The 60948-nt window shown below is 50.4% G+C and overlaps 2 protein-coding genes across 4 annotated transcripts; both read right to left on the reverse strand.

Moving 5' to 3' along the window:
- Positions 1 to 32381: 32381 nt before the first annotated feature.
- Positions 32382 to 39463, reverse strand: LOC309597370 (Golgi apparatus membrane protein TVP23 homolog B-like). Of its 3 annotated transcripts, XM_082326676.1 has the most exons (7): positions 39371 to 39463; positions 38000 to 38082; positions 36985 to 37129; positions 36409 to 36498; positions 34990 to 35121; positions 34773 to 34901; positions 32383 to 33824 (listed from the first exon to the last, which is right to left on the reverse strand). In XM_082326676.1, the coding sequence occupies exons 1-7, from the start codon at positions 39380 to 39382 to the stop codon at positions 33792 to 33794; spliced, it is 624 nt and encodes a 207-aa protein (XP_082182802.1). In that variant the 5' UTR covers positions 39383 to 39463; the 3' UTR covers positions 32383 to 33791. The 3 variants fall into 3 exon arrangements, with proteins under 3 accessions (XP_082182804.1, XP_082182803.1, XP_082182802.1); XM_082326678.1 differs by lacking the exon at positions 39371 to 39463 and having other exon boundaries at positions 32382 to 33824; positions 36985 to 37270; positions 38000 to 38084; XM_082326677.1 differs by lacking the exons at positions 38000 to 38082; positions 39371 to 39463 and adding an exon at positions 37386 to 37978 and having other exon boundaries at positions 32382 to 33824; positions 36985 to 37270.
- An 8172-nt stretch (positions 39464 to 47635) lies between these two features.
- Positions 47636 to 59947, reverse strand: FBXW10B (F-box and WD repeat domain containing 10B; the record flags this gene model as incomplete). Its single annotated transcript, XM_082326551.1, has 13 exons — positions 47636 to 48612; positions 50058 to 50246; positions 51163 to 51431; positions 52322 to 52480; positions 53207 to 53349; positions 54306 to 54454; positions 55010 to 55131; positions 56686 to 56889; positions 57344 to 57456; positions 58007 to 58129; positions 59122 to 59249; positions 59350 to 59559; positions 59914 to 59947. The coding sequence occupies 13 exons, from the start codon at positions 59945 to 59947 to the stop codon at positions 47636 to 47638; spliced, it is 2820 nt and encodes a 939-aa protein (XP_082182677.1).
- Positions 59948 to 60948: the final 1001 nt, after the last annotated feature.

The following is a 60948-nucleotide window of genomic DNA, read 5'->3' on the forward strand; positions in this document are numbered from 1 at the left end:
CCAGAGGGGCTGTTAGAAAGGCCAACTTTCCCTTAAGGGACCGCTTCCATCCGCATCAGTCAGCAACAGCCCTTTGGTGGCGTTGGCTGCTGCTGTCCCACAATCAGGACAGGCACTGAAGGTGGCAGCGTGGAATGCTCCATGGTCCTACAGCAACAGGGCCAGGCTGGCACCCAGAGAGTGGGCTGAGCTGCAGCATGCAGACCAGCTGCAAGCAACCTTCGTGCTGGCCAAGGCTTTGGGATATAAATTCATCTCAAATAGGAAGGAACCTCATGTAGCTGTGGAGTTTCCAGCAGGTGAGGACCAAGGGATGGAGCCACTCTTCCATGGATTTCCTGGAAGACCAAGACAGCCATGAAAATCAGCTTCTCCACACCTCCATGGTTAGAAGCAGGAGGCAAAGCTTTCATCCATCCCTTCTCTCTTCCCTCCCTAGCCAGCCTCAAAGCTCTTTGGAGCAAGGTCTACATTTAGCTAACAGACCCCAACCTCTGCAGCACATCTGACCTCGCCGTATGACAGTCCTTTCTCCCAACTGTTTTGGAAATACCAGAAAGGAGCTGTGCTTGCAAGCCACTATCTCTAGCGGTGGCCAGAAGGAATTTCACTGAGCAAGAGGTCAAGCCTCTGTGGTTTCCAATACTTCCCTTTCACAGGGCAGCCCCTAAGTCCTAAACCACATTGTTTTATTTGCAGTTGTTCATAGAACTGTTGAGGCTGGAGGCACCTCTGGAGATCATCTGCTCCAACCTGCCTCCTCACAGCAGTCAGCTGCAGCGGGTTGCTCAGGGTTGTCTGGTCAGATTTTGAATAACTCTGAGGATGGAGACTCTTCTGCTTCATGTTTTTTTCTGCTTTAACTAACATCTCACTCTTTAATCACAGAAAAAAGATTTTTGTACAAAGGCGTTCAGATCAGGCAACATCCAATCTCAACAGCAGTAACGAGTTGAGCTGGCTGAAAGTGAGTTGGGAGGAAAAGAGTTTCAGCTAGAAACTATTTTGCTGGAATAAATCTGCTTTTCAGAGTTGTTGACTTTTTGACAATATGAAAAACTCCAACTGGAAAATATCCACTTTGCATCAAAAACCTGACCAGGCAAGAGAACAGAAGACTTTGCCTTTCAGTTAAAATGATCTCTCAAAATGGAAAATTTGCACTGTTTGTTTTCATTTTGTTATGAAATTCTCCTTAGCACAGGAAAATGTTTCCCAGCCAGCTCCACCGGTTAGCAGTCAGGCTGCCCTGCCAGCCTGAGAAGTGACACGGTGCCCCAAGCACGGCGTTCCTGCCACGGGGTGCCGCGTTGGCCCATGGTCGCCCAGACGTGCTTTTGCTCCTGGCTGGGGTTTGATGTGGCCCCAGACTGCCTCCCACTGAGCAGCACTTCACTCCAGCTGGAGACCCACAGGACATGTCATCGCCTAAATATCTCCACAACTCCAAGCCAGCAGCAAAAATCCTTGCTCCAGTGATGTCCAAGCCCCTGCTTTTGGCTTCGCTGGAGCCAGGGTTGCAAACCCCAGCCCTTCATGAGCAACCTGTCCCTTTGAAATAGAGCAGGAGTGGATGGACAAGCTCACTCACCGCCCAACTACCTTAAACGTGCATGTTATGAAAGCCCAGCACACATCCACGACACACCCCGCATTCCCCGGAGATGCCTTCAGGAGGAGCAGGGTGTGTGCACGCGCCTTTCTGTCCACGAGCTGTTCTGGATGCGGCGTGCAACGTGAGCCAGGGGCTGAAATAGCATCTGTTTTTAGCAGGAAGATGCTGCAAGGCTGTGACACCCGCCTGCTACGCTAAAAATGCAAGGCGGGAATGTTCAGTATCCAGCCAAATGAGCCCTGGGAACAGAAATACCGGGTTCGTACAATTAATCTTCCAGGGGAAGAGAACATCCCCCCGACCCGCCCTTAGGAAACCCAGGACGACCCGAGATGGAGCTCCCTGGTCCCTCACTCCTAAACAACAAACAAGAGCAGAACAAAGGCGAGGGCATAAAAGGAAACCCCGCGCGTATGTGCCACCAAATATAACTCAGGAAGGGGGCAATGCATACAAGCAGCAAGACCTCTCTTGCACATGGATTGCTTAGTTTATCCACACAGATTGTCACGTTTATTTACTCAAAAGACTTTTGAAGGGGTTTAGCTGCAGCAGGTTCTTGCTTCTGTTTTTATTTCTCCCATATACCCCACCACAGTCTGCAATGCTTCTATCAGAGCAGCAGTTTGCACACAAGGATAAGTGTTTTACAAGACCAGGAAACAAAGTCCCTCAAGTAGCTGTGGTTGCTGCGGTATGGTGGGGGTTGCATCTTTTGGGGAGCTTCCTGGAATGACCCAAGTATCACTTAAAGCCGTTTCTTGACGACTTCACTTTTGTACTTGTTTGCAAGCCCCTGGCAGAGCTGATGGATGCTGCACACCACAGAACAATTTATCTGTCTTAAAAGGCAAAATACAAGCACATCTATCCATCACAAATGTCACAGGAGCATAGCAGAAGGATCCCTGTCTCCCCCCAAGCAAACTGGCTTTTGTGTTGGAGCAGCCCTTCTCTAACCAAACCTTTTCTTTGCAATCCAGAGCTGGGAGATCAGTTTTAACAAATGAAGCTGTAAACATCTTCAGTCGACAAGGCAAGAGTCAGAGCACTAATGTCATCACTTGTGTGACCCTTTCCATATCTGCCATCTGGGATAGCTTTCTGTCAACCAACAGTGCCACTCAGCACAGGCAATTCTCCCCATTTTTAGACCACATCTCATCAAAAGGGAAAGCAGCCCTCGCCGAGTCCTACAAACAAGCCATGAAAAAACCAAACCAAATGTTTTCTCAGGACACAAGATCTGCTGGAGCTTCTTACCTTTTGCCTTTGGCTTGGTAGCTATGCACACAAAGCTACAGAAATGTGACGATTTTCCACAAATACAGACTTCCCTGTTATCAGGGCATCTCCTGCTCTCCTACAGAGACCAGTTCTGGCTTTGACCAAGACTCACTTGAAGCCCACCTCTGAGGGCCATCCCTCACAGCTCTGATCCCCATGAGCAAACCCAAAGCACACTTGGTCTTGATGTTCAGCAAAGCCAACGACTAAACCCCCAATCACTTCAGTAACGTGGTCAAGCTTTTAGGCAGTTGCTTACTAATTCAATGCCACTCAGCATTGCTTTTAACCACAAGCTGGAGATTTCTCAGAAGAACATGAAGATCATATCTAATCCCAAAGAAACCTTCACAGGCTTCCATGAACCAGGACACGCCGGCTCAGTGCACACGACCTCCAGTTTTGTAGCTGGAGAGCAACATTTTTGTGCCCTTTAGACGGCAGCAACTTTCTGAAAGCTATGGAAACACATGGATAAGGGAAAAAAGATTAAGTCTGAAGGTCATGAGATTAAGCTAGGTGAGGAGGAGGTCAAGGATAGAGCTAAGCATGCTCACACACTCCCCGGGCATACACAGACTTGGAGGATGCACTGCTAGAGCTGGCCAGCAGTGCAGAATAAATATAAGGAGCACATCCGAAATGATCTGAAGAGCTTTGTGGTGATTTCCAGAGCAACTGCCAGGGAAACTCTTAATCCTTTTCTGCAGATGAGCTGCTGCAGACAGCCTGCTCCATCAGCAGGGCTCAGCCCTGGACCCCCCTGGTGCGACAGGGGCCACCAGGCAGCTGCGAGCAGGGACGGAGGTCCCAGCAGGACACACGTGCTCTCAGATTGAAGCCTCCACATCAGTCATGCACAGTTAAAAAAATTGTGCACTGCTTTTCTACAAGTATCCCCAAGGTATTTGCTTGCAAGTTTCCTGCATTCCTCACACATTCCTGCAAGGAAGCATTTGGTACCATTTCCAAGTAAAACCAACACCAAAGAAGCCTGGACACCAGTAACACAAGTTTCTTCAGAAATGCGAGTGCTCGTCACTGAATTAATCCCTTAGAGCATTCTTTTTCCTAAGTTGTGATAAAAAAAAAAAAAATTACTTTGACTTTCTGCATAGCTGTCCCTGGAGAACAGCCCTCCTCAGCCTTACGACATCCTCGGCTTGCTAGGGAGCACTTCTGCCATTATCTCCATCTCACAGAAAATGAAAGCAAGAATTGGAAGACAGTCTTCCCAGAGGTGCAAAGTAAGAGGGTAAAAGCCAAAAACAAAACCAAGGAGTTGCTATAGCTACTGCCCCACAAGGCTGCCCTTTCCCTGAGCTGGTAGGAAAGGGATGTTTTGCACAAACACTTTGTAAAGCAGGTTGATTGCAAAAAGAAAAATAAAAAAGAGGCACCCTTAAATGAAAGTACAGACCACTATTTCCCAAAGCATCCAGAGGTTTGTGTTGCCAACCGTGACACACCCTGGGCTGGAGTTTCCTTAGCAAAAGGTTAAGCCTCCTCCAAGATGGTGGGCTTCCAGAGTCAAGTCCCTTCTGAGCCCTCAGCCATGTCCACTCGTGGGACTCAACCTTACACAAGAGGCATTTAGTTCCCCAAGTCACCCATTGGGCTTCAGATACTCCATATTCAGAGGGGCCAAATCAGGGCATTTGGATCCAGTTAGCTTTCCTAATCTGCCCTGAAAGCCAGCCAGGGCTGAAGTTGTTCCAGCTGCACATATGGCTTAGAGCAGGAAAGGCACAAGTCACTCGAAACATCCTCTCCAGCATGTATTTCACAATAGTGCTGCTCCTCACTCCAAAAGGAAAATCACTCCAGTACTATGAAGTTTTCCTTCTCAGCACAACTGACCATGCCTCCCCTGTAGCAATTTTTTTGTCTCCTCTCCCCAGCCATGCATTATCAAACCCCCTTGTAAATTTAACAGTAAGCAGAGCCTAGGGGCAAGACAGAACAAAATTAATTCCTTCATTTTTTTTTAGGAGCAAAGAAACTTCAGGCTGCAGAAAACCAGCAGGCTCACACAGGCACCTCCCTATTCCACAGCAAACCATTCCTTTGCCACATCTGAGCTGCAGCCAGGAGCCGGAGCTGGGAGGAATGTCACAGCCTGCCGAGGCGGACACAGGCAGCAGTGTTCGGAGCCCGCGCGGGGACCCTCTCCACCCCACACCAACACCAACCCAGCTGGGCTGCAAACACGCCCAAGGTCCCGGCACACTTGGAATTGCTAGATTTCATGTTTTGGGGACGGAAAGGTTTCTTTGCCCAGTTTTACCAGCTCTTCCTCCTGTTATATTCATGCCCTGAGGTCAGCAAATGAAGGCAGCCCAGACCCAAAAGCCCAGCGCTACTCCCGCCAGACACAGGCTGCACTCCTGTCTTGGCACAGCCTGGGGCCAGCACTGCTTGTTCGACTTGGCACAAGCACACCTGGGATGCTCAGGGCAGCAGAAAAGCAGGTGCTGCTGTCCTGCGTGCAAAGCAGCCGCTACACGCCACGCACAGCCGCTACACGCCACGCACAGCCGCAGAAGCGCTGCCAGCACACACAGGTGACGCGGCAGCCCAGGCTGCTGCATGGCCCTGTAGAGAGTTTAATTAGGACCCTCTTTCATAGTCCTGAGCAAGATACTGCCCTTCCTGCTCAGTTATCATGGTCTAGTGGGCAAGTGTTAGGTGACACAGCAGAGGACAATACAAAGGAAGAAAAGTCAGATATCTCCTGCTCCTTTGCTAGTGGAAGTCAGGAAAGTTTGGGGAGCCCAGCCAAGGATTTCACGCGTTTGGGTCTTTCTTTGGGTCTGAAGTTCAATCGAATCTGAAGATTTGGTCCAAACCCTCAGCTTTTATCCAGCTCTGTGGAGTCGATGGAGAAGGACCAGAGCCTAGCTCCTAAATCCAGATAACCAATGTTGGCCCCAAGTGGTGTCTAATAAGTGAGTGGGGATGGGTAGGACAGACTCTCAGAGGAGCACCCAACACCCCAGCTACCTCCAGCTGGCCCACAGTCACCCCAGGATAACTCAGAGCAGCCTCCAGGCTACCTTAAGAATGGGGAAAAGAAATCACAGCATCTCAATTTCTTGATCATGCTTCAACTCCTATTTAACATGACTTCTGTGTCCGTTTTTCTCGCATACAACCTTTTAAATGAACAGACACTGCTTTCAGCTGAACCAGTCAGAGCTGTGCTGAACTCGCCCGAGCCTCCACAGTTACTAACTCCGGCTCTGTCAAAGCCGGACCACAGAGGCACAGGAGGAAGCGAGGGCCCATGGCTTCTCCAGCAGGTCACCGATCCAACAGCTGCTTTCATGTTCCCCTGGGCAGGCCTCCAAGTGCATAACATATACATCTGCCTGTCTGTCTCCATACAGCACATGCCATTTGTCTCCTCCAACACTGCTGACCAGTGACCCCAGCAAAACTTGGTGGAGCAGGGTAAAAAGCAGCTCCCTGAGAAACACACCTCATCCCTTGGGAAGAAACAAGTCTACAAAATAAACGTTACAAGTGAAGCAGCAGTGATCCCCGCCCTTAAAGCAGGACTGTAAAGCAGCTCAGCCTCACCAAGTAAAAACTAGCAGAGCCATAAAGAGCATCCTTTCCCCGCAGCAGCATTGCTGTAGTGCACAGCCTGAGCACGGCAGACGGCGTGGTTATAACCCTTCCACCTGGGTGGCAACAGAAACATCTGCAGGCTGATGGATGGACAGGGCTGGAGGAACCAGGGGAAATATGTGGTCAGCAGAGAGCCAGTCCCACCCACCTCAAGATGTCTGGAGCAGGACTGCACCTTGGCAAGTTGTTTTTTGGCTTCAGGACAGCCTGGACCCTCCTGAGCCCCATGGGGCTGTGCAGTCACACAGTAGTGCTGATGAAGAACAACTGAGCCCCATCAGGATGGCTGGTTTCCCACAGCCCAAGGCCCAGTGGAGCAAGGTAGGGACCCCCAAACCACTGGGCAGGGACCACGTAATCGGCCAGTTGTGGTGGCTTTGGCTCAGTAGCAGCCAACAGGCTCAGCATCCCTGGGGCTTCCCGCACCATCGCTGGTGGCCTGGACTGCTGCAAGGGGACACGGGGAGCAGGGCAGTGTCCCAGAGGTGACAAGCCTTGCCAGCTGGCAGGGGGATCTCAGCACAGCTCACCACCTGGGTGCACGTCACCTGCAGCCCACGCAGGCCACCAACAGGTACCCAAGAGCTGACCACACCTCCTTGAGCGATTTGTCATCCTCAGTCTGTCCCACAGCGCACACGTGCAGCAATGCCACGGCTCTCACTTCACAGAGGTGGCACAGAGGAGCTCGCTGTCCTGACCAAGGCACGCAGGCATCAAGCCAGCTCCCAGTCCCATGCCAAGATGACAGTCATGGGCCATCTAAGCACCATTTATCCTGCTATTTCATAGGGGTTTTTTTTTGCTTGCGTGATTTTGAAACTTTATTTGAAAGACCCATACAAACAAAATACCCTGGCTCTTTGTGAATTAACAAGAGTACAGCTATATAGAGCAATTACATACCCATTAGCCTGCAGGCAGAGAAAAATAGCACCTAGCTTTTTAATCCAAAATATCAACCTCTCCAGCTGGAAATGCCCTTGTGCTGCAAACCCTTGCTTGGAAAACAAGCAGGACAGCCCAGGACAGTGGTCCTGCTTTTGCACTTGGCATGCGAGGGCTGCACACACACAGTGGGAGATCATGTGCAAGGGATTCACTACCTAGAGAGATGGCAGAAAACATCACAGGAAGGTCCTGGGAGCTGAGAGCCACCGGTCTATGAGAGATGACACAAGGCTGTGGCACAGCAAGGGTCACCTGCAGCATCAGGCACCCTCTTAGCTATCAGAGCACCTCTCCTCTACCCGCACACTAAAACCTATGGTCAGACATGCAGTCCCAGAGGCTGTGCTAAGGCACGTTCTCACTCCCAGGTAAAAGTCGCAGGTGTAGGTAGCGATGGACCAGGCACATGTAAATCCAGAACTGCAAGAAGGTAGAAAAGATCCAGGGAAATGCAAAACACCAAGAATTATTCTATAGATTCAAGCATCACTTGTTGTTTGCTTGCTACATGGAAGTCTGCACATTACCCACCCACAGGGATGCTCTCATGCCTCTGCAGAGGCTGGTTAAAACACACAAAGTCAAGTTTAACGATCACCATGTTCACGCTAGGTGTACCACACCAAGCCACACAAAATCATTTTTATGTTACCTGCTGTAAACACATACTCCCTGCTCCCCCCACCAGCTTGACATTGCACAGGCAGCAAAGCCTTAAACAGCCAGCCTGACACGAGCCACTAGTGGCTGTAATTAGCCACTAATCACACGCCATTGCTGGGGACCAGTGAGGAGGGAATTTACACCTGGGGAAGCAACCTGCCACAAGCACCTTTAATGAGTCTCACTGGTTTCTGCTGAGCTCCCGTAACAAAGTCCTAGTATTTTCAGATATTTCAGAGATACATCACATTTCCTAAGGAGGTAACTCCTGACTTCACTGTGAGCTGCAAAGACCCAGGGTGAACTGAAAGTCTCCCCCAGTCCTGGAGGACAGGCACAGCGAGCCCTGACCCCAGAGCACCCAGCAGAACCGACCCAGTTCAAACACAACACTAAATGTCCAAGTTCAGCACAACACAGCCACAGGTTCCCAGCACGTGGCCATCTCAGCTTGTTCAATTTCAACCCAGGAGATATTTAACCTAATAAATAAGAAACCGCAAAGGTTTTGCGAGGCACTAGCACAGGGGAAATGCCCACACCGGAGAAGCATGCAGCGTGCATCCTCCAGCCTTCTCCCCATTAACCCTGCCTCGGCAGGACCCTGCCCATCACCCTGGCCCAGGGCACCCCCAGCCCGGCCCTGAGCAGCCCTTACCTGCGCACAGGCTCCCAGAGGTGCTGACAGAAGGGATTTCCATCCGTGTCAAGTGGTCAAAGGTCTCCTGCTCTGAAGGCTCCAGGATTTCCTTCAAAAAAGCATCCATTTTTCTCACTGAATATATGGTTTGGGTACAAAACAGACAAAAAAAAAAAATAGTATCACATGATGCTAAGTGATCAAAACATTTTTTTTTTTTCCTATTTTTTTTTTCCTCAGGGACACCCAGGCCAGCAGCAGATTGCGGGAAGCCGCTGCGCTGCCAACAAACACTGTGTTACTATAGAGCTGTTACGGCGCGGCCGGTCTCCGCCGCCTCGCACGCCATCCGGCCTCGGATCGCTCTGAGAGCCCCTGAAGTCAGTGCCAGCCTGGCTAAAAGGATTTGAGTCTGGCTTTGGTATTAGACACTTCACACAGAGCTCGCTGCTTTGGAATAGCACTGAGCAGGTTGCAAAGTCATGCATTTTAAAGAAAACACCAGAATTAGAGCTGATGAGATAAATTTAAGCCCCCATCCTCCCAGTGCTGTGCATACACAGGCCAGCTGAGCTCCAGCTACACTGGTGCACACACTTTTTTTCTATAAGCCTCTCCCTTACCCAGTGTACTTGGGTTTGTTTCACCAAAAAAACCAAGCGTATCCAGCATCCTTTGCCAAAGCTGGGATCCGCACAGCGGATACAGGCAGGGTTTGCAGACAGTCTTTGGTTTTCCCTTTCAATGCCCACCCTCTCCCTGTGCTGCCGATTCCCCCAGCCTCAGCTCATCATTCCCCTCTCTAGAGCTCCTTCCCTGTTCCCTGCTTTCCCCTTCCAGTCCCAACGTCACCCATCCCCATTTTCACACCTCCCAGTCCCCAACCCTGCCACCACTTTCCCAGCACCCGGATGCAGCAGCCAAGGAGGAGCAGGGCAACTACCCAGGACACACTCAGGAGTGGATCTGGCCGTTGTTGGGTGATTATTACAGCATAAAGCACCTCAAGCACCCATTAAAATGAGAGGTGGGAATTCAGCCCAGGTGCTGGAGGTGCTTTTAGCCCCCTAAAGCCACGTCCTCAGTCAGTGCCACCACCTGAACCCTGCCTCAGCCACCACCCAGGGAGGGGGCTTTTCAATGTCATGGGGAATTTCTCCTCCTTTGATGAGTTTCAGCTGGATCAGCCAACTGGTTTAAAAACTATCAGGGGAGAGGCAGGCACTCAGTGCACTCACAGAGCTAATTTCCTCAGAAAACAAGCCTAAAATCAGCCTAGATATCTCCGGTTATTCCTGTCCTCCTGTGCATGGCCCTTGTACAGGCTCATCTCTCTCTCCAGATGTTTCTTTGTCCCCTGGCCATCTACCCACAAGGGCATGCATTTTTCTGGGCAGCAGCTGACACAAGTCCTACGTGCACTCCTGGGACAGTGGTGGTACCATATCACCATCCTGCTCCCACACCAACGCTCCAGAAACTACATAACTTGGTTAGAAAAAGTCCTCCTCGTCACTTTGGTGCTGCTCCATCCATGACTCTGTCCCTGCAGCCTACGTTGCACATGCAGTTCAAATGATATCATTCTTCCCACAGCGTGAACAAAATACCCACATCCAGCCCGCTAAAAGAAACACCAATTAAATGCCTAAGACAACAGCCGGCCACGTGCACACGCTGGAGCCGGTCACCAACCTATGGTACCTATCGCCCCACGGATAACGCAGATGGGTCTATCCAGTGGTTCTCGCACCCACCTCGGTGTCCAAAGAGCTGGAATTAATCCCTCGCTCCGTCCAGCAAACATGCTATTTTGCTGACAGATTGGGAAGTTTAATTAACAGCAGGAACATATGTTAAGCCACTCAGACCAAACAGGCTTGGTTCATCAGCTATGGTACAGCCAGAAATAGCTCTGAGATTTGAAACAAAAAAAGAAACCCTAAAAACCCAAAATGTTCTCATTTTCTGAGCCCGTGCCCAGGGACTGGTGCTGCTCCATGGGGTGCTGACCCAGCTCATTCCTTTGGCTCACAGAAACATGGGATTGCCATTAAACACAGCGTTAACCAGAACCTGCTCATTAGGCACCAGAATAAAAAGCAAATTTTGGCTCTGATATTTCACGAATCCTAAGCGCTTTGGCTGGCAGTTTATTTCATGACCTTTAATACAAAAAAAAAAAAAAAAAAGAGAGAGAAAGGGAAGAAATTTATTGTACAGGAAGAAAACCACTTTAAATACCTTCTTGTCCTCCCAGTGGCTCTTGGTTACCGGCAGCGTCAAAGCCTGCCTTTAACTGGGGAAGGATTGCTGCTGGGAAATGCTACTACAGTTGCTAAGATCTCCCGGTTTGTCTTGGGTCGTGCCTGTGCCAGGAAGAGAGGCTGGGGCTCCCAGCATAAAACCCCTCCATGAGCAGCCGATGAAGCTGCTGGTGTCTGCTCGGTTTGGCTGGCGCTTGCTGCGATCCTGCTGGGTGTCCCCGGGATGAGTTTGCTGCTGAGCATCCCTTGCTGCAGGTGAAAGCCAGGGCCTGCACTGAGCCCGCCCCCAGGGAAAGGAGGGGGGGTCTTGCTATTTTTTTTTATTTGGATGATTCAGCCTCATTTGGGGAAGCGGCATCCCACGCAGAGATGCGTTAGGAAGCAGCGCCCGGCGCCCAGCTGGGCATCGCTGCCGCTTTCCCAGGCAGGAGCACCAGTGAGAGCTCACCTGGCTCCGGCTGAGCCTCCCCCCCATCTCCTGTCCCACCAGAGAAAGCATCTTTCATTCCCCCTTGCAACACCTCACCGTCAGGCTACAAAATTCTGCATCTGCACATTATACTGAAGAGCCACAGAGGAAAAAGTTTTGCAATAGCAGGAGGAAGAACGGGTTGATATCAGGCTGATATCATAGATATTTTCTACACAAAGCTTTGGGGAGCTTGTGATTCCTCCCAGAGCTTCTGGTTTACTTCTTATGATAAACTTGAGGAGAAGAAGAGACAGTCTGTGAGAGGAGGCTGGGCAAGAGCCCGATCACCAGTGAGTTACGGGGGTCTCAGCCCATCCCTGATCCTCCTTCCCCACTGCAGTGCCATGGATTTGTGTGCTCTGAGCCCAGAGCTTCTTTGCCTCCCCTCTCCTGGTCCCTGCCTGGTGGATGGGGATGGGGAGGGGACGGGAAGGGGACCGCTTCCCGCTGCGGCCCCAGGCACCGCCTGCGATGTCCCGCCAGGTCAGTCCCCACTGCAAATGCCTTTAGGCACAAAATCAATGTTTTCTAACTGAAAGGCAGAGCTCGCATGGAAAGCAGTTGATTTTCACCTGCAGCAGGTGGGTGAGGACTCCCTGCGGGAAGCCGGCTGTAATTCCTTACCCAATTGCACATGGGAAAGGGATTTGGATGCTCATGGTATGTCTGGGTTGAGTAATACCTCTGGCAAGAAGCATATGAGTTTGGGAAGTGTGTAATGGTGCAGCCCATGCCAGGAGAGCCCCAGAGGGCTGCCTGTCCGCGAAGGGGAGGGGTGGGTTGACCACCCGTGCAGGCAGAGCTCTGCAGGCATTGCCAGCTCCCGCTGCCCGTCCCAGGGCTCTCCCGCGGGGCAGGAGCTGGCGCTGCCGGGGCGCATCCTGCACCCAACACGCAGATCCTGCCCCCTCCCCGCCAGCCTCCCCTCCCTGGGGGTCACCCCTGGGCTCCCGGGGACAGTGGCGTGGCCCCTCTGTGTCCTCAAGCGAAGGGTGAAGGCTTGGCTGGCGCGGGAGGAGGCACAGAACATCTTCATCTTATTTAGCAGCAGATTTTAATAATTGTCATCTTGAGGACTGCAGTCAGCTAGCAGGAGGGGGAACGCCTGCGGCGGAGGCAGAGGGTGGGAGCTGGAAGGCACTGAGACAGGAGGTGGGACAGGACGGGGAGGATGCACCAAAATACAGCAGGCAAAAACCAGCAAATTCAGCTGACCCCAGCAATTCCAGCCGAAACAACCCCGGGAGCGGGGAGCTGGGCCAGTTGCCGCCCCAGCGCGGCCCCTCTCGTGGGACGGGCAGTGTTTTGGGGCTAAGCGAGCCGTCCCCATCCCTCATGGCTGCGCCTGGGCACGTTCTGGCACCTCCATCCCTCTCCCCAGCCAGCAGCAGGGAACCCGGGTACCCCTGAACCCAGCCTCTCTGGTACTGACAATAACTGTTGTCATGGAGCATCGTAAATAAAGAGGCGTTTGGAGAACACACAAGAGGCAGAGCCCTGCCAGGAGTTTCAGCGCTGAGGTCACTTTTTCTGCCGTCCCAGCCCCACCGTGTCCCTGCCCTGTGCTGGGAGGAGTGGGGACAGAGGGAAGGAGGGCTGGTGAGTGCCCCCAGCTCCCCCCAAACCAGGGGAGAGAGGGAGAGGGAAGGAAAGGGATCAGAGGTGAGGACGATGTTATTCCACCTGAAAAAGCCACGCATCACCTGCACTGTGGATACCGGTCCCCCATCCCAGAGAGGCGATAGCAGAGGTGCGGCTGAAGGAAGGAGCTCTCGTTAGGAGCAACCAAGGGAGCCCATGGAGGGGAGATGTGATAGCAGGCAAAACCAGATCTCAGTCCTGCAAGGCTGTATTAATGAAAGGAGGAGGATGCAGGTCCAGAATAAGCAAAAAGAGGGTTTTTTTCAGTGTGTGGTTAAACTGTGACACACCTTGGCAGAGGTACTGCGGCTGCTGGAGTCTGTGCTGGTGTAAGGGGGACGAAGAGGTGTCCATCCAGGTTATTTATCTACGCGTCTTGAAACCATCTCCACAGCTCCACACCATCTGGGAGAGCCCGTCCTTGTGAAGGTGGTGTCACCCAGCTCTGCAGCCGCCTGCCTCTGGCCACCTCTGCAGAGTGACGTTAGCCCTGCTCTTCCAGGGATCAGCCCAGGCTGGAGCTGCCCAGGCAGCCCCGGCGGCACCAGGCAGCGATGCAGAAGGGCTCGCCGGCCCCTTCAGATGCAGGAGTCACGGTACTGAGGAAACACATTGACATCAAGCACTAAGGAGGCTTCCAGGAGCTTTCTCTGGTTCAAATGTTCCTGGAAATGAATAATCACTTCTCCTGGCAGCCCCCCTGCCCCGGGAAGAGGGGCTCCAGCCTTGGTCTGAAAAAATCAGCGAGAAAACAATCTGACCCATTACGGCTCCGGGCTGGCCTCCGGCAGGGCACGAAGCCAAAGCCACTGCTGGTGTGACACAGATCCGGCCCGGCCCGGCCAAACTCTGCCGCATCATTTACGCTAACCCCTGTCCCCCCAAAGCCGGATCCATCACGCAGCCTGACCCCTTCTCACCTGGGCTGTGGCCCTTTCCAGATGCCTTTGTGATGCGCAAGGGAGACGTAAGAATTTCCAGGATTTATTGTTTATAGTCAGAGGTGCTAATTCTGTGCACGGTGAGAGGGATCCGGCAAGGAAATGCCTGTAGAGGAACATCCAAGTCATTCATCGCGCAGGCTGGGTCCCTGCTCCCTTCTCGGGCTCAGCATCGTGTCCGAGCGGTCTCACCAGGCGAGGAAAATGGGTGTGCTGGGATGCTGGTCTGGTCCAGGCTTACTGAACTGAGGGAAAGCACGGTGGCGATGTGTACAGCACGACACTGTCCTTGTGAAAATACTCGTGCGAGGTAGATACACTGGCAGCCCCGTCTGGGGAAACTGAGGCAGGGAGATGAGGCAGCCTAGTTCCTTAGAAAGGGTGGATACCGAAGCCATGGTTAAAGCCTGGAGATCTTGTCTCATTATCAGGGAAAGCTGCAAGTCAAAGGAGTCCAGCTGATAATATCCATAGTCCTAAAAAATCCCTTTCCATCCAGCCATCACCCACCTTCCTCCTCCTCTGGGCTGGGTTGAGAAAAAGAGGGTGGTCTCGGGTCCCAGGGAAGGGCTGGAGCCCCACATCTGAAGGTGTCCCCAGCACAGACACACAGGAACGTACACACATGGCACGAAAGTCACCGAAGCTGCCCCCGAGCAGCGACACTGCCAGGTCAAGATGAAATTTTGTATGTGTTTGGGTTTTTTTTCCTAAATTTGTGCATTTTACTCCTTTCTCACACACCTTGCCCTGCCTGGATGGTGTTTGTCTCCAATGCACTGGGAGTATTTGGAGCAACACAACGGATGTTTTCCTGATATTCTTGTGACCGGTAAGAAACCATCACCCCTTCCCGGGCAGGAGCGCAGCAGCCGGAGAATGGGGAGACCATGGCAGGGCTCCAGGTGTCAGGGAAAGCCAACAAGCGACGGCATGGAGAGCCCAAATGTCACGCTGGTCACATTACAGGGGAGGGGACAAAAGAACCGGCCACAGATTAAAAAAAAGCCATGAAGCAGAATGCAAATTTCTGGCAATTGCCACAGATCCTGACGTACAATGAGGCCACGTACAACCTGAGCTCTCCTATCAGCCCAGGTCCTGCCATCCTCCCTGCATCCATTTGCTAAAACAGCAAGAGCAAACCCGCCCTCCAAGGAAATAAGAAAATAATGAGGGTAATAATATAATGATAATGGTCTTGGGTATCTACGTTGGTGAATTGGGAGCAAGGAGGCTGCAGGAAGGAGTGTGGCTTTCACTGTGTGGTTGCACCTCCATCTCGGACTTCCAGCATCATCTCCTGTGCCCAAGAGGAGGCACTGCAGACATGCACGTAGGAAAGCGCTTGGTTTAAGCGTGGTTTAAGTGAAGGCAGACGTGCAGGCAGGCGAAGGGCTTCTCCACTCAGTGTGGCCAAAGCATGAGCCCGCAGGGAGGTGCAGATCCCCCCAGCCTTTGCCCATCCAGGAGCACTGGTGACACCGGAGCAGCTGGGGAGCAGCAGGTGGGCGGTTGTGTCCCCTGGGGAAGGAAGCAGAGGTGGGGATATCCCATTTCTGACCCTGGCTTTCCCACAGCTCCAGCAAACCCCTCGGCTTTCATTTCCACAGTGTGATGGAAACTTTTTTTCCCAGGCAGGAGGAGGCATCAGAAGTCATTTCTGCACTACAGACTGCAAATGGAAAACTTGGAAGGAAAATCCACCTTTTACAGGCAATCCACCTTGCCCTACTGGAATTTCTGTTGGGATTGGGATCTTCATGAATGTATCAAACATTACATTTGGAAGCGCTCTGTGCGTGTGTGCATATCGAGCAGCTAAGTCACACTTTCAGTAAAATATGCATTATTAAAAAACTTTTTTTTTTGCATATACGGGGGAAAAAACCCCTAAAATTATGGAAACAACGCTCTTATAAGGGTGTAATGAGCATGTCTGTTCTTCTACCTGCTGTCTCTCTTCTGTGTGGCAAAATCACAGCTCTCTCTGCAGACAGGGGACTTTGAGAGGACGAAATCCCAGCAGTTATGTATCCAGCAGCTGGACAAGTCCATTTGAAGATGCTCTAATCCCAGACTTTCTGTTAAAAGCATGCAAATGCCGCTTGGCTCAGCCCAAGGCTTGATTTCCACATTTTAGTGTAGATGAGCTTTGCAGAGCAGCACGTAGACGTGGGTGGGAGGGCGATACTGAAGTGAGAATACGAAGACAGGAGAAAACACGTCGTTTAGAGGCTGGAAGAGGACGATGAGGGATTTGCATATATTGCAGAGGTCAAGAAGCCCATCAGCTGTGTGATGCAGAGAGCTGAGACGGCATCGAGATCCCCGGTGCATTTCAGGTAAGAAACCAGATAAGACTTTCAAATGTTGCCAGGTAGTACTGGAGACCTGAATTTGTTCTTGCACATCCAGTTGCCTCTCATTAACCACCCAAACTAATTCCTCTCCTGTGTCTCTTCAAACCCCACCGAGATTCAGAAGAACAAACAAAACTGCTGGGAAAAATAAATACACCACATTTTAGATGTTTGGGATGAAAAGTTAAACTTTTTTCTCTCTTCCTTCAGCTTTTTTTCCCCCAAAGGAAAAGATAACCTATGAAGGCAGCAAACACGGTGTCCAGGTGAGAGTGGTGCCAGGTGGTCACCATGTGCCATGGCAAGAAGTGACGCTGGATGAGGCTGGAGGCTGTGGGCTCCAAGGCGGGTATTTTGCTAATTGGGCCATTAAAAAGCAAAGGGTGGAAACCTGGAATCACGAACTAAGAACAGGTTAATGTCACCAATGCAAAGGTGAACCGCAAAATGGTACAGCCCTGCCAGAGCCACGGCAGCTGCCCAGTGCCTGCCCTGCACACCCAGCTCTGCCTTTGTTTAATTTTGGTTAAAAGTGATGCTGGAGCGGTCTGCATCATCACGCACGAACGTAAGTGCCCCGTAGCTTTCGGAGGGGTTTGCCAAGGACTGTGTAGAATTATTTAGCCATGTCCAACTCAACATGACCTTTCCTTGCTCAGTGAAGCTGAGCTGGGGACGCAGGCCTGCACTGAGCCTCCGAGCACCCACCGGGCAGTGCAGCCCTGGGTGCGCTGCAGCAGCCCCCAGCCCTCCCGGGGAACCGGGGCTCCGACCGCGGCTGCCGGGGTTTTCCAGCTCTCGGCGAGTGTGGGAGCCCCAGAGCCAGGAAACCTCCAGCACCCTGTGAAAGGGCAGAGGGCAGCCTTTCCAGGGGCTGCTGTTTCACCCTCGCTGCCGAGCAAGCGCTGGGCAGGACAAGATAAGAGCATCTCCAGGAAATCTGAGTCACCCCCGGCTGTTCGGTGGAATGGGAGTGATGGAAATGCGCGTCTCTCAATGAGCGCTTCAGACAGCCCCCAGCACCTCTCCCAACACATCAAAACAACCTCCTGGTTTGCCAGGGGACAGGGGAAGTCAAGGGCCGTTTTTCCTGTCTGGGACCAGCATGAGCTGCGGTAAACAAGCCGCCTTTCCAGGGTGGTTTCCTCCTCTCCTCCTTGCACTGCCTCATTTATTCCCCATAGGAAACGTCCCAGCACAAGCTGGCCCAGACCCACCTCCTCTCTCCCAATTCATGGCTTGGACTTTTTTATTTGAGGGAGGAAAGTGCCAGTCTGGGACTCGCCATCCCCTCTTGGCAGTGCCATCTCCAAAGGATGGGTTGGGAGAAGGTTTGGGAGGCTTAAACAAGGATCCCAGCACCCATCAGCGCGGGCGAGGAGCTTTGTCACCTGAGATGGTTGGCACGGCTTTACTGCTTCCACCCGTGGTCATGTCAACCTTTGTCTTCTGTCTTGTGCATCGAGGCAATGTCTGTCCTTTCGCCCCACATTTGGGCAGCGCCCAGGATAAAAGGCTCCAGTTTGGTGTCTTTGGCACTGGTCCAACACAACAAGCCCACGATGGCCTTCAACACAAGCCCATGGTGACCTTCAACATTGTGGAAGTACACAACCAGCCAGGTCTTCCCCCAAAGAGCCCACTGCAGGGAGCAGGGGCAGGACCTTTCTTGGAAAGTCGGGACGTGCCCTGATTTATCGTCACATCCCCAGGGTGCGCTTGTGTTGGTGGGAAGGAGAAGTGCAGCGAGGAGATGCACAGCTCTGTCTTGAGTAATTAAATATTAAAAGTAATATTCTATTCTATTCTATTCTATTCTAACTGGGGAGAAACAGGCTCTTTGGGAGGTGATTTGTCTTGCCCTGAGTTGGACATCTCAAGCTCCTGGGGTGCTGTGACTCCTTGGGTCTCCCCTATGGGTGGGTGTCCCGAGAGATGCTCATGGGCAGTCCATAGGGTCAAAATTAGGTGGGCTTGACTTCACCTGCAATGGGTTTTTTCAAATTAAATGATTAAATTTTAAATCAGTTAATTTAAACCGGCCACCCCAGTTGCTAATGACTGATACTGTTCAACTACCAGCGAGTATATATATGTTATGAATTGCAATAAATGCACATCTTACAGCAGTTAAGTGTCTAGCCAGTGCTTCGATGGTTTTGTATCCATGTCCTGAATTTTAAATTCTCTCCAGACACTGAGATCGTTACTATTTCCCCTTGCAGCTGCTGTGTCCTAGAGACTTGCAAGGTTTCAGCCCTTCGGTTGTGCTCGTTTTCTTTTGTCCTTTCCTTGAGGGACCGTGACATGTCCCCCAGCCATGTGTTTGCAGGACTCGGCGGCTGCTCGCTGGACACGCCTTCTCATTGCTAAATCATGTTTAAAGAAAATAGCTCGCAGCGTCCTGACACACGTACTTAGCGTCTCGCAGGGCTGCGAGCACCAGCCAATATTTTGCTTTTTATTCCGAATGACACAGGAAAAACGGAATGTCTCACCTCTGACCCCGGGAAGGGTCACACAGATGGCTTCCAGGCCCGGCAAAGTTTTAGGACATGGGATAATTCCCATGCACATTAGCTATGCTGCTTCCTCTTGTATAACTACAAGATATTTGCAGCTGTAAGTCAGAGGTCCTGTGTGCTCAAACCACAAAAGCAGAGCCAGAGAGCTTTGCCAGGAGGGGTCTGAGCTGGAATTTCCTTCGAATACATATTTAGACTAGGAGAGACCCGAGCTGCAGAGCTCACATCTGGGTCTGAGGGTGCTCCCAGGCTGGGAGGAGGATGCTCAGGAGGCCGGGGTTGGCTGTGCCAGTGCACTGCAATTATTCACCCGACTGGGGCCTGTAAGATCCCGGTGTCTCCGCACCTTTGGGTATCACTGAGCCAAAGTTAAGCAGTCGCTGAAGTTCAAAAATCCATGAAATCCATACCAAATCCATGAGAGCTGCACAGGGCATGGCCATGAAACCCCCCTCACTTGGCGGCACCCAGGACCCAAGTGGGCGAGGAACAGGGTGAAGCTCATTTGAAGTTGAAAAACTGCCTGATGAGAACGGCAGCAACCTCCATCCCGGCTCCCAGGGCTCGCGAAAGGTGGAGGCTCACTCGGCCCGGCTGGTGCTGAGCTCATCCTCTGCAGCTGGAGGCTGTTAGACCTCCCCGAGGATCCGCTGACAGCCCAGAGCACAGATCTTGCCTTTGGTTCAAAAATTCACAGCAGCCACGGCCGAGCAAAAAAATAACTGTGCTGCTGTGGAGAACACGTGTGTGTGTGCGTGTGCGTGTGTGTGTGCACGCGTGTGTGTGCACAGGCGTGTGAGCACACCCCGACACAAGGAGGACGCGTTGGGTGTGGGGTGCACGCCCCGTACCCCAGGGGGATCCCCGCTGTGATGCTTTTTAGTGCCCGGTTGTGCCTCTGTGCATCCGTGCGTGTCCAACACCAGGCGTCTGGGCGGCGGTTGCTGTGCGGACACCAGTGCCATCTGCTCGGGCTTCCCTGTCCTGGCGTGTTCGGGGCTGTTGCTGAGTCCTTGCATGCCTGAGGGTGTCTATCTGTGGCCATCAGGTATTACAGTTGCCACAAAAGCCAGGAGGAGATGAATAAAGTGGCTTTTATCAAGTGCTGCAAGGGTCTGCACGCCGCCGGGAAGCTCCTGCTGTGGGGGGACAGTAGCACCCCGTTCTGCGGGGTGCCCTCTGCCTGGCTCCAAGTCCCAACTGGGCACGGATCCCCTGGACAATGTGTACGCCACCTTCCAAGCTTCAGCATCCAAGACAGAGATGCAACCTGTTCCCAAACCATCTTTCCCTGGGAGCAATTATGTACGGAGTGAGCTCCAGGCGGATGGGTGCGTGTGCGGGGAGGGGAGCCGAGCCGCTGCCGGAGCGGGGTAGCCCGTCACCGTGGCCGGTGTTTGGCACGCCCTGCTTTGGCACGGTGCACGCATGAGACACGAGCAAATTGCTGGGCAGCCCTGCCCTCTGCCACAGCGGGTTTACCCAAGCACCGCCTGCAAAGAGGAGTTTCTGAGCCAGCAAATCTCCATCTGGACTGGGTGCATGTCCCTCCCGTGCATCGGGACACCAAGGGCTTTGCGACCCGCCAGGTGAGCCGCAGGCGTGTGGTGCTGCTCTGACACGAAGTCTCTCTCTCCTGCTCTCACGGAGGAATACGGTCGGACGCGCTCTGCTCGTGCCTGCCCTACGGGACTGCCCCGGGGCGCCAGCTCCCCCGTCCCCCAGCCCCACGGAGATCCCAGCCCCTGAACACCTTGCTGCAGAGAAAGTGCAGTAAGTTGAATTCCTCCTGCTTACTGCTGCTGGAGTGTCCTGAGCACGGCCAATATTTTATAAGGACTTTCTCAGCAGGAAAAAAAAAAGGCAGACTTGGTGCTTGAGAAGCAGAGGACACCCTCTGTTTGCAATCCTGCCGACCATCGTGGTCCCCAGCACAGCACAAGCCCTTTGAGCCGAAGCACTGCCACGGTGCTGGGCTGCTGCGCACTTTCCTCTCCGAGTTCTTCGCTTGGCAAAGGGCCACCAGAAAGCAGGGAAAATTTTATTTCCAAAGAAATCTGCCTTCACCCAACCAGATTTGCATAGGTCAAGGTGGAGGCAGGCGGCTACAGCCCCGCTCCTGGCAGGCTCCTCGCCCGGCGCTTGCGCGGATCAGCCCGTTCCTGCCCGCTCCCATTAGTCATTCCCTGCCTGGGCTTTTTTTTTTTTTCAGAAATATTTGAAGGATGACTGCTCTTCCTACAAATACCCATATTTGCTTGCAAACTTGGATGCAGATGTAAAATCCTCCCTTAGTCATTCGGACTCTCATTTGTAATGGACTTTTCGACTTGAGTACATTCATTTTAAGATGTCCTTAATACAAAATGATTAAGCAAGGAAGGGGTGATTCATAAGTATGCAAGCTTGGTTTGCCTGAAAGCAGAGGCTTGATTTCTAGTTCAGCTAGGTGAGTTTTATGCTTGAGGCACTTTTAATTTGAAGGGCTCGAGAACCTGGTGTGTTTGGCTCTGGTACGGGGCTTTGATTTTCCTGCATGAAAGAGACTCACTCAGTTGAGGGTGAAATGCAGGATAACCGGCGACTGCACGGTCCCCTCCCCGGGGGGAAGCAGGCTGCAAGCAGAGAATCACAGAATCATTAAGGTTGGAAAAGACCTTTAAGATCATCAAGTCCAACCGGTAACCCAGCGCTGCCAAGCCCACCACTAACCCATGTCCCTAAGCACCACATCTCCCCGGCTTCTAAATCCCTCCAGGGATGGGGACTCAGCCCCTGCCCTGGGCAGCCTGGGCCAGGGCCTGCTGCTGCTGCGTGTTTTGGGGGAGGCAGGCAGGTGGGACATGCCTGGGCTCTCTAGTCATCATCTCTTTTAGAGAAAAAGCCCCCCTGATCCTTCTCAAGCCCTGAAGTCACTTATTTCCAAGAAGAACAACAACCCTGAGGAAAGAGAGTCTGAATTTTTAATGTGGATACAAACCAATACTGCAAAAAGAAAGTCCTGTGAACTGCAGCCCTTTCAGGGCTCCCTCCTCCTGCCCAAGGAATCCAGAATCACCTTCTGCTCTGGCCAGGAGCCGTCTTTACGTCCAGTGTTTGTGGGGTGCCCACGTGCGTTGCACAGGGCTGGGTCTGGTGGGCATTACCACAGTGCCAATAAGCACTGAAAATCTGGGCACAAGGCAGCCTTCCTTTAGCTTTGAGAAGGGAATTAACTTTCTTTCTTTTGCCAGGGTTGTCCTGTGGCCCTGCAGGCTGTCCTGTAGGACATGTCCATTCAGCTCCAGGTCCCAGCCTCCGCTGCAGTTTCAGCAGCTAAAGCAGCTCTAAGCTGGGGGCTGTCCCTGACGGCCATCACCCGGTGGTCAAGGTGCTGGCGAAGACATGACAGTGGGGATCCCAGCACACGGGGATTTCGGTCGGAGAAGGTCCCAGACTCCTCGCCAGCCACCTTAGACCTGTGCCAGCAAGTGCCTCAGCCCAGCCCAGAGACGGCAACTCCTTCCCTGCTCACCCGCCACGGCTCCTGGGCGGCTCCAGTCCCTTACCCAAGGCTCCACCTAACAACGGTTGGACTTGATGAGCTTAAAGGTCTTTTCCAGCCTAAACAATTCTATGATTCTATGGCCAGTGCAAACACCCAATACTGCTCGTGCTCAGCAAGGCCAGCGAGCTGCGGGACGGGCAGCAAGCTGCCTGTGGCGCTGACATAAATTGGATGGGAAGCTTGCGAAGTCCTCTGTGGCTAATGTAGTGTCATGCCTGCTAAAAAAAGAGACTTCAAACTTGGGGCTGAAGACCAAGAATTCAGGGTTCAGCCGAGTTGCTGTAGCGGTGGGAGGAGGGCAGGGTACCGCTGTTTTCATCAGCGCTGGTATCCACAGCCATCCGTGTGTGGTGATGGCACCAGGTCACAGGGGAGAGGAAATAATTTCGTGCATCTTTTAAGAAAAATATAAACCCCCAAACCCTACCGAGCCCAACCCCTGTGTTACACACACACATCTACGTGTGGCCCCGTGCCTGGAGAGAGACCCGAGTGAGCAGCAGTCACGAGACACGCGTGCGTCCCGGTGTTCGCCACGCTGGTGCAGGATGAGGGTGAGGATGAGGATGAGGGTGCTGCAGGGCTCTGTGGGGATGGGGATGTCAGCCGGGCGAGGCTGCAGTGTGCAAACTGCGGTCCCGCCTTGTAAAACCGAAATCCAAGGCCTGGATAACAGGTTGGTTGTTTTGTGGATATCCTAAAATCATGTAAGAGCACTTCAAGGTCTTGTGGGAGCGAGGGCAGGGGAAAGCAGCTAAATGTAATGACAAGTCCTGTTGATATATCTGAAGCCAGAAACTTTGACGTTGCCAAAAATTGCACTGGGGATGTTTGTACTTGGCGTCTCTGGGTGAGACCACCCGAGTAGAGGGGCCGAACCGTTCGCCTGGAGCACGAGGGATGAGGAGCAACTGCAAAACTGGGTCATGATGGGTTTGGGTTCATGGGTAGGAACGGGCCGCGGCAGGGGGATATGCAGACCTGATGAGGGGTGGGGGATTTGAAAGCGTGGCTCTGCACTGAAATGTCGCTGAGCAGGTGACAGCTATTCCTCACCCACCAGCAAAACCAGCCAGACCCAGTGCTGCAAGTGGGAGGCTTGGGAAGGACCTAAGGGAGCCGGGCCCTTCCCAAGGACCTTTCCAAGGGCTCCGGGGACCTGGGCTCAGGGCTGTGCTGCAAAAAGACACGGCAGCCCCATGGTTGTCAGCTGAGGAAAGCCACCGAGCTGGGAGAGACGTGCTGGGGAGCAGCGTTGTACACCGCAGCATCACCGCAGCGGGGGGACGGCACACGGCATGGGCTGCGCGGGGTGCGAGCTGCTGCCCCGGCTCTGCACTACCCCTCATCACCACCCGGTCACGGATCATGGGATCGCCTTCCCCATCCCTGCCCATGAAAAGTAAAGCTGAATCCAGCACAAAAAAGATGGGGTTGATCTGTTTTGCTTTGCACTGGGCCAGGTTAAGTGCACCCGCGTGATGCTGCTGCACTTTCCTGCTCTGGGGGCTGTGACCTGGCAGCCACTGGTGCCAGGCTGTCCTGTCCCCCGCGTCCTATCATCCCCAAATGTCATCGTTTGAATGGCAGGGAAAGCATTTAGCTGCTGCTTCAAAGCATCGACGATAGGTGGTTGAGCCTGGAAGCAGCAGACATGATTTTTTATGGTGGCATCCAACAATTAAACCTGGCAGCTCCCACTAAAACCGATGGTAAAATTCCCTTCTGGTTTCTGGGAGCAAAACTAAGCCAAGATGGTTTAGTTTTGTTAACCTCAGCAGGTGCCGGAGCACTGAACGCTGGTGGATGTGGCGCAGCTCTGCTCAGCTTTAGGGGCCCCAAGTCAAATCCTCGCCAAGGTGCTTGCAAAGAGGACGATTCCCAGGACCAGGAGCAAAAGGCTGTGCTCCGAGCCAACGAACCCGGAGCGGGAGCTGGCAGGGCCGTCCATCCCTACGCCCCAAACCCCGTGCACACCACAGCGCTGCTCCGGGGACCCCCAGCCCGCGCCCCGGGGAGGGGTGCCGGACCAGCCGGGCATGGGGCTGAATCGCTTCCTAGGAAGCATTTATTTAAATCAGAGTTTTTTCCCCAGAATCGGGACAGTCCCGAGGTCTGTTTGAGGAGACAACCCAGCCGGCTGGTCCCACACACACACCCAGCTGGGAATAAATTTGCTTTTTACTTACTTTTTCCAACTCCAGTGGTTGCTCACACCACCCCACAACACCAGGGCGGTGAAATCATGTTCCCGTTATATCCCCGCTCGGCCCCAGAAAGCTCGGAGGGAGCGCTAACGGAAGGAGAGGTGGTTTCGGTTATTGTTTTCCTCTTTGTCACCCCTCCGCGAGGCGCGGGAGGACGGGCGGCCACGGCCAGGGGTGACACCCAGGGAGGTGACACCCTTCCCACCGCGGTCCCACGCTCGCACGGGATGCACCGGGCTGGCTGGGTGCTCCTGGCGCTTCTCACATCGCAGGGTCGATCCTGGGAGGCGTTTCCAGCGAGCCCTTCCAGAAAACTTTCTTTGCTCCATTTTTTTTTTTTAATTTATTTAATTAATTAAAAGAAAAAGCATAAGAGCTCCCTCTGCCGCCATACGGGTTTATACCAGAGAGGGATGGACTGACATCTGCATCACACAAAGGCTGTCGGGGCTGGAGGGACCCGATGGCAGGGTCAGCCCAGCGGTGCTGCTCCACATGTGTGCTGATGCTGCCCTTAAACACAAGGGCCATGGGGGATTAAGAGTCTTTGTCCAGGGCATCAGTGGCCAGGTGCTAACGAAAAGGCTGGTTTAACGTCCCCTAAAGGCTGCCCAGCCTGGTGGCACCCCAGGGGATGCTGCACTCCCCACCCCGCCGCAAACAGAAAGGAAAAACCCACAGGGATGTTACAGATCCCGCGTTTTCCTCCCGTTCTGCTGAGGCTGCTCTTGCAGCAGCTGGGAGCAGCGGGATTTGGGGGCCCCACTCACAGCGACGGCAGAGCTCCGGGGGATGAAGCCGAGTGTGGCTCGTGACGCCTGAGGAAGGCACCGCACCCCAGGGGTCACTGCCAGATCCCCCAACCTGCAACCAGACCCGTGCCGCTCTCCTGCCCCAGCTACCGGCCGGACCTCAGGGACGACGATCTGCTCCCTGAGCTGGGGACGGAGCAGCATCCAAGCAAAGTCCCCATCCCCTCCTCTCTCCAGTCCAGATCCTAATTAAACCAAACTTACAGAATCACAGAATGGCTTGGGCTGGCAGGGACCTTTCAAGCCCATCCCGTCCATCCCCCTGCCATGGGCAGGGACATCTTCACCCAGAGCAGGGTGCTCACAGCCCCGGCCAGCCTGGCCTTGAACGTTTCCAGGGATGGGGCAGCTCCCACCTCTCTGGGCAACCCCTGCCAGTGTCTCACCACCCTCAGCGTAAATAATTTCTTCCTTATATCCAGTCTGAATCTCCCCTCCTTTAGTTTAAAACCATTCCCCCTTGTCCTATCGCTACTGGCCCTGCTAAAAAGTCTGCCCCCATCTTTCTTCTGAGCCCCTTTAAGCACGGCAAGGCCGCAGTGAGGTCTCCCCGCAGCCCCCTCCTCCCCAGGCTGAGCACCCCCACTCTCAGCCTCGCCTCGCAGCAGAGCTGGGCCACCCTCGGAGCATTGCTGTGGCCCTTCTGGGCATGACCCTGCAATTAAAACATGAGGAATCAAGGGCTCACGTACCCAAGAGCTGTGCAAAGGGTGTTTAGTTTCTTCCTTATCCAAAGATTTCAGGTGAGGTTTTGGGTCGGGACTTCTGCCCGCAGTGGGTTTGGGCAGCTCCAGCCTGGTGGGCTCTCGGACGCTGGGAAGCGGGTCTGGAAGCTGCCGAGACCCGAGGCAGTTTTGGTGGGCAATTCAAATTCCTTCTGAAACAGGGTCTGGATGTGAGGGAGGGCTCCAACAAAAGCAAAATATAATCCAGCTACTAGTTAAAACAAACTTATGGAGTTTTAAACCTTACAGCAGGGGGGACAGATGACAAGCGGGGAAGGTCCCACTGGGAGGAGGAGCTATCTAACGGGGGAGAAGTCATACAAATGGTGAAAAAAGGGCCAGACTCAGCATCGGTACACTCAGTAGGAAACTGTGAGTAGCCATCTGAACAACTAAACCCTCCTTTAATCTGGAAACATAACAGTAGGCAAGAGCAAGCGAGTATGTCCTGTGGCAGCAGAGCTAAATGACTCATGTACTCCAGTGGTTACTGTGGAGTTGTTTACACATTGCTTTGTGACTGAAATAAAAAAAAAAAAGAGAAAAAAAATCTAAAGAACTCGCCCAAAATGAACTAAATAGAAGGAGGTTTGTGCAAGCTGGCAGCACGAAGAGGAATAACTCAGCAGGCCGGGGAGGTTTCCAGGAGCAGTCCAAAGGGCTCAGGGATGAACCCGCTGAGCCGCTAATCCCCAGACAACCGGCTGCTTCTCCTGCTGCCGGATGGTGGAAGGTGGCAAAGTGAGGTTTTTTTAGGGATTTTGGAAGGAGTATGAGGAATAACAAATCAGAAAATCCAACTCCTACGTTGAACAAACTGTTTGGACTTCTACAGACTGGGATTCAGAGAGATAAGAAACAGCTGAAGAGCATCGGTGTGGCTTTTGCCGAGGGGAGTCCCACCCGGCAAATGTTCAAGCTCTTTGAAATATGTAGCAAGCAGCTGGGGGATGAGATGATCCAGCATTAAGAGCCATTAATTGGATAATTTACAAATTAATAGTTTGTGAAAAAATCCATAACAAAGGATGGGAATAAAATAGGAGTTTTCGTACCAGGGGAAGGTCACCAAAGGGGAACACGTCCTTTCTGGATGAAACTCATTGCCATGGGAGGGTTTGGATGCCACTAAGTCCTGAGACAAGTTCATAGCTGTTAGAAACGATGCTGCAGACACAGGCTTTGAGATCCTGCTCTCCAGACTGCCAGACTTTAAGCAGGCGCAAGAGCAGCGCCATGTTTTATATCACCGTTTCCTTAGCATCAGCAACATCAAGCAGGGTCAGAAGCTGGATTTTGAGCTACAGCGACCTTTGGCATGTCCCAGAGTGGCCATTTTAATATGAACAAACCCAGCTATTTGAAGTAGATCTAGTTCGCCTGCACAAGAGATAAGTCAGTAGCATGACATAGAATCACAGAATCGTTAAGGTTGGAAAAGACCCTTAAGATCATCGAGTCCAACCGTTAACCCAGCACTGCCAAGTCCACCACAAAACCATGTCCCTGAAGGAGGACATGACCTTAGAGGGCTATAGCTCCATAGCCTCTACCCTATAGCCCTAAGCTTCCCTGCCCAAAATCATCTCTGCTGCCCATTTCTCCCTTGCACTACACTGCGGTTTGTTTTCTGTGCTTTAAATACTGTGTCCTCCTTCTCCTCTTTAAATATCCCTTAGGAAAGTGAGACGCTTCCCTTCCCAGGCTCCATCACAGGGAAACGCAACCATCCTCCGGCTCATCTCTGGGGCTCCAGAAGCCCCTGGGATTTGAGCCGTACCCACCGGCTGGGTATTGCCGGCTTGCTCTGGCATGCCGACTGCGGCCCTTAGAGCGTGCAGAGTTCATCTGCAAGGACACAGAAAGGAAGCAGGACAACACAGAAAAATGCTTCTGCTTTTACCTGAGGATATAAAAACTGCTCCCTCAATGCTTCGCTATGCTCTGAAAGGCCAGGAGACAGCCTAACAGAATCTGCTGCGGGATCGTGTCTTTAGGAGAGTCAAAATGAACCCGCTTTTCCATGAATTTGAACTTGGCCAACTCTGTGCACAGGCCCCACAGACCTGCCGCAGCAGATGCTGCTTGTCAGCAGCATAAAACACGCCTAGCAGAGACCCTGCTCTTTCATCTCACTAGTGCATCGCTAAAAACTGAAACCCCAGGCGTGCAGGACTTTGCAACAGAGACACACGAAGCCCTGGGCTTGCAGCAACCTGCCCCTCTAGGGAAACCCTCCTGCTGTAAAGATGAGTGGAAGCTATGCCTGGGCTCAAACAGGCGGCTAATTCTGAGCTGGGTGAGGAGGGTGCTGCAGGGACTGGGCGCCCGCGGTCACCCCGGGGTTCGTTTCACGCTGCAAATGCTGGGCAGCACGGGGGGAGGCTGGCAGCAGTGTCCCTGGGTGCTCCGCGCCCTGGGGTCACTCCTGTCCTTCGCCATCACCCCGGGGAAGCCACAGCCGGCCCGCTGTAAGGAACACCCTGTCTCGTCCCGTCCTGCCCCACCGCCTCCCCAGGGCCGGCTCCTGCCCTGCGAGGGACCTGCTCAGCCCCGGCCCAGCCCGGCGGCTCTGCAAGGCTTGGTGCATTTGCTCCTTGTTACCCATCTGGAGAAAGGGGGACAACCCCTGCCAGCCGTTCTGAGTATCATCGGAAAACCATATATCCTCTTGCTGCTTGCCCCAGTAAAGTATCAGGCACAGAGCTGGGATTAGCCTAAAACATGTAAATGAATTAAAAATAGCGTCTCAGCCCCAGGCTTGCTTGCTCCTTCTCGCGCTGGCTCACTTTCCTTGCCGGGCATCAAAGCACCCTCCAGTCCTTGCAGAGCATTTGAGTCATCCTCAGCCCTGCCAGGATAAGAAAAGAAACAAAGATACTTGGAGAGCTAGGGAATCCCACATCTCCCAACATCCCAGATCTTCTCTTGAGGTCCAATTGCTCAGCCGTCTCCTTACAAAGGTCCTCTTGGACATGAGGCCACAATGTCCTCCTGGACATCTTTACCCCAGTGAAACCTGTGACCTTGCTGGGACACAGCCTGGCAAACAGTAATCCCTGTCCTGGAGGATGCGAACTGCTCCCCGGCACTGTCGCGTGAGCTGGTGGCTTTTGAGAGAGGACAGCCTGGATCTTCAGCAAGCTGATCCAGGAGCATCCCAACAGCAGTTTCAGTCCAGCTGGGGATTTCAAACCCCACGTTTAATGCAAAACCCAGCGTCTCTCTGCCACGTACGGTGCGAACACAGAACACCCCTGGCCTCCCCTTCCCTCACCAGATGGGCACCAAATTAAGCTGGAGGCAGGTTCCACACGAACGAGATGTGAAGCATCTTTCCCCGGCCAGTGTTAACCCGTGGAGCTCTCTGCTGCAGGACACTGCCAATACTAGCAGTCTGCGTGGGCTCAGAAAGGAATCGGTCAAATTAATGACAACAAAATCCATCAGGTGACAGAGGGAGCTGCAAACCTGCGGAGGTACAAAAGGTGTTCCTGGAAGCGTGGCTGTGTGTTTGCCATTTCCATACAGTCTTTGCAAGGCACACGGAATTAGCTCAAGGCAAACCTTGGGTTTGATGGGTTCAGTCTGACCCAGAGAGCCGTTCTCGCAGCTTCAAGACAGGGCTGGGAGCACACGTACCTGCTGCGAGCCGAGGAGGAGGCTGTCCCCACAGCGGTACCCAGAGGCGATGCCCCCCGAGAAACAGGAGGGAAATTCAAGCCGCCAAGCGCTGCAGCCCGTGGCTGAGCGGCAGAAGCCAGCGCAGCGCGTCCCCGACGTCAGCTGCCCTGAGCCACGCGCTGGCACCGGAGAGGATGGAAAGGAACTGGAATCGCGTTCAACACGCCCGGTTTGCTTTCGGCACATGCAGGCAGGCAACGACGGGCTCGCATGTCCTCTGTGGTATAAAAATGGTGCTATCAGTAAAACAGAAATAGTGTTTCCTTTCTCTCTACCCTTCGTCTGTCTTATCAGGGCGGTGGGGAGGCTCTCGGTTTGCCGTGGGTTTGCAGGGTGGGAAGGGACGCCCACTGCCAAATTGGGGCTGTTTGCAGGGAAAGGCAGGAGGGAAGCGAGAAATTCCTTCCTGCCAGGAGCCCTGGAAGCGGCGCTGGGTCCTGGCCAACATCCACCCTCCTCACCCACATCCCCGCTCCCTTTGGTCTCCCCAAAGGTCACTCTCCATTAGTCACCGCAGCTTTTTGTTCAGGAAATACCAGCTGGGATGTCCTGTCCCATATGAGCAGGGCTGACCGTCGCCTCTGCCAAGCAACCACAATAGACCTTTCCCTGCAGCCCTCCGGGCCCAGCAAGTCTCCAAGAAATCTCTGGACGAAAAGACAGACAGGCTCCAAGTGCCGGGGCCAGGTCGCCCGCAGGCACTCGGCATCCCTCCTTCATCCTTCCCTGTGGTTCTCCCCCGGGCCGGGGCGTAGCGCAGAGGGGAGATGCACCGACGGGGCAAAACTGCCTCTACAGCTTCTGTGTTTTGAGAACATCTGGATGCATCACAGGAATGTGTTAAAGCGCGGGGCCAGAAAAAGCATTGCTTCTGCCGCTGAAATCGGGCGCCTTCCCCGGGGACACCCCGCCGGCTGCACGGGTGACAAACCAGGGCTGGTCTGCGGCGGCAGCAGGGACGGGTCCCCGCTGCGGCCAAGAGCAACGGAGCAGCTCGTCCCTAGGACAGGAGCAGCTCGTCCCTAGGACACGTGGGAGGGGGGAGGCCTCACGCGACTCAAAGCAGACAGCAAATGTCCCCCACGGCCTGTTCTGCCCCCAGCTCCGCGAGCGAGCTCCCCGCTGGCCCAAGACGCTATGCTCCGAGGACTCAGAATGGCTCTGCCTGTACAATGAGGATGGCTTCAAGCCCACCTTTCAGCTGTGCTTGCAACAGCCGAGGCGTACTTCGCTATTTCAGAGCAAATAGTATTTTATTATTATTGCTCTTGGAGTATTTCTGCAAACCCTGAAAGTTCAGCCACCACCCAGGCCTGGAGGTCTTAGGTGGGGCCACCCTTACACAGCTAATGCTCCAGAAACTGGCTTAGTGTGGATTCCCGAGGCTGGCCAAAAAAAAAAAAAGAAAAAAAAACACATTCAGAGAATTTCCCCATTCTGCGGCAACTCCCACCTCCCGCTTCACAGGAAACCCCAGCAGACGGCGAGTAAAAATCAAACGAGACTCACACGCAACTGGAGCAGCGATAAGAAATTTGGTTCTGATCCATACCATGGAGAAACGCAATAAAATGCCAGATTAAAGAAGCCAAAAGATTGAATGTTTGCCAAGAGGCTAAAAATAAGCCGAAGAGGGCTATATTTAAAGGCACATACTAATAAATGCCTCTGTCCTTGATTAAATAAACTGCAACTTCCAGAAAAGCACTCTCTATTTTCCAGCAGTTTGGGGGGAGCTTTGGCAGCAGGAGAATAAATATTAAGTCCAAAACTTTCAACACATTTTAAAACAACTACCTTGTGGCTGGAGCTGTGCCAGGGTCAGCGCCGTCCCTCCGACGGCAGCGGCGGCGAACCGGGGGCTGCTCGGACTGGAGCCGGAAGGTTTCCGTTCCATCGCGCCGCACGGGCCAGACGCTGCAGTTGCGCGTCCCCACGTGGCTGCAGCAGCGCTTTTCCTTCAGTGATTGACTTCATTTTGCCTTTTTACACTCATTCCTTAGAAATAAATCATCCCTTCCACGTAAACAGGGACTGGAAGTTCCCGCTACGTGGTGGCACGAGCATTTACGGGAGCGTCCACCTGCCAGGAGCCAGCCAGGACCTGGGCAGAGGGACCCTTGAGCATCTCAGCCACTCCAGCCGAGCCTTACGGGGGGACAATCACTTCAGCTCTGCGTGATAACGACTCCAGCATGCTTACGAAGAAAGTGTTTGCACAGGGAAAACTGTCCAAGACCCCTGGGTGAAAGGAAGCGTGCCAGAGCTCGCTAAACAGCACCGTGTAACTTGACAAGTAACCCCTGCTAAAACTACAGTTTATAAATACAACACACAGTGTATAAATACGAATATAAATATAAAGCGTATAAATAGAGCTCAGTCACGAGTGGGTTATCTGGGCTGGTTAAACAAAGCATTATTTAATTTCAAGATTTTATAAATACATATTTACAAAAGGAAGGTATCAATCCAAAGAGTTAAACAAATGTACAGCTCCCAAGTATTGCTACAGTACAGGGAGAGGAATCATGTTAACGCAATCCCACAATTTACAATACCCATTATTCAAAAAGAAACCACATTCTTAATTCAAAATACCTCATCCAAAGCTTACAATATCCACCGCTGCGAAAGCACAACCTGCCGTGAACAGAATTACATGACAAGAAGGAACTGACCTCTTTCATACAGCTTTTCACACAAACCACACCACTTTCTGCCATCTAAGCGAACACTGCCGGCCAACATTTCACGATCCTACAAACGGCTTTTTTTCCAGCCCACAGACTCCTGGGGGAGGACGGCTTCAGGACAGCACACTGCATGGATTCAAGAAACGTAAGCCCCCGTCGGCCCCGTTCCCCTGTGCCGAGGGGCTGGGGAGGAGACCGCAGACCACCTCACCCTGCACCCTCCCAGCCAGGGAAAAAGACCCGCGGCACCGACCGCGTGCTACTGCGCAGCGCCGACGCGACGGCAGATGGCATCGCTTTAACAGCGTTAGTCAGACTACGACTGCTCTCAGATTCGCTCTGTCTCTGAAACTGTGCCTGCAGCCTTCCTCGTAAGCCGGGTTTACCCTTGCTACGCTCTCCATACAGACGCAGGCCCACCGGTAGAAGAGGGACTTCCCATAAATCCAGGGGTTTAAGATGTTACTGGGACCTCCACGAATGCTACAGATAAATAAAAGACCGGAGCTGCTCAGAAGTCGCTCTCTGCAGTTCCCATGAGACTGCAATAATCTTCCCACCAAGCCAACAGCAACGCTTCCTTCAGACGTCCTTCGCTGCAACCACCTCAGCGCCGTTCAAATCACAGAATGAGCGAGATGCGGAGCCAAACGAGCGCTATCTAAACTTCATAACAGAAGCAGCAACGACCTCCAAGAACAAAACGCAGCAACATCCACAACTGAAACTATTTGAGGCACCAACTGCTGGAGGAGTTGGGGGAGATGTTGGATAACAGAAGGCTCGGCTTGTGCATGGTTTTTCTGAAGAAGGACGTCCAGCAATTTTCTCTTAATTCATCCAGTAGTTCTAAACCTGTATGACAGCCACCTAGGGTATTTTTTAATTCAAAGTTTAGGCAAATTAATTCTAATTAATCAAACTAAAGAAAGGACTTAAACACAAACTGCTAGTGGAAAATCGAATGTAAGTTGCTAGGAGTGTTAACCTGAAGTCTTGCACAATTTATTTACTACTTTTAATTCACACCCCACGTCTGCAGCTCCCAAATCTCACGGTCAGAGCAACATTCTCTGTTGTTCACTACTGTGAATCCGGTCTGGCTTGAGGCGTCCACCATACTCAGGATGCTGTTTGGTCCTCTTTAGCCACAGTCTGCAGATGGCAAAAAAGAAAAAAAGAGAAAAGGAGTACAGGAGAACTATGCGACTCGCTGCCATGATTCTGGGGCAAGACACTCATTTCTGCCAGAGACTGAGACTGGTCTGGGCCTTTGGTTAACCACGGCAGTGGTAAATGCATTCAAAAGCAAATCGAGCTACAGGAGAGGACACTCCAGCACGGATTGCCAAGAAAGGTTTATCAGTGTTTGAGCTTCTGATCACACTCACGACAATAACTCCAGCAAACATTTGCGAGCCTGTGGCAGCCAAACCACCTGTCCCCAGCGTCGCCTGCGTAGCACAGCCAGCCCCAGTCAGGGAAGCCGGTAAAAGCAGAAGTTAAACGACAGCCTAGAAGTGGAACAGGGGACAGTTGTGCCTACTGCTGCGGGGACTCAGCGCTGGGGCAGAAAAGGACCTGTTGAGAAGAGCTGGTTGGACGTGAGAGAGAATACAAAAGGCAGCGGCGGCCCTTTCGGCTGTGCACTGAAGCACGAGGACCAACGCAACTTCCCTCCAGATGCGTGGTTTTGTGGCTAGCACAACTTGAAGAGGAAGCAGGGCAATGAAAGGAGTAATTTAGCAACGCGTTATCCAAAAGCAGCAGAGTTTATCAAAAGCTATTTCACTCTGTGACCACTTTCACTTTGTTCCTTATTTCCAATATACCAGCCATATTCCAGTAACTTCTGTGGCACATGTCCCTGGCACCAGCAAATAATACGAGCTCACGAGATTCTGCAAACGGAACTCGATGCCAATAATTAGCAAGTTACTCTGCGACTTAACTAAGGGGGCTCAAATTCACAGGGAAATAAGGTGTGAAGGGTCCCACTGCGGAACTCTAAATAACAGCTTTTTCAGTCTTTCCTTTCATGCTGAGGCAGGAGGGAAGTTTATGGTCAGAAAGAAATATAACCGGAGGGTTTCCAAATCTTACCTGCCGCAAGAACTGCTTTCCAAGATAGTTGGTCGCCATGCTTGTCAAGTTCTTTCTACTGCCAACTTTACACCTGATATAACCATAAAGGTTGGCTCCCTGAAGCACCACTCCCATCACAACCACTGCCTAAGACACAGGAAAATAAAGTCACTAATTTACACCGCCTTACTTGTAACGTGCAAGATGTGTTACTGGGTTGAGGGAGCCAACTCACCAGCCATTTCACTTTGAAAGAAAAGAGAGCACTGAAAGCAAATATCACCCAGATCATAGGACAGGTAATTAGACCTAACCAGAAAATTCGGGACTCTGCTTCTGATGAGGTTTTACTCCCTTGTGGTGATACCTAGAAGCAGAAAGGAAATGGAGATTAACAGGCTGCTCCATTGTATAGATCCCATTGTCATTAAAAACAGTCCAGAATCTACAAGCCCCCTGTTTTTCACCTCCACACAACAGTACTGGATGCTTTCACGATCAATTTCTACATCACAAAGATCTTTCTGCAACAGAACATGTTTCCATTTAAGGGACCCTTTTGTGAATTTTCTACCAGAAACAGTGGAGGCAGCAGCATCAAATCCTCTTGGAATGCTTGGGGCTAAAAGGTTAAGTTTGGGAAACATGACATTTACTGCATGGTACAGTTACAAAGCTTAGAAACAGCCAAAGGGGTAATGTTTTCTTCCTCCAAATCACTGCAAAAACAAGTAGAATTTCACTAATCCTAGCACTGGCAGAACTAAATATTGATACTCTTAGGCATCAAAGTAGGGTCATTTTTTCTTTACACACAAACTGATTCACACAACGCTGTTGATTTTAGAAAGTCTTCACAGAGCAGAAGATCCCAAGCAAGCACTCCTGCCTAAAAAAGTTTAAAAATCTGGACTGGGTTCACAACTTACGGGTAAATTTGCAGCATCACCAGCAGTTCAGCTACCTTTCCGCCCCTCCCTCAGTACGCTCGGGCTTTTCTGAACTAGCACCGGTTTGAGAAAGCATGTGCCTGTAGTGCGTGCACAAACTCAGCTGGAGAAAGGTTTAGGTTCAAGTCCCTACACCACTACAGACCTCCCATGCGATCGAGGAAATGACCTTTACCTCACTCCAGATCTGCGAGCCATTAGCTCCACACACACAGAGATAAGAGACAGGGATCAAAAGGGTAAATATGTGACGTGTTGTGAGGTGCCTGACAGATGGGATGCTAGAGATCACGAACACAAAGGCAAAGCAACAGCCGTGACAAACGCTATACGTTTCTTCCTACTTCCGAGAGTTTTCTATAGGAGATAAAAGCTACGTCAGCTGTTCCAAGTTCACACCAGAAAACTTGTAGGTTACTGAGGTGACATGGGAACCTTTACTGCATTTTATGTGGAACTTTTAGGTTACTTACATTAAGCCAGGTCAATACATCATGAGAATTTTTCAATAATTCAACAATCAAAAAGCTCATTCAGCAGCCTACGTGGAACAGGCCCGTGGTTACAGATCTGTGGCTGGAAGTAAATGTCTACGTTGTGTAATCTACCATCACAAGCATAACCGCCAATTAATAGGGGTTTCATAAAACAGAGACAATTAAAAGAGAAGGAAAAAAAAAAAAAAAAAAAAAGAAAAAATTTACCTTCCTGGCTTCAAATACCCAGTGACTTCTACCATCATCATCCACCTGGTTCCACCAGCGAAGGCCAACCATCAATCGCCCCGTGACATTCTGAAATAGAAGAAAAGCAATGAGCTTTATATCTTCTGCTAAAAGAAACCATTTGCCAAAGTTCAACTGTTTGGATTGCTATTTTCAACAGTGCTCATTTGCCTCACATTTGGGAAAACAAGATTACACGGCTCTCATGTCCACAACAATCTATCTTCTGGTATGTTCAGCAAAATAACAAATTATTGTAATAATATAAATTGCGGTGTATTTCTGGTGATTCAAGTGTGATCTGATAACAAAGCCTGTGCTGCTTTAAAAGGAAGTCTAATATATGTTCTCCATTTGATTTTCAAAAAGAAGTCAGGTACACAGAGCTTTAAGAACTGTTATTTCATTAACACTTTGTAATACATCCCAGTACTTGAAGGTATCTTGGGTATCATTTTGGCACAAAGTTACTGTGTTTTGTGACATAAATATCACTCTCTTCAATTATTCTTACATTGCAAGACAAAAATAACAAAAAGCGTAAGAGGAACTTACCTTCACAGCCCAAAAGTCGCACGACAAGAGGAGGATAATTGTCACCATGCAGGCAATAAAGCTGCTAGTTAAGAGCTCACAGAGCAGATAGACAACTATCGCACTGACTCGGAAGAATAAGTGGAAAAATGATGCCACTGGATGCCTGGAACGAAGTACAGTACAGTCACAGCTCTTTCAGACAAGACTGAAGTGATTTCAGAGAAATGACATTGCCGAGGCGATCTCCCGCCAACGCACAGGATAAGGATCAGCATCGTAACATGAACCCAGTGTGCAGCAACTGCTGAAAATACGGGAAATAAACTGACTAGAAGCTCATCATAAGGAGACACGTTCAACACGCAGCAATATCCCACGTGTAGAAGGAGTCTGGGGTGGAAGGGGACAGGGATTTTTACCTAGTGTTCCATGTAAGGCAATTTTTATGGGGTAAATTTAAAAAGGTTCTGACAGAGGAGTTCTTTCTCTGAAGGAAAGATCACATTTGTCAACACAGCAGACTTGCCCTTCTGTCTGATTTCTGCCGTTCCCAGGCCAGAAACGTGCAGTACAGAGCCAGGGGCAGCACAGCACCTGCGTACGGACGCTGCTCTGTGGCAGGAGTTTGGGCAGAAGGAGGCGGCTGGACCAACTACGCCAGGACACGGCAGGCAGCAGGGCAGCACCAAACATACTCGAGAAGAAAGACTGGGGAAGAGATAACGGCCGAGCCCAGAACCGCACGGTGAGAACCTCCCGTTACACAGCCATTGTACCAATGCGGACCCCTTACGCACAGAAAGACAAACACGTACGAAATGCGAGGGCACCCAGGGGCAGGAAGGCACAGATCTACAAATTCCAGTTGAGCTTCTGGAAGTGGCACTCTCAGTTATCTAGAAGTTACTCTCCATTACCTCTAACCAAATAAAGAAGGTATTTGCCATTCCTGATTTTGATGTAAGACGGCAGTCCTTCCTTCCTCAGGCTTCTGCCTAGAGCTCATCTAGAAACTCTCTCTATGGCCACTGACCTTATTTTTGACTTTTTTGATCTCCTGGATACATCGTCGTCTGCATCAAAGAGAGAAACATCCTCAATGTCATCACTGCTGTCCTAAAGCGGGGAACAGATGCAAAGAGTTACATGGGAAAAAAGAACCTGTTTTCAGCTTCAAGCGGGGACAGTTTTGATTACCCAGAATATTATGATGGCACCTTAAGATCAAAATGAATTTGGGAAGAATGTGACTATTTAATCACATACAAAAGAAAAAAATGCAGTAATTGGATTCTGTTCTATTATATGCTTTGATTTGTGCTTTGTGAAACCTACATAAACTCACAGTATGAGTCCGAGGCTCCCTTCTGCACCCAGACAGTTAACTTCACAGTGTAGCCTAGGGTCCTTTATACTTCAGTCCTCTTAGAGAACTTACTACCTTGAAAAAAGCTATTCCTATGTCAGGCAACAGGTTCACACCCTCCTGCATTTTAGAATCATAGAATCGTTTAGGTTGGAAAAGACCTTTAAGATCATCAAGTCCAACCGTTAACCCAGCACTGCCAAGTTCACCACTAACCCATGTCCTCGAGCACCACGTCTACACAGCTTTTAAATCCCCCCAGGGATGGGGACCCAACCCCTGCCCTGGGCAGCCTGGGCCAGGGCCTGGCAGCCCTTTTGGGGAAGAAGTTTTTCCCAATACCCAACCCAACCCTGCCCTGGCGCAGCTTGAGGCCGTTCCCTCTCGTCCCATCGCTTGTTCCTGGGGAAAAGAGTCCGACCCCCCCGGCTCCAGCCTCCTTTCAGGCCGTTGCAGAGAGCGATGAGGGCTCCCCTCAGCCTCCTCTTCTCCAGGCTGAGCCCCCCCAGCCGCTCCTCCCCAGCCCTGTGCTCCAGCCCCTGCCCCAGCCTCGCTGCCCTGCTCTGGCCACGCTCCAGCCCCTCCGTGGCCGCCTTGGGGTGAGGGCCCAGCGCTGAGCACAGCACCCGAGGGGCGGAGGCGGCCCCCCGGGAAGCGGTTGCGGCGGGAGCCGGCCATGGTAACAGCGACGCAGCACGCGCTGGTGACGGAAGCAGAACTATCCCCGCGGACAGGCCACGTCTCTGCCGCGTGCCCTGCGCGGACGTGACACAACAGCACCGGCGGTGCCGGGAAGCCCCTTCCCTGGAGCCGGGCCCCGGGGGCCGCCAGCCGCCACGCCCGAGGCCAGCGCTACGGAACATCCAACCGCCCCGGCCCGGAGCTCTCGCCGGGTCCCGATCGATGCCGGGCGGGTTCCGCCGCGTTGCGGGCCCCCGGCGCGCAGCCCCGGGCGCTGCAGCCCACGACGGCAGAAAGCCCCCGTCTGCCTCGCACGCCCCGCGCGCGGCCGCGGCCGCCGCGGCCCGGCCGCCTCACCTGCCGGAGCATGGCGGGAGCCCCCTCACTTCCGCCTGCCGCGCCGCGTCACCGCCGCGGGCCAATCACGGGACGCACCGCCCCGCGCCTCCCCTCCCGCGCGTGCGCGCTGGGGGCACGGAGCGTGAGACGTGGCCGCGCCGCTCCGCCCCCCCGCGGTGATGTCACGGTGGCGTCAGCGGCCGCTCCCGCCCGGCGCGGCCGCGGCCCGGCAGCGGGGCCCCGGGGGGTGCCGTAGGGGGTCGGAAGAGGCCCGTTAGCACGGCGCTGCCACGGGCACCGCTGCGCCACAGAGCGGCCTGAGCGGGAAGGGACCCCCGAGGATCATCGAGTCCCGTTCCTGCCCTGCATGGGGCAACCCCAGGATTCAGCCGTGTGGCTGAGGGCGTCGTCCAAATGCTTCTTCAGTGTCGTCAGGCTTGGCGCCGTGGCTGCCTGCCGGGGAGCCGGGCTCCACCACCCTCTGGGTGAGGCACCTTTTCCTGATGTCCAACCCAAACCCGCCCCGGCAGGCAGCCCCTGCGCTTCCCTCGGGTCCTGTCGCTGGCCACCAGGGAGAAGGGGTCCGCGCCTGCGCCTCCTCTTCCCCCTGCGAGGAAGCTGCAGACCGCGATGAGGTCTCCCCTCAGTCTCCTCTTCCCCAGGCTGAGCAGACCAAGTGACTTCGGCCGCTCCTCGTACGGCTTCCCCTCTAAGCCCTTGACCATCTTCATGGCTCTCCTCTGGACGCTCTCCAGTAGCTTCGTATCCTTTTTGTGCTGTGGGGCCCAGAACTGCACGCAGTGCTCAAGGTGAGGCCACACCGGTGCAGAACAGAGCAGGACCATCCCCTCCCTCGACCGGCTGGCGATGCAGCGCTTGATGCACCCCGGGACACGGCCCTCCTGGCTGCCAGGGCTCACTGCTGGCTCATGTTCAACTTGCCATCGACCAGAACCCCCAGATCCCTCTCCGCGGGGCTGCTCTCCAGCCTCTTGTTCCCCAGTCTGTCTGTACATCCAGGGTCGCCACGTCCCAGGTGCAAAATCCAGCACTTGACCTTGTTAAACTTCATACGGTTGGTGATTGCCCAGCTCTCTAATTTGTCCAGATCTCTCTGCAGGGCCTCTCTGCTCTCAAGAGTGTCAACGGCTCCTCCCAATTTTGTGTCATCGGCAAACTGTGATAACAAACCTTCAAGTCCTGCATCCAAGTAATTTATGAAGACATTAAAGAGCACTGGCCCCAAGATGGATCCCTGCGGAACCCCGCCAATGACTGGTTGCCAGCCCGATGTAACCCCATTTACTGTAACCCTTTGTGCCCGACCTGTCAGCCAATTGCTCACCCATTGCATTATGTGTTTATCCGGACGTTTTGTCCAGGAGGATACTGTGAGAGACATTATCGAAAGCTTTACTGAAGTCCAGAAAGATTATATTGACTGGCTTCCCCTGGTCAACTAGATGAGTAACCTTGTCATAGAAGGAGATCAAGTTTGTCAAGTAGGACTTTCCCCTCATGAATCCGTGCTGGCTGGGACCAATGACTGCTTTGTCTTTCAGGTGTTTTTCAATAACTCCCAGAATAATCTTCTCCATGATTTTGCCAGGCACAGAGGTGAGACTGACAGGCCTGTAGTTACCAGGGTCATCCCTGTTGCCCTTCCTGAAGACTGGGACAACGTTTCCGAGCTTCCAGTCAACTGGGACCTCCCCAGATTCCCAAGAGCATTGAAAAATCATTGAGAGAGGTCTCGCTATGATATCAGCCAGCTCTTTAGGTATGAATCCCATCGAGCCCCATTGACTTATAGGGATCCAGCTGGAGCAGCAAATCCCGCACAAGTTCAGGGTTGGTTGGGAGTTTGTCATTCTTGCAGTCATGGTTCTCTAGCCCAGGGCTCTGGGGGTCCCAGAGCCTATCATCAGTGTTGAAGACCGAGGCGAAGAAAACCATGTGCCTAAGCACCACATCTACCCATCTTTTAAATACCCCCAGGGATGGGGACTCAGCCCCTGCCCTGGGCAGCCTGGGCCAGGGCCTGGCAGCCCTTTCGGTGAAGAAGTTTTTCCTAACACCCAACCTAAACCTGCCCTGGCACAGCTTGAGGCCCTTTCCTCTCATCGTATCGCTTGTTACTGGGGAGAAGAGACTGACACCCCCCCCGGCTCCAGCCTCCTTTCGGGTGGTTGTAGAGAGCGATGAGGTCTCCCCTCAGCCCCTCTTCTCCAGGCGATCAGCCCCACCAGCTCCACAAAGTGGGAACACATAACATCCAGACTTGATGTCCGGTGGAGTCAGTCCGAGGGAGAGCTTTATCAGTGGCTTTTCCCAAGCCTCACCTTTCCGGATCTGTAACATACTTGAAGCACGTCCATTGAGGAGCACACACCATTGCAAAGCTGGATTTCGGGTTTTTAGCCGCCCTCTTCGCTCACACAGGGCAGGCGAGTGGCCATGTCGACTAACACCAACTGGTACTGTTGAAGGTTGATTTAGGAATTTAGAATAGTCTGATTATTTTGTGTAAGATGTACCTTGTAGTTAACAAGCTAAACAATTAGGCCTTGAAGAGACAGTTAATCAAGATGTTTTAAGGAGGGTTTGTGTGCATTGCCAACTTGGCAAAAGCAGCCATATATCCTTATTTCGTATAACTGTAAGTTTAAATACAAGCATATGGTCTGGGGTGAGGATGGCCATCCTTGAAGCTGTCAGCAATGATTAGTTGAGAAACTCCTAATCAGGAACCGACCCTGAACATCCCGGAGACTTGATTAATACATTTAGCTTTGAGTTGTCAGCAGGAAAGGCAGATAACTGTGAATTACCCTCATTATAATACTAAAAATCACACCCACTGCTGTGAGACCCTAGCCCAAATGAGGAGACCCTCACCCCTTGAGCACGCGTAGTATAAAAAGGTTGTACTGTCTCTTTAAATGAAAGCAAGAAACTCAAAAAACAGTTGTATAAGTGGAGGTTATCACTAAACTTGGCTGATAAACTTGACTGATCTCTAAACTTGACTGATAGGTTAATGGTTGGACTCGATGATCTTAAGGGTCTTTTCCAACCTTAACGATTCTATGATTCTAATTGCTGATGCTGCCTTTTGTATAGGACTGTACGATCAAGACGGTGTGCTTGATTTGTGGGAAACCACCAAGCACCCAGGATTGCACAAACCTGAAATAAATAAGCAATGTCTCTCCCGAGCGTGTGACGATCGGCTTGTTGCACACCGGGTAACGGATCTGCTTTTTGGACAGCAGTACCTTCTGCGAGAGCTGCCCACGGCACCCAGCTCTCACTGCGCTGCGCCTCTTCCTGAGTGGCTCAATCATAAAATCTCTGCTCCAGGCATAAGTCAAAAAAAAAAAAAAAAAAAATCAAACTGAGTGTCCAGAAAATGCAATAGAAAAAGCTCAAACTATAACAACACCCTCAGATCAGTATTTTTAGAACATGAGGAAAGACTGAGCAGCCGCGCTGAAAAGAAAAGGGAAGCTTTAAGCTTCACTTTTTACAAACTCTACAGGAAGGCATGGAGCTTGCTGGAAAAAAGTGCAAGTTGACGGCTCCCTGATTTTAAAATTGCTCATTACAGCGATTGCATGAGTGTATGCGAGGAGCGAAACCCAAGGATCCGTCAGCAGCTGTGGGCTCACTCGCGCTCCAAGGAAACCATCTGCAAACAGCTCATCTGAAACACGCTGCCCAACGTTTCATGGATGTGAACAATTTAGTCAGAAAACATTCGTTAGGGAAGAAATGAGTGAATTCCCACTTCTTTTATAAAGGAAGATGACAAAGTTAACGATACGGTTATTCCTTCCAGTTGTTCTTCCCTCTGTTTTGACAAGCGCAAAGGAACAAAGAGGTTGCCTTGCAATGAGGCACGACATCGTTTTATTATTTGCCGCCTATTTGAAGGATGATTACTTGATCCTGTTTGAAGCAAAAAGGGTCTCTCCCTGTCTGGATCACTCTTACCGTGGCCGATTCCAGCCGTAACTGCTTACCGGGTGGATCTGGCAGCTGCTGAATCCTTGAGGGACTATGTGTTTAGTTCAGATTTCGTTATTTTGGGGACTAGCTCATCCTTTTGTGTATCCATATGCCTTAAAAGAGATTTCAGACCTGTAAGACTATGATCTCTATAGCAAGCCGTACATCAAAGCAAAGATGTAGAACTCCAGAGCTTTTTAAGGACAAAAAAGTCTCTAACTGGGCTGACCCAGGAGTACTTTGAGCTGTTTTGGTACCTCATCTGCTTCACGCCTCCCACACGCTGCTGGGAGAGGGGAGAGCAAGCAAGGGGGGCCCGCGTGAGCTCTCCTTTAGCACTAGCACGTGGCAATAGCAACAGTCCCTAGCTGGTAGTTAAAAATGTCTAAAGCAATGGTGTGGAAGCATATGAAGTGCTGGTACCAACGATGCATTCTCGTTGGACAATCTTCCCTGTGGTTTCTTTACAAAAATCTAAAAGCTGGTTGTGGCGTGAGAGATATTGCAGAAATTACTGTTAGTGCCGCTGCCACGCAGTCAATACATTGTTATTGTTGGAGAAGCGGAAATTTCTCGGGACCTCTGAAGATACACAGCACCCCTGCCTGACCTTTATGTTAAACTATCAAAAAGTAAAACAAAACAAAAAAAGTCAACCAAAAATTCTACTGAAGAAACTCTGAAGGAAACAGTCACCCGTTTGGGTTTTTTTTTTCCTTTTTTTTTTAAAGCACATGGCCAAACATTTGCTTTGAGGACAAAGAAAAAAAATATTAGTAGTACTTTATGCTGTATTATTTTGTGATCAATACAGCATTTTCACACACAGCATTTCCTCCCGGATGACCCCAAGGTGCTGTTCGATGCCGGGGACAGGACACGCTCCGAGCTGGGGAGAGGTCTCTGCTGCTTTCACCTTGTTCAGGCGTTGGTGTCGGACGCAGCTCGCTGCGGCCCTCCGGCATTCCCACCCACCGGTACCTGTTGGGGTGCGGCGAAGCATCAGGCTCTTGTGTCCCCAGAACGCAGCTGGGGCCCCGGACCCCGCAGTTAGACCATCCAGGAGGAAGACCAAAGCACGGAGCTGCGGGTACAGGGAAGACCCCCAGACATGCAGACTGCAACCCCGGGCTCAGATTCACCCACGCTCCACGGTTAATATCGCCGTGCGCTTATAAAGAGCTCTGGTATCTGCTAGCGCCGTAAGTGACACAGCCCTTCCTCTCATGACTTTCTCAAAAGCTGTACTGGATTCAAATTAACACTTTATTTCTATATAACACCTGAAAAAACACAGCAGAGAGGCACCATAGAAATAAGTGTATTATGCACCAAGTCAGAAGACTTCATGTTCATCATGTAAAGGCCTGGCTGTTTAATGGTCTTTCTCATACATCTTTAATTTTTTATTTTGTATCTTTTTAATTTAGAAAGGGCAGATGTAGACATTATTTTAGAGTAGAATCACCGCTATCTTAAGTCTGGCATACACGATCTAATCTCATGGGGTGTGATCCAGCCACGAACAAGTAAAACGTCCTTTCTCTTCAATACTGCCTGCATACAGTTTTGTTTTCACATCAATTTAAAGACAATATTAAAAAATCCATTTTGTTTACCTAGTTAACAAGTACACTTGCAATGCTTACTTAAGTCAGCGTGCCATTTCACAGGCAATCCAAAGCTGCTGCTGATAAATAACAATACTGTATAAAAACTTAATTTACTTTTTATATCTCTGCTGTTGCCTCTTTTTAAGACTGTCTTGCTCCTTTTGTCTTCACCGTGTGAAGCATCGGGCACCATTCCTCTGCTTGAAACACAAACACTTCTAGCTATAAGCAACACTCAGGTAAAGGCACGTTTTGTTCGGAAACGCCTGTCGAGCTATACAGACAAAATTGCGGTGACATCAGTACGGTATCATCACATCAGGATCATATTGTCAACACTTTGTGGATGACAAGCGCAACGCTAACGGCACCTAGTTCCAACAAAACTCTCTCGAAACCATCTTGCCGCCACCCTCTCTGGCTTTCTCTCTGCTTGCAGGGGCCTCACGCCCTGCACACCACCAGTGCTGCCCACGGCACCCCCAGGCCGTCACCCCTGCACGCCCGGAGGCCAGGTGCACAGAAAGGTCAATTTAATTCAGAAGTGAATTGGTAAGATAGTAAAACAACCTCCTCTTAGTTACCTTCATAAGTGACTTCAGGGACTGTGTATGGCGTCTTCCCAAAAGTTAATTCCCTTCCAATGCATCTCTGACGCCCGGCTCCCAGCTTTGCATCCGCTGTGCGGAGCTAAAGCCGATCGCAGAAGGACGTGGTCCAGCTCTGCCTCTGTAGGTAATTTCACACCACCTCTGGTGGCTGTAGCATCTTGCAAGCGCCTGAGGACCCACACCTGCAGGGCGATGCTGATTTATTGGCTCCAAATCGGAAGACAACACTCTAATCCTCCTCACTTCAGCATGACTAAAAAGGCATCGGCCTTTCCGTGATGCCTTTCTACCAGGCTCCCTCTATTAGATGCTTTTTTCCAGAGGGGTTGTGCCAAAAGGCCTCTGGCTGCAGCTGCGCTTACGCCAGATTTCTTGTGAGAAAGTGCCATCCCGTGGCTAAGCGGGAAATCCTTGCAGCTTCGTGTCTCAAAACGAACATCGGGCAAAGCCACCTCAGACAGCTGTAATCCATGTCTCCTAGCACAGACGTGCTGCAATAAGGCCAACTGCCGACCTCCCACCCTCGCTCACCCCCAGCCTGCACAGCATCTCAGCAGCAAATCTGAATTACAACAGTCCAGCTCCCACATCTTCATTAGTTTCTGGCTTCCTCACAGTTTTACATGGACACTTAGTTTTTATTACCTGTTCATTATTATTCTTTGGGGGACAACTGTTGTTATTTTTCACTGTTAGCAAGGTCTGGCTTAATCCCAGGGTTTGGAAGTTGAAGATGACATTAAAATAAACGAACCAAAACTAATCGCCACCCTACTGTATGGAGAGTTTCACAGACTTTCACCTCAAACCAGGACTGCTGCTTGACGTGAGGGTGGGCAGGAGCGCCCTGCCTCAAGCCTCTAATGCAAGAGAGCAACAGAGAGAGATCAGGCACCCTGGCCCAGACACTCAAAGTTGGACAGCTAGAGAGGTTTTCATCTTCCCAACTCAAGCCAATTTAAGTCCTGAGCGTTAGTGGAAATCAAGTACAGGTAGGCATTTTATGTGCAAAAACAGAGAAAGGGAAACGGCTACCTTTATTTTTCATTTAATACAAATTAAATTTTAAGCTGCTTTGCAGCTGGGTGGCCCCAGCATGTCCTGGTACCTGGGGCTGCTCCTCCCCAGGGCCAGGACTTGGCACTTCCCCTGGCTGAACTTCTCCAGGTCTTGACAGGACAAGGGGCAATGGTTTTAAACTAAAGGAGGGGAGATTTAGACTAAACACAAGGTAAAAATTTTTCACGATGAGGACGGTGAAACACTGGCAGGGGTTGCCCAGAGAGGTGCGAGCTGCCCCATCCCTGGAAACGTTCAAGGCCAGGCTGGCCGGGGCTGTGAGCAACCTGATCTGGGTGAAGATGTCCCTGCCCATGGCAGGGGGATGGACGGGATGGGCTTGAAAGGTCCCTGCCAGCCCAAAGCGCTCTGTGATTCTTTCTCAGCCCATCTCTCCAGCCCGTCCAGGTCCCTCGACAGCAGCACGACCCTCTGGAGCATCGACCACTCCTCCCGGTTTGGTGCCATCTGCCAACTCACTGAGGGTGCACCCTGCCCCATTGTCCACATCATTAATTAATGAAGACATTAAACAAAATCAGACCCAGTATTGACCCGTGGGTTACACTGGTAGTTACTGGCCTCCAACTAGACCTCGTGCAGCTGGTCACCACCCTCTGGGCACAGCTGCTCAGCCAGTTTTCAGTCCACACTTCTTCAGCTTATAAACTCTAATCAATCCACATAAACTCTCATAACATTTTTTTATTATTATTCACACATGAGCCATATGTTGAGCTATATTAGCTATATTAGTGTCAAACAGTGCTGTCTCTGTAGTAACAGCAGGTCTGGCAAGATAAATCCAGGAGAGGACTCAGTCCCTTCACTGCCTTGAGAAACAGCTGAATAGACCAATAATATCTCTTAGAAAAACTTACAGTGGAGATGTCTTTTATACTCAGAAATCACAGGGATCTTGACACGGCAGACCCAGCTGGACACCAGAATCCACAGATACTGGTTGGTTGTTGGACTAAGGGATTACCTCAGATAAACGTGTTAAGCCCAAGTTCAGGAGCAGCTATTTTCCCCTCCTCAGTAAAAGAGTCTATAGGTAGGCCTTTAACTTTCCTTAACCAGGCCTTCTTGCGTGCTCTTTGCTGATCTTCTCCGAGTTTTGCCTGGTGAGCCTGGTGCTGAGCTGCCGTAGCTGCCGCCTGCACCTCCCGCTGTTTTCCTGTCAGAAGCCTGAGCCCGCCGTCACTCCGGGAAGGGTCTGCAGCATACGGACAAAAAGGCTTTTTTCTCCTGGAAACCGCTTCATTTTTCATTTGTGCAATCACCACCTGTGTCGATTTGATCAGTTCAGAAGAAGCTGTAAAGGGATCGATAAGCTCAACCCCATCTTCGGGGAGAGGAATAGCTTTACCGTGACCGCTGTGAGCTTCCTTTTCTCGCAGCAAACCACAGCAAGTCTTGGGACGTACAACGGAGGGAGCAGGGATGGAGGATTTGACAGTGGGTCCATGCAAAGAGTTTTTCAGCTTGAGCTGCAGCATTTTGGTTTCAAAGGGTACAGAAATTCTTTTCATAGTCAGAGAATCACTGTGCGTTCTTGCACGTTGGAGCTGGACTGCCTGATCCTTTTTGTGTTGCAGAGGGGTTTTGTACAGTTGTACCTTTTCAGGGCGGTGTTGCTGATGTTCCCGTGGAGATTCCCATGCTTCCCTGACTTTTGCAGTGTGCTTAATACTGGGGCTGACTCGGGCTGACTTGCAGGCGTTCTGCAGCATGCTGATCGTTAAGAGGAACTTGTCAGGGGACATCGGACAACTCAGGCCTCTTCTCTTTTCATGCTGCAAGGCGGCTTCTGCCCCGTCAGGATGCGCAGGTACACGGAGAGAAGGGCCATGTTCAGATTTGCCATCTGTTTCCAAAAATAAAACAATACATTTGGAGTTGAGGGTAGTTTTTGTTATCGTTGTTGGCAGGGTAGTACTCCGAGTAAGACCAGGGATGGGTGCTGGATTGACAGGCATATGGACAGTCCAAGTTTATCCACAGAACAGGCAGCGTAGGAAGCTACAAGTAGATGGTGCCCATTTCAGTTTGCTCATCCTTGGCCTCACTAGTGATGCTGCCAACATCAGAGGTAACTCTGTCTTGGTTGGCTGAGAAGTGTTCCTTGCCATAGCCTGTCCAGGTCAAACTAAAGTCAGATTCCATAACATACATTGTATTTGTGTGTGGATGGTTCGGTATCCACCTTGATGAAACCACGGTTTCTGAAAGGAATGAGGTTCCCACCACCTCTTCCCATGCACCCCTTTCTTGTCCGACAGTTTGTGCATTGGGAAAAGGCTTCAAGACAAGTCAGTTCCTGGTAGAAGTCTTGGAAGTAGCCAACACCTGAGAACCACTTTGAACCATTCCTACTGCATTTGAATTGGAAATCACAAGACGTGCTTGGTAGCCTAGCTTTGCTGCCTCAAGGGCTGTGGGGAGTGACCTGTGCTCTACGACAGACACGTCAAGGTGGATTGTGTGATGCTGCCCTTGGCTAAGAACTGGATGGGGATTATGACACAGTAAGACGCTCGGTCCCGTGGCCTTGCCATGGTGACTCATTTGTCACTCCGCTTTGCAATGTCATGCTGTTTGCGTACAATTTGCAATACAATTCTGTTTTTCCAGATTGGTTAACTGAACCTTCTGCCCTCTGGAAATGTATTTCAGGGAACGTTTAAGTTACAGTGCAGCAAGGCAGAATACAGCAGAACAAACTAATGAAAGTTACTGCTTGTTCCTTGTTCACAGAATTTAGAACCATTTAATCTGCACATATGTATGACCCTGCATCTTCGTTACAAACACCAGGAATCTGGGGTTAGAGACTTTTGGTGGTACAGCTCTTAGGATTTCAGAGTATGACTTAAACTTTAAGATCCCAACAGATTCTGAATATAAAACCCGAGAAAAATTAAACTTGAGACAAATGCCATATGGCGACAGACTGCATTTGTGATCTCGGTACTATCTCATTTTCAAGTTTCAGGTTGCCACGTCGTTGCTGGCTGAGACAATTTACAAATAGGTTTTTTTTTTTAAACAATTTTCCAAGTTACTGCTATTGATTAAATACCAACTACTTGAATAAATTTTGTGCACAATTCTCCTACACCTGTTTAAGAAACCAAAAAATGGAATAAGGATACAGTGAAAAAAAAACCCTAGATACCAGAGAACTCACTTTATAGCTAGAGCTGATCGCTTGTCCTGTTTATTTGACCTAAAGCAGCTTCTGCAGCCATCGCAGGCTCTGCAAGTGATCTGTTTTGCCACTGCAAACCTTTCATCCAGAACAGGTCTATCTTCTAGAGATCCTTACCTTGTGTTTCATCCATTCAGTTATCTTAGGTGCGCTTGTTTGAAGAATTACTGTCCTACCCAGCTGCCAAGGGTCCTTACCGGTATCTGCAAGGATTCTTGCAGAACGTGCTCTCGCCGACTTTCCCGAGGCAAAGGCTTGGCGTTGTTTGGTGCCAGGAATCAAAAGCTTTTTCTGCTGCTCTGCCTGAATACGAAAAGCCTTTTCAGTCTTGAGAAAAGGCTGCTGTTGCTGGCAAGCTGCTGGTTTCATCAGTTCATAGGAGAGAGCTAGAAAACAGAAGAAAAAAATCATCTCTAAACTTTGCTGGTGTTAAACTTTTTTTTTTTTATTAAAATCTTTATAACTGAAGGGATTTCAAGTCTTTGGTTACTGTTTTGCCTCTTATCACAGCTTCTAATGGTCTAGGTATTAGGAATAATCCAAAGATATTTGATTAGCAGAACGCCTCACAGAATTCAAAGATGACAGCAAATGTTGATTTTTTAAAATATTATGTATACACAACCCATACTTTTTTGCCACTAAAATTAAAATGTATTGCACTCCCTATTCGTTTCCCGTTTCTCCAAACTGTACATCTTTTACCAAGTAGAACTGCATCAAGGAGGTTAGCATCTGATAGCCTTAAAAGCATGAAAACTGTCCGAGGCCATGAGTTTATCTGCAATATACAGTTTGATTGTAGAGCTGGAAGATTTGCGATACACACTGTATTAAATAACTGCTGATTGAAAAAAATAACATCGCAATGTTACAATTTAAAAGGTGCCTGCTTATGTGCAATTGCATTTCCTGGTGGTGGCAGATCCTGAATGCAGGCATCCTATGATTTTCTAGAGTATTTTCTAATAAATAATTCAAGCACTGAATCAGCGGCATGTTTCCGTGCATGCCAGCTGTAAGAATATGAATACTACTACTGATTTCTCTATTACTCAGTTCGAAAGAGACAGTGCCTGTCTTGACAAACGCATTGAATTTATACCAAACCTTTCTAAAAAGGTACAAAGGTTTTACAAAAGCCTGGAAATGACAGAACCATTGAGATGCAACAGCACGTCTACCAGACTGCACTTTAAAAAAAGCAGAGCGGCTGTAGATTGATTCAGATGAAGGCAGCGGGTACTTGAAACTATTTCTAACTCATTTTAGCAAACGATGCCGGCGTATTGTAAGTAGTACTTCGAGATGCTTCACAACCTTTCGGTGACTGGCAGTGGGCCCAGCCAGACAGCGTGAGCTGCTCAGCATCTTCTGTCTCCGGAGCAAGTCGATGCATCCAGCTGAGGTCGGGGCGTTGCGCTCGCCGAAGGCGAAGCCGTGTTCTGCTTGAAGTCCCGTTGCGCTGATTTTTCTTCCCCACCATCTCTCGGTCAGCAGCTAAGGTATAGTCCCACCTGACATCCTCAAACTGGAACATCAGCAGACTAGTTGGTGAATTGATCACCATCCTGGGGAAGGAAAAGCCGTTAAAAGCACAGATATCATTAACACAGCTCTTACCGCCTAAGGGGCCCGTTTGCTTCTGTGCCATACAAAACCCCAGGGCCTTAAACAGATCCGAGATAACCATCGCTTGTTTAAGGAAGCAGTGGCAATTAGTCCCATCAGTCAGATGCTGTACATTTTAACTCATACTCTGGATGAGCCCTATGGGGCTCTTTTCGTTCAGCTCTATGAAAAAATGTGTTTTAAAATAATTAGGATGAAAATTGCCAACAGTGGACTGAGCTAGATCAGTGCAATGCCAAAAGAAACTGGAGATACCATATTATTAGGGACATTTAAACCTCAGTTGGAGGGGTGCACTGGGTCTGGTTGGGATGGAGGTAGTTTTCTTCATAGGAGCCCATGTATTGCTGTGTTTTAGAGTTGTGACCAAAACAGCACTGATAACACACCAGTGTTTTATTTAGCTGTTGCTTAAACAGAAGCTGGGAACTATCTTTTGTTTAGAGGTGCAGAAGTGAAGGAACCTGGAAGGATTTTCCATGATTGGCTTTTATAAAGAGGCAGTAGGTCAGGGAACAGGTAAAGGCTTTGTCAGGCCTTGGCTTGATTCTCTAACCTCAAGAAATTTGGGTTCTGAACGCAGCTTTACGGTTGGGTCTATATCTTAAGTTGTATAGAAACAGGAAATTTTAGATTGCTGAATGAACTCAGCAAATCTGTTTTCAGCCACTGTTAAGAAAAACAAGTTACTGAAGCAGTCAACAAGCCGTAGAGCCCTTTAAAACTTATTTGTGAGAAGGACAGTGAAAGGAAAAATACACAATTATTTGAATGACAATGTAAGCTGCCTGATTTGGGTCAGAGGCTGATTGCAGCTGTTGTCACCAACCTGTTTTCTGCAACATAGAAAGAAGATATGGGGTCCCCTCTGCTGTTGGCCATCAACACTTTCAAGCAGCTTCCAGTCAGGTAGTTAAATATACGAATCTTTCCATCAGCACAGCCGCTGATGACTCGGAGATAGAGGAACTCCAGAGACAGAACTTCCCTGAAAACACGACATGCCGATGTTGGCACATTCATCCTGCTTTCACAGGGAGGCATGATCAGCTACCTCTTTTGTGTCGGAGGAGATGCAAAGGTCTGCCTCCATCAACAGGCTAAACAAAGAAGCTCACTGAGATATTTAAAAGGCCTAGTAGTGAAGTTCTTCATAATCGCTCCATGTCCAAACCAACCAATGCAGCGCATCCTCAGAGCAACCAGTGTGGTTATGGCTATCTGGTGCATTTTAAATTTCATTTTTATGTCTAGGAAAGTAAATGGAAACAATATGATGCTGCAGTTTCACAGTTCTAATAAGCAATTAAAGTATTAGAAACTAACATAGTATACAGTTAGTAGGGTTCAGCACGTAACCCAGCCACCTCTGACATAAACACTATCTTTTCTTGACCAGGTCACGTGATACCCTCTTGCACATGGGCTGGGATCCTTGAAATATTGGACTATGCACTGTCAGTCTTAAGTCATCCCTGTTTGTGAACAAGTGGTTGCATATTTGCATTTTAGGTTGTTATAGGTCTTAACTGACAAACACTGGCTGTGGCCACGTAGTGCCTGACACCGTTTTAAAGACGAAGATTGTTGAAAGTGGGGATATTTCAAATCTTAGGACTGATAATTAAGGCATTTTGTGTTCCTGCAAGGGAGGCATTTTCTTTACAGACTTAGTAGACTGTTGAATACAACTTGAAACACATCCGATTCTTACTTAGGATGGCGGAAAGCTATTAGGCATCTCTTGAGGTTTCCCAACATGCTCCATCCCAGGGCGTATCCATCGGTGCTTCCTGTGACTAGGTGCCACTGATCAAAGGACAGGCACTTAACTGGGCCTTGGTGCCCCTCTAATGTCTGCAAAGTAAAAGAAATAGGTGCAACGCTGTCAGCAATCTGGATGTAAGTATGCCAAGATATCTTACAGCATTCACAATACCAGCCTCATATACTGTATTGTAGTTTTATTGGGTGTTATTATAATATACTGATACACCCTATGGATAATATGGTTAGTTTTATAGTCACTTAAAAGAAGTATTCTGGGCTTGTTGCTGATGGTGAGCTACTGGCATGGAATTAACATCCATTTTCCATCTTTATTACATGTGCTACATAGATGTTACTGCACTGAGACCTTTGTCCTCTGTTGAATGTTCACCCAGGAGAGAAGAGAGCAGGCTGCCCTAACCATGGTGGAAGGGGCCATTGCAAACCTGGCTCAGCTGGAGCTGGGATATCTTGCATCTGAGATGCATCTCAATTTGCAGCTCTCTTCCCCACACGTACAAAGAGCTTCACTCCTCTCAGCCATGGACTAATACTAATTCTGGACACCTGCTAAGGTAATTAGCAGGCTCTGGCCTCAGTCTTTAAATTGCAGAGCAGCTCTCCAGCTGCTTCAGCTTTATAAACTGTTACTAATTAAGAGAGCAAGTTTCATATTTTGGGCTAATAGATGATGCCTCCAGCCCTGCGAGCTGTTAGTCAAGCCCACCCTCCCTCTTCCCAGGTTCTGAATGCTTCTACAGGAGCAGAGATGAATGTACAGACAGGGAACAAGGAGTGATGGGGGTTAAGCAAGGCAAATCAAACCCTGGGTTAAAATTGACAGTTGTTTGCAAATTGGTTTCCATTATTTGCTTACAAATAATTCTGCAGTTTCTTTTATCAGTTTAGAGTGCGTTTGGTCTTGGTTAGGGGGATTTTTTGTTTTTAGAAAGTCTTTGGCAAAAGCAAAAAGCTGTGATAAACTAGCACAGAAGATTTTTTGACCATTTAGCACAAAATTATCCACCTAAGAAGAAACTTACTTTGATCAGAGCGCCCGTATCAGCACGCCAGACTTTCACCAGCCCTCGGTCGCACCCACTGACAACACGGGTGCCATCCATTTTAACTACCCAAACAGCACTGTTGTGCTTCAGAGTCTTGAGACATTTCCCACTCTCCAGGTTCCACACTGTTAGGGGCAAAGGGGAGAAATGTTAAAATACACATGCCCCAACGATAAAGTTTTGCCGAGTACAACATGAATTAAAAGATACTATTGGAATTACGGTTGCATCTTGTACCTGCACCTCTGCGTGTAGCCAAGTGGTGGTGACTTAGAAAGTATAATTGCATGGCAAAAATTTTAAATGCAAAGTCCAGAAAATAGTACGTCCTTTTCATCCTTTTTCTATAAGCTAATAATAAGGGAGCCTCTGGCAAAGCTGAAAGTTGGTACCACTTCCCCAAGAGTTGGTCTGGCCCTATAGGCACAAAGCCATGAAAACTGAATAAAAGCAGAAATAATGAGAATTTATTCAATGACACAGAGACCTGGCGTGTGCATGTATCCACAGCTTAGGCTGTTCTGGAAGGAAAAATCTGAGACGCTAAAATTCACCCTCCGATGTATAGACTTACATTCATACTCGCACCCTGCAAGCGTCACGCTCATCGCAGCTCTCCAGCTCTCTGCTGGAGACCATTGCTCGCTACGGTTTGCCTGTGTCTGGGAGGCTGCTCTCACCTTTCACCATCCCATCCCTGGCTCCTGACACAAACTGCTCTTCATGTAGATCCAAGCAGGTGACTGTCCCACAGTGACCATTAAAGATTTTCACACAAGCACCGCTGTATATATTCCAGCATCTACAAAGGACCGACAGAAAAGAGAATACAGTGATTAACTTAATTGATGGCTTATTCATCTTATTCATTATTTCCTACTTAACAGGCCCAGCTCTTCTCCCATACACACTAGGTTAAAATCAGGAGTCATTCCACTAAGGTGCTGGAGGATTTAGAACAATCAGGTCAGGCTTAGTATTAAATTTTTACCCATACACTTTGTTCTGCTGCCTCCAAACTACCTGGAAACGCGTGGCTAGATTTCACCTTTGGCATGGTTGCCTTCAATTAACCTTAAAATATAGAGCTTTACAGATAAGGTTGTTTCTTTACTGGCCGGTGCCAGGATGATTTCTGTTGACTTTATCTAGAGAAGTCAAGCCTGCACTTAAACAAACAGCGCTTTTGGAGTGGGAAGAGCAGGGAGGACAGAGCCTGGGTCCGTATAAACTCCCGTTTTGTTAAATACTGCTTTTGATGAAGTTGTGCAATTGCCGTACCAGAGCCAGACAACCCGCTGTTTAGCTTTTCACCCCTCGTCATGATACTTTTGAGATTTAGTGATAAATAAGATGTAAGAGCTGATCATCTCCACCCCATGTTTCAGGGTGCAGTACCTGGAAAGGAGCAGCTGTACAGGAGGTACCAGGGTATTGAGGCCTTCTAAAATGTCACGGAGAAAACCAGTGTCCTGGTTTCAGCTGGGAGAGAGTTGATTTTTTCTTCCTAGTAGCTGATATAGTGCTGTGTTTTGGATTTAGTATGAGAATAATGTTGATAACACACCAATGTTTTAGTTGTTGCTAAGTAGTGCTGACACCAGTCAAGGACTTTTCAGCTTCCCGTGCTCTCCCAGCTTCTTGTGCACCTGGCAGGGGGCACAGCCAGGCCAGCTGACCCCGACTGGCCCAAGGGCTATTCCATACCATATGGCGTCATGCTCAGCATATAAACTGGGGGGAGCTGGCCAGGGAGCAGCGATTGCTGCTCGGGGACGGGCTGGGCATCGGTTGGCGGGTGGTGAGCAATTGTATTGTGTATCACTTGCTTTGTATATTATTATTATTATTACTACTACTACTACTACTATTCTATTTCATTTGACTTCAATTATGAAACTGTTCTTATCTCAACCCACGAGTTTTCTGACTTTCACCCTTCCAATTCTCTCCCCCATCCCACTGGGGTGGGGGGAGTGAGCGAGCGGCTGGGTGGTGCTTAGTTGCCGGCTGGGGTTAAACCACGACACCCAGCCTCCCTGAACTTGGTGCTGACCTTAAAAACGCCAGAATCTCACTGCAAGTGCCTATGGGAAACATATCTGGTGTTTTAAGAGGCTTGAGGAGAACCTGTGCATCCCTTATCTTCCTATTCTAGCATTCAGTACTGGGTGAAACGGGGAAACAGCAGCTGTCCTATGTGAGTAGGGAATGTGTTTCCTTATCCACTGCCCTTCATTAATGAAAATGGTAGGAAGGCAGATTCCTAAAGCTTGGGCTGGAAGGATGAAAGTTTCTTTTTTCCTAGATTTGCCAAGGGGCTGGTATCCCAGGGCACGGTCCCCGTGCTGCTCACCTGATGCTGAGATCAAAGCTTGCACTGAGAACGAACCCTTTCTTCTCATTGAGGAACAGTGCTTTGATGCTCCCAGCGTGGCCAGAGAGCAGAGGCGGCACTTCTTTCATTCCCGACATACCAAGAAGCCTCACTTTTCGGTCTGCAGAGCCAACGGCTACCAAGTTTCCACCACTGTAATGGATTACTCTGCTTTGGTCTGATCTGGATAAGAAACAGTGACCGAGATGAGCTTTAGCCAGCTAACAAGGTACAACAGGTCGAAGACTGTGACGGGCATTTTTCAGATGCTTAACAGTCCTCACCGAGCACCGTGATGGGCAACACGCTTCAGCGGGTGAACCCTTTGCAGGGCACCACAACCCAGGTCCCTAGTTCTGCACAGCCATGTTTGCATCCAGAGGGTAAGCTTAGAGGGGGGAGAGGGCTCCTCCCGGCCCCGTGTCCCTTCTGATACACCATGGGTCGCTAACCCTGACGTCTTCAAAAATAAATTACCTTGCTATCTTTATAAAGAACTGGATTTGACACTGAGGATTTCTTAACACTGATGCTGAGAGACCCTTCTCCAGCCATACATTCCCACAGAAAGATTGCAAGGAATGGGAGAGGTTTTTGGAAGCCACTGTTTGGCCCTGCAGCCGGGCAGCCTACTCACTGGTCCGTGAAGACACGAATGTTGTAGGAGCCACAGAAGACATTTCTCTCTTCCAGCTGAATCGTATCAGTTTGCAGATAATGATAGGCTGCCTGCAGATTGTCTTCCTTCTCCTGATGGAAAGAGAAATAGGGAAATATAAGTCGTGGAGGGGAGAATGCAGCATTATTCCATAGTATTAAATGTAGCGGCTTGGTCCCCACTATAGTGATGAGACCATCAGAGCCAGCAAGTGCTGGTAAGGACCACGCAGAGTGCAGGACCTTCCCGGTTAGTGCAGAAACGGGGGCTGTTCCCATGCCATGTTCCGTGGTGAAAACGGAAGACCTGACAGCTGCACCATTTATTCTTTGGGAAAAAGGCCGTGTCCTTGTGATGCTGCCCGGCCTTGCCAGCACCTCTGGCCTCAAGGCTATTCATGCGACGGGGGGACACCTTAGGCCAAGGCAGGAGCTCAGGGATGCAGGCTCCCTCCGGTGCAAGAAGGGGCTGAGCAAGCATCAGTCCTTACGAATTGCTCACAGTGGTGCAAGCCAGAAGCAGGAGTGGGAGAAGAGCAAAACAACCCCGAATTCAGTCCTGTCTTCCAGGACCACCATGCCCTCCTTCCTCCCCAAATGCAGAAATGCAGGGTCCATGGAAGGCAAACAACTTCCAACATACCTTTGTTTTACTTCCCCACTCGTGGGCTTTCACTTCGATGACATCTCCCTCTTCATTTAACTGCGGAATCATCACATCGACTGTTTTAGCATAGTTTGAAACTGCTCCTCTAGGGCACAACCCCTGAATAAACCAGTAGAGGCAACACAGTCACTGCAGAGCCCGCGCGCACAAAGGACGCTGCTCACGTGTTGAGGCTTCAGCATCTCCACGGGATGCTGAAGTTAGTTACATGCAAAGCTGAGCTGCACACACTGGCTTGCTGTTCTTGTTTAAGAGACCTGGCTTGCATTTACCACTTTGTTGATAGAAGATTTAACTTCTTGTGAAAAAATAATTGCTTTCATTTTTTTTTCCCGAAACTCTAGCCTTAAGCTTTTAATAAGCTGCAAAACTTTCCCATTTCAACAGAAAAAAATTTCAAAGCGCAGCTTGTCTTTGGTGAGCACTTGGTTGATTCAGAATCCAAACCCACTTAGATAAGAGGCTCTGAAAACATCAATATCTAAGATTCATTTTTAATGTGTGAAAACTTCCACTAAGCCTTCTTTGAATGCTAGCACAGAGCTGAGGTTTCCATGCTCTCTTCACAAATCAAAGCATGAAGAGACCCCTAACTTTGTCTCTTTGGAGATTTACCGTTAGCCTCAGCTTGCTCTCTGGCAGGTCCATACTAACCAAGACGAGCCTTTCCTAGAAGTTCTGCTTTACTGCGTCCCACCCACCAGCTCCGACTTCTCACAAAGAAACCTGGCATTCCCGTCTTCCTCTGTGGAGCAAATAGAGCTCAGTGTTCCAGCTGCCCCAGGGAGCCACTGTAGCTCTGCCCAATTCCCACTAGCTCCTGGAAGTCCAGTATTTGCATTTGTGACCAGACACTGTTGTCTTGATTACAAGAACGTTTTGATCCATTTTTAGAGTTGCAGGCTCTCTAAAGGTCAGTAAAGGCTGTTCTTGTGGCAGTATAAACATCTAACCTGGCTTAGCTCTGCAGATGGAGGAAGAAAGAACAGGGTGAAGTTGGGAGGTGGCCTCCAGTGAAGGCTCCTCCATCTGATGGCTTGGGAAGCAACAGAAAAACACACTTTTTCAGTGCAGAAGCCCAGACATCATACCTGCAAGTACAGGATGTTCTCCTGTACTACGCTTTGACACACACGTTCCCTCTCGACTTCTGTGGCCAGAAAAGCCCAGCATCTACTCACAGCAGCACACGCGTTGAGGGATTTTTGATCCAGAAGCCCTGAGGAATTAAAGGGACAGATTGGCAACCCCCTAGACACACTAGAGAGCATTCATTTCCCTTACGGGAAGCCACCCTTGGAAAATCAGAGCAGCTTTACCCAGGATGTACATGGAGAGGTGAGGTGGCAGGCAGCGAATGAAGTCCTTGGATGGGTTGGCATTAAAGGGTGACTGGAGAGATGTAGGAACCACAGTGCCATCTTGATCGGCTAAGGAGATAATAGGTGAGCTGTCCTCGGCATCAGGATCCTCCTGGATGAGGCAGTCGGTGTTTTGGGGCCAGAAGCACATTGCTGGTGGGTGACCACCTAGAAGACACGGGAATTGATAGTCTTATGCGCTTGAGCTTTGGTGGCTATCAACGGCACTGTTGATAGTCATGCACTGCAAGAGTTGGTTGATCTTAACGTGACTCTTCTGCTAAACCTTTGGTACTGTACCATTCAAAGGAAAATGCTGAAAACGCTCAGGGTCTTGCAGGACAGCTGACACCAGCGGGGTCTGAGGGCAGAGAACGACAACCCTTCCCACTCACCACTGCCCTGAGAGGGCTCTTCACGGCTGGGAAAACCAGGGGACCCAAGGGGCCACAGGAGACCCTGGCTGAGCTTGGTGGGGACGCAGTGAGACAGTTTTCCTTTTGCAAACACAAAATACTTTACCTCCGCCACCTCTGCCTACAGCAGTCACCAGCATGGCGGGGTGACTGTCCCGGGCCCTAAGGGGAATACCAAAACACCCTCATGCCAAGGGCATAGCACTTCCTTCCTAAAAGGTGAAAAACCTTCTCTTCCTTTAGCCATTACATTTTCTTCAGTAAAAATATGACCTGGGTTATGACACTGCAGAAGGAAAGAAAGGGGGACAAATTTCTCTGTTGTCCCTGAGATAGGGGAAGGGTAAACGCAGCTGATGCCCTTCTCGCATTAACAGGTTTTGCTGGTGTCTGCACACACCTCTGGCATCTTTGCCAAACGTCACTCCCCCTCGGTGTAAGGCTTTCCTTCCTTTTAGGTGCACCACCAGCCACCGTGCTAGGTTTTGAAATTCAGGTTGTGCTGGTGGAAGACCTTACACCTGGCAGAACAACATCTCAACCAGCGGGAGGGAAGAGGCTGCCTTTCATCTCTTCGCTAAGAGGATACTGTCAGCACCTCGGCAGACTCGGGAAGCCTCTCAGAGCAAAACCAAGCATCTGTTGAATGGCATCACCTCCTCCTGCGTGGCACTTTGAGCTTTCCAGCTAACTGTTGCCATGGCCTGCCATGCTTTTTTCCAAAATGACCCAGAACAGAACTGTTCCTAGGCAGGGCCAGTCGTTAGTGTCCTGGTATGAAACACCATAGATTTTTTTTCCCCCCCCGGTATTAAATACTCAGGCAGTGGTACCCATCACACTAAGCTGGCCAGTTCTTGCAGATGAGGTTTTACTTTCAAGAGCTGCAGAAGAAGTGCTAGCAGGCCACAGTGGAAATCAAATCCGGGCACTGGGCTGAGGACAGATGTCTTCCTTGAAGCTGCTTTGGGATTCAGCAGGTGATCCATCTACCTCTTCCTCTGGAAGAATTAAGCAGAGTCAAACCTTACAGTAGGCATCTTAGAGCTGAATTAGGGGACTGCAGATGTTAGAATAGTATATTAAGTATCTAATAAATAAATTATGCTACATTATTTATTCTATCCCTTCTAGCTATGCA

The sequence above is a fragment of the Platalea leucorodia genome (assembly GCF_965183815.1).
Source record: "Platalea leucorodia genome assembly, chromosome: 14".
NCBI classification, from domain to species: Eukaryota; Metazoa; Chordata; class Aves; order Pelecaniformes; family Threskiornithidae; genus Platalea; species Platalea leucorodia.

What these genes read in the sequence shown, in the direction of transcription:
- LOC309597370 (XM_082326676.1), bottom strand. An exon ending in GGGTATTTGAAGCCAGGAAG is followed by an intron (nt 35,122 to 36,408) that starts GTAAATTTTTTC and finishes TTCTGCTTCTAG; the next exon opens with GTATCACCACAAGGGAGTAA. An exon ending in GAAAGCAGTTCTTGCGGCAG is followed by an intron (nt 33,825 to 34,772) that starts GTAAGATTTGGA and finishes TGCCATCTGCAG; the next exon opens with ACTGTGGCTAAAGAGGACCA.